General features: G+C 55.4%; 5 protein-coding genes across 16 annotated transcripts in view; 1 reads left to right on the top strand and 4 right to left on the bottom strand.

Moving 5' to 3' along the window:
* The window catches only part of RPS6KA1 (ribosomal protein S6 kinase A1), a 37,251-nt gene extending 36,625 nt beyond the window's left edge, over positions 1–626 (bottom strand). For all 4 annotated transcript variants that reach the window (XM_062620816.1, XM_062620819.1, XM_062620818.1 and 1 more), the window contains exon 1: positions 483–626. In XM_062620816.1, the coding sequence (XP_062476800.1) occupies positions 483–545 (63 nt within the window). In that variant the 5' untranslated portion in view covers positions 546–626. The remainder of the gene's footprint in view (positions 1–482) is intronic.
* Positions 627–16,424: 15,798 nt separating this feature from the next.
* Positions 16,425–19,758, bottom strand: HMGN2 (high mobility group nucleosomal binding domain 2). Its single transcript, XM_062620809.1, has 6 exons — positions 19,620–19,758; positions 18,883–18,927; positions 18,488–18,517; positions 18,117–18,167; positions 17,703–17,798; positions 16,425–17,310 (listed from the first exon to the last, which is right to left on the bottom strand). Exons 1-6 carry the CDS (start codon positions 19,632–19,634, stop codon positions 17,275–17,277), a joined length of 273 nt encoding a protein of 90 aa, XP_062476793.1. The 5' UTR covers positions 19,635–19,758; the 3' UTR covers positions 16,425–17,274.
* A 1,703-nt stretch (positions 19,759–21,461) lies between these two features.
* DHDDS (dehydrodolichyl diphosphate synthase subunit) lies at positions 21,462–33,879 on the bottom strand. 9 transcript variants are annotated; one of them, XR_009965226.1, is made up of 11 exons: positions 33,772–33,839; positions 32,412–32,495; positions 31,420–31,536; positions 30,685–30,827; positions 29,225–29,341; positions 28,944–29,045; positions 28,174–28,288; positions 26,303–26,410; positions 23,194–23,435; positions 21,726–21,796; positions 21,462–21,618 (listed from the first exon to the last, which is right to left on the bottom strand). XR_009965226.1 is itself a non-coding variant. In XM_062620829.1 (10 exons), exons 2-9 carry the CDS (start codon positions 32,472–32,474, stop codon positions 21,752–21,754), a joined length of 810 nt encoding a protein of 269 aa, XP_062476813.1. In that variant the 5' UTR covers positions 32,475–32,495; positions 33,772–33,840; the 3' UTR covers positions 21,462–21,618; positions 21,726–21,751. The 9 variants fall into 9 exon arrangements, 8 of the variants coding, with proteins under 8 accessions (XP_062476813.1, XP_062476809.1, XP_062476812.1 ...); XM_062620829.1 differs by lacking the exon at positions 23,194–23,435 and having other exon boundaries at positions 33,772–33,840; XM_062620825.1 differs by having other exon boundaries at positions 21,462–21,796.
* A 605-nt stretch (positions 33,880–34,484) lies between these two features.
* Positions 34,485–49,948, bottom strand: LIN28A (lin-28 homolog A). The gene is made up of 4 exons (XM_062620808.1): positions 49,857–49,948; positions 48,855–49,033; positions 39,315–39,499; positions 34,485–38,186 (listed from the first exon to the last, which is right to left on the bottom strand). The coding sequence occupies exons 1-4, from the start codon at positions 49,885–49,887 to the stop codon at positions 37,973–37,975; spliced, it is 609 nt and encodes a 202-aa protein (XP_062476792.1). The 5' UTR covers positions 49,888–49,948; the 3' UTR covers positions 34,485–37,972.
* A 9,698-nt stretch (positions 49,949–59,646) lies between these two features.
* CRYBG2 (crystallin beta-gamma domain containing 2) lies at positions 59,647–66,996 on the top strand. The gene is made up of 19 exons (XM_062620807.1): positions 59,647–61,670; positions 62,102–62,146; positions 62,247–62,365; positions 62,631–62,781; positions 62,884–63,023; positions 63,111–63,237; positions 63,540–63,575; positions 63,655–63,782; positions 63,951–64,077; positions 64,366–64,508; positions 64,588–64,714; positions 64,803–64,835; positions 64,949–65,061; positions 65,248–65,377; positions 65,543–65,682; positions 65,779–65,902; positions 66,051–66,209; positions 66,545–66,704; positions 66,841–66,996. Exons 1-19 carry the CDS (start codon positions 59,706–59,708, stop codon positions 66,927–66,929), a joined length of 4,056 nt encoding a protein of 1,351 aa, XP_062476791.1. The 5' UTR covers positions 59,647–59,705; the 3' UTR covers positions 66,930–66,996.
* The last annotated feature ends 614 nt before the right edge of the window (positions 66,997–67,610 follow it).

Below are 67,610 nucleotides of genomic sequence, written 5' to 3'. Positions count from 1 at the left end.
GCGGGGGGCAAGGAAGGAAAAGAGCAAAGCAAGAAGGAAGGGAGCACATCCAGCGAAGTGACACAGGACAGTGACCGGAGTTTGAAACGCAGGCCTGAGGGAGCAGCTGGGGCTGGGAAAGCGGATCCCGAGGAACCCTGAGGGAGAAAGAAAGACCCCAAACCGGAGACATCCATTCCTTGGGCCTTCAGCGGGGAGCGCTTCCCTCTGCGGCTGGTTGGAGATGCAGGAGCACGCTGCTTGCGCTCCCCGAGCTATGGCACAGCGGGGCCGGGCAGCGCGCCCGCCCCAGCCCCACGCCGGCCGGAGCAAGCCCGGCCCCGCACAGCCCCGGCCGCCTGCATCCCCCCCACCACCACCACCGAGCCGCCCATCCGCTTCCACCCGCGGGTACCGCGCCGGGAAGGGAATGGGGGGACCGGACCGGGCGCTCCTTTGTTCTGCGGAGCCCCCGCGGTCGGTCAGGGCCGGTGCCCGCTCACCTCCGTGTCCAGATGCACCACCTCCATGTCGGGCCAGGGCTCGGCGAGCTGTGCGAGCGGCATGGTGCCGCCGGGCTGCCCGCGGGGCTGCGCTCCGAGCCGCCCGCGCTGGGCACCGGCTGCCCGGGCCGGGCCGGGCCGGGAGCGGCGGGAGGGGAAAGGAGGGGACGGGAGGGGCGGAGCGGCTCCGCCCGCTGAGCCGCGGGGCGGGCCGGGGCTCGGCCCCGGGACCCCCCCCTCGGCAGGCGCGCACCGGGGTAGGGGTGCTGCGGGGACCTCCGCACCCTTCACCCTGCCCTGATGGGCTCTGGATGCGAGCGGATCGCACCCCGCTGGCTCCTCGCAAGGCGAGAGGAGCAGCCGCTAGCAGGGAGCCCTCCAATCACCGAGAGCCCCTGCTGACAACTACACCCAGGGTCCCGCTCTCCTGGGCCTTGGGAAGGTGTTCCCATCCATTCCCCCCCCCTCCCAGGAGCATCACAGTGCTGCACAGCATCCCCGAGACGAAAAGGCGGTGAGGAGAAACTCGGTGACACCATTCAGCTTTGCTGCTTAAAGCAGGAAACTGCTCTGGGAAATCCGGATTCCAAGTTTGAGATGTGCGATGAGTCACGGCTCAGCTCTGCCTGCAGCGACTCCCCCCTTGTCTGCCCTAAAAACATGCCTAGAAAACATCCCCACCTCTCTCTGGTGTTTGGGAGAGCCTCAGAGGAAAGGTGGCTTCTGCACAAGTGTTCTTGATGCGTGTGTTCAACCCCTGCACACCTTCCACTAGAGCAGGTTGCTCCAAGCCCTTCCAACCTGGCCTAAGAGCTCATCTCAACCTCCCTTCTAGCAGGTTAAAGCCAATCCCCTTCATCACCTGCCGGGTTTCTCAAACAGGAGGAGTTTTCTTCCACTCACATTTAACCAAACCCCAAAGCACCGCGTGTTCAGGTTTCACTAGAAAACTGGTCAAATAAATAAATGAAACCTATCTGCTCTGAGAGTGCATGGTTAAGGGTTGACTTCATCAAGGTGTGGCTGGAAGTACTTAATGAGCCTAAGTGAAAGCACACAGAGCTGGGGGTTTGGTCCCAGGAAGCTGGGGCTGGACCTTTACCTGTTCAGAGAGGGCCGAATCAGGACAGTGCTTTGAAAGAACCCAGTTAATCTCCACCGCACTCAAAGCTAAGCTGTAAATCATCATCAGGACCTGCTTGCGACTGAGGCCGGAGCTGTCTTCTTTTGTGCATGGGGAGGAATCGAGTGCAGAAGATGCCCATGGTGACAGCAAGTGTTTGAGCCAAGCCTGGTAGCTGCCATCCCTGAGTCCTGAGTGCCACCAGATGAAGGCATTGAATGACACAAATCCACCTGACTGGGTCTGTGTGAGGTTCTGTTATAGCCAATTAAACTCCTGTCACTGTTGGAGCATGCTGAAGCAGACCTTGTGGAGAGTTATTCATTCCATTCCAAAGCTATCCATAATGTCCCCTTCCTGCCCGGTACACGGTGTGCTGCCTGGTTACATCCAGCCTCCAGCTGCTGCAACTTGCTTTCAATGGCATCAGTAACACGATGATGTCAACACCGGTATCCCGTTTACCTTCCTCATTTGTTTGCAAAACACATCTGCCTCTCCTGCTCTGCTGCACGTAGGGGGGAATGCAGAGGGATGGGAGTGCAGGACAGTGCTGCTTCCTTTCTGGAAGGGGAATAAAGGGAGACTCGGTGACCTGCCATGCTTTAATGAATCCAACCTTTGGACATCCCATCCTGATGTGCTTCGAGCTTGATGAGCCCACAGTGAACACTTAAAGCCATAATGCCAGGCACAAAGCGCATTTCCCATGGGGTGACCTACTGAATGCCTCCCAGCTTCCAAACCAGGCAAGGATAGGTGCTGAGCAGCTGGGGGGGGAATCGCAGCCACGCTGGTCATTAACTCCTGGGGAATTTCTGACTCCTGGGTCACAACTTGTTATAAACAGCACAAAGAATAATGCTAAAACCGAGATAAATTCCCTTGGAAGTGTTAAAGAGTCACAGGGTGGTGCTGCAGGGACCAGTAGAAAAGCAAAACCTCCTTTGTGAGGTTACAGCTCACGGGTAATATGCAGAGGAACTGGTTGAAAGGCAGCACAAGGCCCATTGCAATGTAGGGAGGGAAGGGAGATGGGAACCTCCGCTGCTCCCACACCCCAGCAGGGCTACTGAGGTGCAGAAAGCCCTTCATATTTCACAGCAGGACAGGCAGGCTGACCGTGACCTTGACAGAAGACCGGGCTTCTGAAGCTTTATGGGGCAATGAGTTCTTTAGGCTGGAAGAAAAAAACACCTCTAAAACGCATCGAGGTTCCATTGCACCTAAGTGAAACTACCAAATCATCCTGCCCCCTTCTTTTAGTAAAACAACAGATTAAAGAGAGTGGAGAGGGCCCCAAACGATTTGTGTGTGATTATTGCCTGCATCTCTGCAGCTCCTTTTATTAAAGGTGAGGAGAGCACTTGGCTGAGGTAGGTCTATGGTGTCCTCAGAATTATACTAACACCCACAGAAAAGAGCCTAGGTGATAGCAGAGCAGCTCAGCATGCCCTGGTAGTGGGTTTGTATTGTACCTTACTTACTGGGCTGCTCTTATCTCAACCCATGGGATTTACATTCTTTGTGTTCTCCTCCCCATCCCTCTGGGAGCATGGGAAGAAGGGGGGGGGAGTGAGTGAACGGCTGGGCTTAAACCAGGACACCCAGATAATGCCAGATCTTAGGTGATTAACAGAAGGTGAAACGTGCCACACAGGATTGCTGCTAAGTCCAGGCAGGATGTTTGCATAAGGGAAATGAGGTAGTGGTCCCCCCCCCGAGGGTTTATTTCCTGGTCAAAGAACAGCTGTAAAAAGCAGCCTCTGTCCTGAAAGCAGGGTGCAAAGAGGGTTCCTTGGAGTTCAACAACAGAGGTTGCTATTTGGGTGACTGTCATGGCTAAATGCAGTGATTAAACACAGATAGTGGTGTTTTCCTGAGGCAGTCGCAGGCTGGGGGGAGGCTGCCCTGGTAAGCGCAGACCCCGGATGGGCCGGGGGCCCTTTTGGCTGGCAATTTGGTTTTGAACCCATCAAATCCTCCTCAAACACAGTTACAGGCACTTCCACTTCTGCAGGTGGCGTTTGGTGGGCAACGTTCTCCTTTGCAGAGAGGCTGACAACATTCGTTAAGCCACTTATCCCCAGAGAAGCACTTCCAAAGCAGATGTATCCACGTTACCACATCCAGTTTCTCCTCAGTATTCCACAAGCTGCCCAAGTGGTTCTCCACCTTCCCATAGAGTAACCCACGGCTCACCATCTCCTTTCTTTCTACCCAAGGCAAGGAGCATCTCTCATGTACTGCCTGCTCCATGCTACGCTGCTTTCACACACAGACAGAAGTTCAGGAAGCTCGGAGGCACAAGAACTCGCAGGGCTGCATCCCAAAAGCCTCCTACAACTTACAGACTCGTGTCATCTGCTTTGTGTTTATGCTGAGACAGACATTTAATGAGAGCTTGCAGCAACCCTCATTGTATTTGCCAGATCAACAAAGCAGTTCCGTAGCTCAGTGTTATCCCTGTGGTGCCAATAGGGAAACTGAGTCACGTTTGCAACAGGTTGAGGGCAGAACTTGAACTCCACGTCCTGGCTCCTAATTCCCAGCTCTCAGTTCCCAGTCTCACTTCCTCACCTCCCCTGCTTCGTTTTGCCCCTGTGAAGACGGAGATGACGGATGGCCTTGTTTTGATCCCAGGGACACATTTTTCCTTCGTGTGGCACAAACATAGCATTGAAGATACAAAGCAGGACCCTGGAAACGAGAAACTTTGGCTGTGGTTAACAGCAGAATTGCTTCCTGCTTTTCCAACTGATTTCTTTAGCTCCATGGGCTACTGCAGCTGCCTCAAATGCCAGCGTTCTCCAAGGCAGGTCCGGGCAGCGGTTGGAATGCAGGCAGTGGGATGAAGAGCTCCTTAGGGAGCACAGCCCAGGCAGGTCTCGTTCCCTTGGACAGGGTTTGTGCAGTCTGAAGGCTTATTCATAGAGCAAACGCCCTTGACCTTCGCTGCTACTTCCCACAAAGGTGAACATCGTGCTACCCTGCTCACTCACTTGTCTTTCTAAAGGGGCCTAGTGTACGTGAACCCCTTTCTTTTGCAGGCTACATTGCATTCTGCCTGCTGGCTCTGCAAACTGACCATCAGTCTGCTAAGCCCACCCCGCTCCTACATGGTGTTACTGTCAACCATGAGGTTCCTCCATGGAGCAGAGCTTCTGAAACACCTCCCTGGCTGAAGCACACACAGCTCCAGCCAGGTGAGGGGTTTGCTAGCAGAAGGGGTTCAGATTTTGGCTTCCTTTGGGCAACAGCTGTGAACGTTGCACTTATCTCTCAGGAGCACCGAGCTGCAGCCAAGAGGTGCCCTTGAGGAGAGGGACCAGTCGGAGCGGGATGTGGCCTGGGGAGGCGATGGGGAATGAGCTGGGAGGCAGGAGGCCATATCTGCTGGTTGCCATGGCTACAATCACTGCCAGTCTCCTGTATCAGTTACCTTCCCTTTCCCGGACGCAAATGAATGAGCGGTGGTCTGCTCCTGTTCCTATGTAGGACACAACCCTTGACATCCAATCGGAAGGAGAAAATCGTCTCTTTCAAACCTGCACATCTCTTCTTAAAATCAGAGGGGAGAGTAGGAGGTGACTTGGGTTTCGGTGTTGGAACTATGCGAGGCTGATATTGCTGTGTCCAATTGCATTTGGTTCTGTCCTGACCTTTGGCTATTTCCCAGCACCTCAGAGGAGCCCTTTTCCCAGCCTTTTGCTCCTGCTCAGCCTCCTGGCTTCAAGACAAGCTGCTCCAGACTCAGACTCTGCTGGCTGTAGGCACTTGCTGTCGTCTGAGCACACACACAGAGGCAGAACCCTGCAGGTCCCAGGGCCTTCGGCTCTTGTGTGGCTCAAAGTACACCTGGAAAAGGCTTTTACAACCCCCCATATAAAATACAAGCAATTGCTGGCTTTCTCTTTTTCTCTTCATCATTTTGAAGGCAGGTTGCAGCCCAGGTGGCGAGTTATCTGACAAACTGTGTTTTCAGCGGGCACACGGCTATGTCTGCAGTTTATTTCAGTGCAGCACTATGTGAGGGAGTGATAACATGAAAGAGAAAACTATTAGAGACTGTAAGCAGGAGCGAAACTCCCAGGCCTGTTTTCACTGTCCCCCGGCCAGGAGAAGGCTGAGTAAACAACAGCACTGAAGTACAGTTGGTTTTATGCTTCTTTTAGGTTTAAGAACTTGTAAACAAGTGATGAGGCTTTCAAGTGGATACAAACGGGTGCCCTCAGCTTCGCGTTACTCACAGGAGTGCACGGTTCCCAGTTTCTCCAGACAGGATAAGGAAAAACAAAAGCACATGTCAACAGAAACCCAGCTCCACCGGGAGGAGAATGTCATTCCAGTGCGCGCTGTCTCAGGCCTACATCATGCAACTGAGCAAGTCTGGTCCTGCTGGATCGAGGGCACACACAAACACCCGTTCCACGCTTTGGGATGCCAGCATTCAAAGGAAAGAAAAAGAAACCATTTCAAAATTGGAGGTGAATTTCAGCAGCCCGGAGGAGATAGACCCCAGGAAACGATTTTCCTTAGGGAAAACGCCCAAAGTTTGTTTCTGATTTAAGACTGGCAGTATTAAACAACACAGTCCTCTCTCAAAGCAGACTGTTAGACACATCCAGACTTGTAAAGCCACATTCCCAAAACAACCAGAGAAACAAACCTCCAAAATACGAGAAATGATCCTGGCTGGGAATAGTTTGGCCCAGTGACCAGTTGTACTGCATAGGAAGACATAACACAAACACAAGTGTTTAGGGAGGTGTGGGAAAGAGGTGCCTCCATCATTTAGGGAGAAAGAAGCAGGTCTCCAGTTTCTCTTCTAACAACATTTGTTCACCCTGGAGAAGAGAAGGCAGAGGGGAGACTGAGCTGAGCTCTTAGGCAGAAGCTCTTCCCTGTGAGGGTGCTGAGGCGCTGGCACAGGGTGCCCAGAGAAGCTGTGGCTGCCCCATCCCTGGCAGTGCTCAAGGCCAGGTTGGACACAGGGGCTTGGAGCAAGCTGCTCCAGTGGAAGGGGTCCCTTCCCCGTGGCAGGGGTTGGAGCTGGAGGAGCTTTAAGCTCCCTTCCAACCCAAACCACTCCGTGACTCTATGACGAAGGCAGCGCAGCAGCTCAGATGTGACTCAGGTGGTTTGCATGGTCAGGTAGCACATACACAGTGTTCAATGGTTTCCTTGTCGGAGGGCGAACAAAAGGCACAACAGGTTCAGGGATGTCAGAAACCCGATTACCTGGCAAAGAAATAAAGTCTCTGTCTCTTACCAGCATTACAAAACCCCCAGGTTCTGGCATTAGTGAGGCCCTTGGGTGCTTTGCCATGTTGCGTGTCTGGGAGCACCCTATAAAATGGTGCAGAAACACAAGGTTGGTACTTTGCTGCTTGACTGTTTAAATTGCTCTTTTCCTCCTCTCACCTTCATGATGAATAAAAGAAGGGGGCTTGGAAACTGCTCTTTAGACAGTCTTCTTTCCAAAGAGGCACTTCTGGTTTATAATAGAACTGCAAGCACTGTCCAGCTGAGCTGTTTCTCGCTCTCTTTAGAGAGGCTGGGTGCACTTCTCTGTGAGTTTACCTGGAGGACTTACAGCTCTGCTGATGAGGGAAGAACCGCTCGATTCTTAACTAGAAAAATCCTCTTTCCGAATTATCCTTTAGTGCCACTATAGGCATTCAAAGTTCAGCCCAAAGGGTTTTCCATTAGCAGGCTAAAACTCCGGCCCCAGTCTTGTGTGCTGCTCTCCTTTCATTGTCATCCTCCAGAAGCGCTCAGAAAAGATAATTTCTCAGATCAAAAGCAAGCAGCTTACTTTTATCTTTCTTCCGCTAAACTTTGTGGGCACCCGTGTGATCAAAAGCCATCTCTTGGTTACGCTGTGCCTTTCCTCTGTCACTGTAAAGAGGGGAGGGCAGCGCTGCTCAGACAGGAAAGTTTTATCCCTGGGGATTAAATCACTTCTGCAGAGGAATTCATCAAGTAAGCACAGAAAAGTAAGTAACCAAAGGCTGCTCCATGCACAGAAAGCCTCCAGCACCCAGAGTGCTCCAGGGACACATCCCCACCATTGGTAGCATCTCCCGTGCCACTCACCTCTGCTTTGCTCACACTGCATCTCCAGCCACGGAGTCACAGTGATTTACAAACGAAACCCTTGATGCAACGGGTGTTTTGTCACCCAGTGGATAAAAGCTTCCCTGCACACTGCTTTCTATCAACAAAGGTTTTGCCAGAGGCAGGGAGTGTTTTAAAAGGTTCCAACCCTGGAAGCTGTTTTCAGTGTTTGCCGCTGTGACAGCAAAAATGAGGCTTGCAGGTTAGGTAATGACTCCTTTCACCCTTTTCCTGTGGGAAATCAGGTATCTGCTCACAACCTGGTGTCAGAAAGTCCTGGCCAGACCTGCTACCTTGTTTTTCTATTTACAGTCTGCTCAGAAATCATTTTCCCCCCTCAACCTAAGAAGCCACTAACATAATGTTGGAGGCAAATGTCCTATGGCAGCAGCCCAGCATAAGATATGGTGGAAATAGGCCCAGTGTGTTGGATAATAAATAACATCTGATGTAACGTTATTTAACTCCAGATATAGGGACACTGGGGTATGCTATGGCCCTTAAAATGGTACAAGAAACATCGTGCTATCAGCTGTTGTGGCTCAGTAACACCATATACTTGTTGAAAGGCAATATTGATCAGGAGAGATGGAAAACAGGTTTTTGGCAGCTGTTTGCCAGCTCCTTGGAAGTTAATATGGGAGTCAATTACCAATGGGCAAATGTCCCTTCTACAGGATCACCAGCTCCCTCTTGGCACAAGCTCGCCTGCTGACAGAAGCGTTTCAGAAGAGGAAGACGCAGGCGGAAATGAATGGGTTTAAATATCATCACTGTACAGACAGAAACAGATGGGGTTAAATATCACTATGGCCTTAGAAACTGGTTGTTCAGTGAAGTGAAAGGGTGATGTCAGATCAAGAACAGGGCAAACCAGCCCGATTGGCGTATTGGTTAGTTACCCCTTATGGTCCTGCAGTTCTTAGCACCACTCATAGGCAAAAGTGAGTTATTTGTCGCCCAGTTTAAGAGGGGGATTGTGCCTGAAATGCAGAAAGTCTGCAGAAGGTGAGCGTGGATGAGGTGCGGATGCTGGAGGAATCCCTCTTGCGAGGAAAGCCCGGTACTGCACAGGGACTTACGGAAGGCAGGCAGGCATGGGAGCTGCCGCTGGGTTAACTGTGCCCCGGTGCATGGGAGCCACGGCTCTCTCTTCACTGCGTGTGGTTGTGTCATGAGCTCACCTGCTCAGACACCGTTTCCTTCACACCAGGCAGGAACCAGCACCTTTGAGCTCAGAAAATCTATCACTGTGCTTCTCATGGCTCTGGTGCACAGAGGCAGCGAGTGCACACACCCAGCGCTGAGCACAAAGCACACGAAAAGGACCTTGGCATGACATTGGGCTGTTTTATCCTCAACGATCTGTTTACTCGCGTGTGCGAGCCAGGCACTGTATAGGGTATAACCTAACTGGGGTCAGGACGCTTCAGTGCGCTCACTCAGGGGGGCTGTGGGGCTCCAGGAAGGACAGGAGAAAAGGGGCCATCAGTATCCCTACCCCCTGTTGTTTTCCTCCCCAGATACAAACCATAAGCTCAGCTTAAGGCTGGCTCGTTCTTGCTTTGCTGATAGAAATTGTTCATTTACTGAGTTAATCAGCAAACCAAACTCTCAAAGCATTCCCATGCAAACAGATAAGAGCCCTGGTCTGCTCATTTAGCTAATCACTGAATAATCACTGCAGGGTTGTTAACTAGGAACTAGTGGGGCATGGGGACAGGGGCTGTGTGATGGAGACATGTGAATGAAATCTACATCATGCTTTTCATACAGTGCACGCTCAGATGTCCCCCAAACGCTTGGTTTCAAAGCTTGCCACAGCTCCATGCCACAGCCTTTCTACTTATGACTGGAAATCTCTGCCTTTTCCCTGTAATTCTAGGTGGTGTTTTGCCCTCTTCACCCAATAAATGCATAAACCCCCACCCCAAGCAGGTACTGAGGACTGGAGAGAAGGGATGAGTCTGGTTTACCAGGAGCTCATCTTACTGGTTTGCACCCACTTCAAGGAAGTATCACAAGGGTGTCAAATGCTTCACAAGCAATCCTGGGAAGCAGCCACTTCCTTTCCAGCTTCACACACTGCTCCTTGCTAAAGGTAAATATGGAAGGCATGTGTTAGAAGGAGATAACCCAGTGACTAAGGGAATAATGTAAAAGGTGAAGGAAAAAGAGCTCTCTGCAACTGATGGCATTGCTTCGGCCCAATACACATAGGGTGGCATTCTGTGACACTTAACGAATGCAACGCTGGTATAGAAGTTGCTGGCTAGCAGACTGGGCACGGAAAGATCACATTAGTTGGACTTCTAAGGAGTGTTGGGAATTAACACAAATACTACAGTTTGATTTCCTAGATTTAGCTGCTAGAAGCGAAGCAGACACTCAAAATACTGACATATGAAAGCAAAGGAGACATGCCAAAAAAGCAGGGGGAGCTTTGCAATAAAGTGTTATTTCTCTGAACAATACAATTGATTCTGTAAGCTCAGGTTGGATACTCATCAAGTCTGATACCAGCAGTTTGTACCAACAGGCCTAAAAGTGACCGGGCTTGTACAATGCCTATTTAAATCTGGGTTTAGGATAAAGTATCCCTTTCCCAGTTGAGGACAGATAAGATGGATAGCAGCAGCAATAGTTTACACTTAAACCTTCAGGACGTGCCACAGCAGCTGCAATGAGTGCCTGAGGAAGTAAAGGAATGGTCCATTGATTCTTAAAATAGAAACTGGGAAGCCCAAGTTCAAAGGCTTGCTGTACCACACATAGGCTCCTGCGGGATGTCAGCAATGCCTGGAAACTGAGGATGAATTGAGCACTCCGCCTGGGTTTCAAGCAAAACCATAGCACAACTGGAAAGCACTCACACGCTGGGATTGAGCAGATACATGAGGCAGGCCCAGAGGGGCCTCGCACTGCTCAGGAGGTTGTTGTTCATGGAATGCTGATCCTCCGAGGGTGGCAGAGCTGCGGGGAGATGGGAGTCGCTGGAGGAGCGCTTCTCCCGCTTTCCAAAAGCAAAGAGCACGCGTCAGAGTGCGATAAACCCGGCTCTCAAGCTCGCTAACAGGCAGCTTGTGCTGCAGTTGGACGCTGCCTGCCATTTGTTGGCTTCCGAGCCCCGATTCTGTGTTTCCTGGTACCACCGTGTGGTGAAGGGAAGGAACAGGCTGCTGCTAATCAAAGCGGTGTTAATGGGATAAACGGCACGACACAAACCCCCGGGTCCACTGGGCTATGGCAAGGAGATACCGCGAGGTTGCCAAATCCAGGCTTCCCCTGCCAACGCGCCGCAGATCCAGCTGCCTTTGGAAACCGTGGAGGGTTTCCTGCAATTAATTCAGCATCAATGGAATTTTCCTGCCTCGATGCCTGCAGGGCTTGCCAACAAGGGAGCCAATTTGATCGTGGCATGGCAGGGAAACCTGGGCATCCCAAACCAGGCTGCGGTCCAACAAAACCTATTCACCAAACACCCACAACATAGTAATAACCTCGGGTATTATCTCCAGGAAGAAGGAAATTAGGTGAAAAAGCAATTTAATTGCCTAAGTTTACCATCAGTCCTCAGGCTAGACTCAGAACCCCTAATATATATGTACATTGAGTTCCTCTATTGAGATAACACGTATTTGCAGCAACAATAAGCACCAAGATACCACTTTATTAGAATAAAGGCAAACACAATCTCCCATCTGGGCAATGCTGAAATAGTAATCTACTATAACTAGATTAATAGTAACCTAATAGTAACTCCTGGCTTGCTCCACAATTGCCATACACACTCACCTTTGCACAGCAACAGCAGCCAACAAGCTGGAGAGCAGAGGAGAGCTGTTGCCCAGAGGGAAAAGTGTTAATAATCCCAAAGTAATCTCCGTGGGATAACTGACTAAGATAAAGTGAAATCCACTCTCAGCTCTGCTTAAAAGGGGAAACCTAGAAAGTTTGGGGGGTTAAGTACCTGGTAGTAAAATGCAGAGGCTCCTGGTACATGCAGGTGCTTTGGAAGGTGAGCAGGATGTTACACACCTGCAGCCACTGCAGGATCATCCTTCTACCTTCCCTTAGTACCCTCTCCAGGCTGGTTTTATGCACTTAAAGCAATGAAATGTTCTTATTTGGAGGCTTTAATGCATCGTAACAGATCTCACATTTAGGAAGTTTTCCTAATGTTTTCTTTTGATGTTTCTTCTGCCACAATGTGGATTTTCTGGCACCCTAAAAATTTCCTTTGCAAGGAGATGGTTAAACCCCCAAAAAGATTGTCAAAATAGGCCCAAATAGGCCCAAATAAACCAAAATAGGTTTTTAAAAAGGCCCAGCCTTTCACATCAGAAGCCTTCCTAATGGCAGCTTACTACAGCTCTCTATTAGTCAGTATCTCCTCCTCATTAGCCTCAATCAAACTTTACTCGGAATCACCTCCTTCCATCCCTTGCAAATGAGGATGGGCTCACATTGTACATTGTGAGTTTAACTCCAGCTCCATTTCACCCCTCCAAAGTGCAGGACAAGGACCCATTTCTCAGAGATTACCGTCAGCACTATTAGTCCCTGGGTATGGTATTAGCATATCTGGGATGATTTAGGAACAATGAAATCCCTGTACTATCAAGCCAGGCAATTCTTCTGCCACACATGATCCTGTGACTCAATATTCACTGGGTGCACTCCCTGAAATTCAGTCCCTTTTCTTTCCTTGTTCCTTCCCATACCACCCAGGGCAGGGCTATGGGTGACAGGACAAGCATACTGTCACTTTTTCCAACTATAATTGAGCTCGAGGAATGCAAGATGAAAACTGCTGCAGGAGGAATTTATCCTGAAACTCAGACCTGTTAATCCAAGGGCACTGCACAGGAAGGAGCAGGGACAGGAGTGTGTCATTCCTGGGGAGTCTTCCCAACACAATCGAGTTCACTCGTTCTCATGGGGTTTTTAGCCCAATCCACTTCAACTTGAAAGCAAAAACACGGTCAGGGGAAAGGTGGTTCTGATTAAGGTAAGTGACCCACTGGAAAGCAACTAGCTCACATTAACTTCTACTTGGTTTTAATCATCACTACTTCGGGGGAGTCCAGAGACTTTCCTTTATCACTTCTCCATCTTCTAAATGTTCTTACGACCCCAGCAAGAGTCTGAAGTGTTTGGAAAACAAGAATCATCCGCAGGCTCAGTGGAAGCCTGCCAACGGTTTCAGCACTGCTATGAAGTTGGTCACTCTTTGCAATCTCACCTATTAAAAGGCAAATAAATGCTAACAGCAGTTTGGGTCTATTTCCCAGGCAATTTGTGCTGAAATTAATAAACTGAGATACAGTTTAGCAGCACAGCCATTCTGCATGGATTTAAACCATACTGGTACACGACTACTTCTTTTGAGGCCTGATAAGACTGAACCTACTCATTTGTGTTGCCAGTAGTGACTCTGGATCCTGGATGTGGCTGTTTCCCTTTGCAGCTGCAACTCTGAGCACCAGATTCCCCTGACATATCACATCAGATTCCTAGTTCTTTGTACATCTCCTGCGAAACTCGGGTTTTTCTGTAAGATGGATAAAATGAAGGTGGGAAAGGTATCAGACAGCAGAACGAGAAAAATTATCATGTCAGTTGACAGCAAGTGTTCAGAACTGGGGTAATTAGCAGAAAGACAAAAAGCTTTTGTGTCTTATTTAAGTTCAGGACTCATCTGCTGTACCCAGCACTGCCTAAGAGCCTGGCACAGCTTGCAAGGTGTACAGTAACCAGCAAAAATGAAGCAGTAGAGCTCTCTAAACATTACCAGGACCCCAGCTTCCTTGCCCTTTCAGAACGTCATTGCTGGTCCTCATCATAGCAACACTGGAGAAGCATTGAAGAACAGAGGACAAAAAAATGGAGGAGGATGTCTCCTACAACAGATTCCTAGAGAGGATCCTTGACAAAAGCTCCAGAACACAGTTGAGCTCTGACTGCTATTTGCACATCTGATACTTGCATTTTTACATGAAGTTACTGCAATCCATGGTCTTTCCTAACAACCAGCTGCAAGCAGGAACTGGTTTTATGCATTCCCAGGAGTTTTTCTAAATGCTCAGATCCTCAGCTAGATTTAAAATAGGATGCTCTCTGCCTTTTAAGCTGGAAAGTAATTGCACTGGTACCCTTCAACAGGAGGTCCTTGGGTAGTTTTTCAGGTTAGCTTTGTTTCCATCAAACACTGATGGTCTCCAGTTTTTGTAAGCTTGAACAGACAGGACAAAACACATGCTAATGTAAAGACCACCTGACAGGCTGGCTTTTCAAATGCACCCGGCACCATAAATCACATTCCCAGCAGATACACAGAGACAATTTTCCATGTAAAATGATTACAATTTAACAGAAAAGCTTATTTTTAGCTTCAGGCATTCTGGCAGCTGGAGATGCAGATTTGCGGCTATTCTAACCACTAAACATTCACGGATTGCAGAACAGCCTTGTCTGCTCTTTAGCTTTTAATTTACAGAACTAATTAGTTGGATTTACTGTCTTTAGCATCCTTTACCCTCTATTTGCTTCAGGAGACATAGATGAGCCCTGCATGTCAAGTCAAGCCCAACAGGCCAAGAACTCCAGTACAGGGGCACATCCAGCAGGAAACACCTTGGATGTGGAAGAGCTTCAGACCTTGCAGCACTCAATCCAAATGTCACTTCAGGGCAGAGCAGAGCCAGGCAGAATACCCACCATGGATCATCCAGGTGAGCTAAAGCTGCTCTAGTGACTTTTACATATAGGGAGGGGAGGGGATTTTCTGATCAACAAAGGGATTCCAGACCAGGATAAAGGAAAAATAGAGTTTTGTAGCAAAAGTGAAAAGATCAGTACTTTCCAAAGCATATTATGGTATCAGCGTGAAGTAACACGCGTGGCAAAGACATTAAGGCAGTAGATTCAGTACAGCCAAGACACAGCAAGGTTTGGAAGTTCCCTGTTAGCAGTAAAAGACACAGTGGAGTAACTAGAGAGACTTACGTGGCAGTTACCACGTAAAACACTCATTTTCCTGCTGGGCTGCTGAAGACATCCTGTACAGGAGAGCACTGCATGGTTTAGACTTCCAGGCACTGCAAGGATTAAGTAGTAGTTAAGCAGAGAGTTCTTCAGCAAACAGCAACCCTGCAATTCCACTTCATTAGCTGCACTTGATTTAATGACTAGGGGATGAAGAGGCCTTCCAACCACAGAGATGTTCGCAGGGAACACCACGGCACTCCAGCTGGCAACGGGGTGAGTGGCAACCCCTTCCAAACCTCATCCACTGGCAACTCATCACTTTCTAGAAGCCCAACAACATGCAGCTCTGCAAACTTTCTGCTTTAAAACATCTAATCTACATCTAATCTAATGTGGTCTACAGCATCACCCAGGTTGTCCCCAAATCTCAGATCACTCCAGAGCCTCAAGTTCAGTTCCCTCTGCTAGTTAAGAATTCACTCACTGGAGATTCAGAGCTCAAACCCACCACCAGCCCTTCTCACTCTGGTGCCAGAACCAGCCACGCTCCCTACAAGGTGGCTCTGCCATGGGATGAGGTGGAACAACACAGAGCAACACCTCTGCTTCTGAGCAGCCTTTCTCCCAACTCCTGGACACACTTCGCCCCATCACAAGCTTCTCACAAGCTACATCTCTTGAAGGCCCTGGACAGCAGCATTGCCTGGTCCACTCCTGGGGAGCCGTGGTCTTTTGCCAGCCACAGCCCATCACTGGTTGCTCAAGCAAGATGTTGGGATTTTTGTTGGCCATTTCTAAGCTGCCACTTCTGGGGGGGTACACACAAAATTATTCATCATGATTTTTCTTACACTTGCTAAGGTGAATACAAGACATAGCAGCTATGATAATATGGGATGGAGAGCAGTTCGCATCCGTACAGCTCAAACTGGCTGTTTTCTAGGCTACTTCTAGAACTCTTGACACTTATTTTCTGGCTGTGACACTTCACCCTGTTCCTTTTCATTGAATTCCCTCTGAAAACAGCACAGGTTCAAACAGGTCACAACTTCCTCAGTAACAGACACTGAAACCTCAGAAAAGCCAAGCAAAGATAGGAAGAAAACGCATCTAAGAGGTGACTGCAGGAGACATTGACACATCAGAGCTTTTGGTTTTGCTCTGCTCTACAAGTAGTGACAATACAAATGGTGCACTTTTATTCAACAAATCTTGTTTCCTCCTTAGTCACTAACCACAGCAAAGTCTGTATTTCATTAGCAGAAGCAACAATATTCAAGCCTAAGTGCAGAAATCTAACACATCATCAAAGGTAGGAAGCTAGTTCTGGTTCCACAACCAAGGGAAGCATACCCCCGTTTTTCTGGCTGCAGCAACTGCAAGGTTGCTGTGTTCTTCCCCATTTTGTGTAGTGCTCCTTTTTAGACATTAATGAAGATCGTTTATCTTGGTAGATTCACTTACGTGCTCCATTCTGGGCCTCCCAGTAAGTCTCAAAACATGCTGCAGCTATCTAGTGTTTCAGTAAGGAAAATGTTGCCTTTCACTTAAGCCCAAATTAATTATCTGAATTAAAGATGCTTAAAACAAAATTATTGGCCATTAGCAAAACATTGCGTAAGTACAACCACGTACACAGCAAGTATTCTTCTGATGTTAACCACATCAGAGATGAAATAAAAGCAACGAGGAATTAGAAAGGCATTGAGAACAGTCCAAGCCAAACCGTATCCAGCTTTATTAAAGGTACTTTTCATAAACAATCATGGTAATTTAGGCAGGACATGGGCTACAATCTGCAACATTTTACAACAACTGTCAAATTCCCCTCCCTCCATGGACTACCAGAACGTAAAAGTTGCTATAAAACCGAAGAATCTTCATTTCATACTTGGTAGAGAGAAAAGTTTAGAGTGAGGGTGGACACTTTCACATTTAGCATGTTGTTTAACAACTCTTCACAAACCTACCCTGACTTTGAGAGGAAAACAAAACTTAAAATGCAGGTTTCTTAATCTGAAGATCCACAATATAAAAGAGGAAGCGCAGCTCCTGGCAGAGCTGTTGTACCCCCTGACAACACACTGGATGGCAAGTCCCAAAATTCCTGTTTTGCCATTGTTTCGGAGTGATGGATCTGGGTAAACAACGTGGACACCAAAGGGAACATAAAGGGATCTACAAACTGCCGTTTGGAAGTGAGCAACGGGCATCTTGGGAGCTTTGATGTTCAGTCGGATGCACTTCACAGAGCTCAACACGTGTGCAGCATGAAGGGATCTCTTCCTCCTCTATTCAGGAAGAGCTCTTCTTCCAAAAAACTGGGAGACGGGGATAACTTTTCTTATTAAAATTTAGGTTCTGAGAAATAGACTAAGTGACATTTGTCCCCACTGCCCCCCCCCCCCCCCCAACACAACAACAAAGCGGTCTGTGTGCTAACAACATAGCTTAAAAAAAAGTAAAACAAAATTCTGCATTGTTATAAAACTTGATAAAAAATAGTATTTCAAACTGTACAGTCACCAGAAGTACACAGTTATCAAAAATTCACACATTTTACTTGGCTTCACCAGCACCTTCGGCTTTCTGTGCCTGGAAGAGAAAGGGAACCAGTCAATACACACCGTGCGCTCGCACCAACAGCTGGTGATCTGCTCTTCTTAAGAGCAGTCCTCTGGACAGAGGGAATCATATCTGTCACCACTCTGACTTTTAACAACGTGAAATCTAACATTCCAGGTACCCTAAAGGCAACGTGGAGTTGCTTTATTACAGCAGTTCAGAGCAAGGCAGACCAGTCATTTTCACGTGGCAGCTTCAACTGGCAAACAGGCAACTTTAACTCTTTAAGCTCCAAGCAACACCCCCACCTGTAGATGTGGTGTTAATGTCAGAAGCAACAGGTCCAAATGATCAAGTGATAATTTGTTAGCACAAGCCAAGACCTGTCTGTGTGAGACACGCTGCCAGATCTGCTGTTATACCTGGTCTGTTTTGGCATCTCCATTTTCTGCAGGGTTGTTTCCCTCCTTGCCAGCATCACCCTTCCCCTTCTTTCCCTTGGGCAACTTCTCACTCTTCTGTAAATGGAAGATGAGATACGCTGTTACTGACAGAGTCCAAGAACTACCATGGTAAAACCCAACCCTGGGTGTTAGCAGGACAAGAGAACACAACACACGACTGTGTGCGTTTAAGAGACTGACAACTCCAAAGAGTCTTCCCTTTGGTGTTTTTAAAGCCAATTTTGTAAAATTCCAAGGTTTTCAGTGTTTCTAGAAGTGGTGATGCAGCTCAATTCCATCCCCACATATACTATCGTTTTGCTACTTATGATTGGACTAATCTAACCCTCACAACGCATTTATGTCTCAACAATCACTGCCACAACAACTTACCTTTGGAGCTGCCTTTTTAGGTTTAGGCTCTGGCTTGGGAGGAGCGGGCTTCTGTAAGTGAGAAACACCCCTTAGATTAGTCAAGTTATTTTAAGAAACACCCACAACCTGGCTTTAAAACAAACACTCAACCCCAACAGTTTAGCAATAGGAAAGCAAATCAAAACACTTGAACTTGAAGCACTTACTTGGGTTATCCATTATTCTCCTGCTCCCACAGCACCACACAATGGGGCAATTTGTTAAGCCAGTAACTTTCTTTCAACTGAACAATGCGTCTCTCCAGAATACCGCACACAGATGCAGTACCTAACACTGAGCTTAAACCTGCTCAATGCTGGGGCACCTCTGCTCGACACGAGAATACTCACAGCAGATAACCTCGCTGATCTCCGTTGTGGCTGTTTGAAAAGGAAAATGACTGCATTTAATGTGGTGGAATATGAGCTTATACAGGAACTTTCATTTCAAAGTAGTAAAATCCCAGGTTTAAGCTTCTAGTTCCCTTTTTGCCCCCCTGTTCTCAAGGAACAGGGAGACCGTTCCAGTTGAACCCCTGCTAATAGCTGACAGTAATAAAGTAGATCTTTTCATGGTCAAGGCTAAAAGAGAGGTCTAAAAGAGAGTTAATCCTTTGAAGAACCAGACTCCATCAAGCCCAAGCCTCCCCCCCTTGCTCCCCACTTCTTTATCTCGACAAAGTTCAACTTCTCTCCAACGTAAACACTCCATGATCCAACTTTCCTCGAATACTGGAACTTCTTACCTCATCCTTAACTTTGGCCTTATCGCCCTTGGTCTCTCCTTCAGCCTAGGACGTGAACAGAAGCACCGGACAGTTCGGGGGATGCACTCTCAGTCCCCAGCCCCGCACCGGCCGCCATTTTTAACCCTCCCCATCCCAAAAGGGAAACGTTGTTGTTCCCCCCCCCCCCCCCCCCGGAAGGTGCCAGGCTCCGGGATCCGGGGAGGGGCTGGAGGCCGCCCCTGCGATCCCCGGGCCGGGCGGAGGCCCCTTCGCGACCCACCCCACGTCGGGGCGGGGAAGCGGCGCTGCCCCTGCAGGGAGGCCCCGCTCCCGCCCACAGCTGCCCCCGCGGGGCGGCGGTTTTGGCGGCAAAGCAGCGCGGCCGCTTCCCGCCCTTTCCCTCCCTCCCCACCCCCCCCCCCCTCACTCCGACCTCCCGCCAAAACCAACCGGATCGGACCGGCCCCGCTCCGCGCGCCCCCCTCCCCCTCCCCCGTTAAGTCCGCCCCCCCAAGGCGCGGCCGGTAACGGTGTCCTCGCCGCCCCGCCCCCACCGCCGAGCCCGTTGCGGCCTCACCCCCGTTACCGCCTCACACCCGTTACCGCCCCGAACGGGCGGGGGGGGGGGAACGGGAAAGGAGGAGTCCCGCCCCCCCCCCACACCGCACAGGCGCTAGCGGCGAAGGGTTGGGGTGGGGGACGACACCGGGACTGTAGGCCCCTACGGCGGAGAGGGGCCCGGCGGCGCCACGTACCTTTCTCTTCGGCATGGCTCCGTGCGGGCGTGTTTGTGTGTGTGTGTGTGAGGGAGAGCGGAGCGCGGCGTGAAGGGGGCGGAGGGAGAAGGCGGAGGAAGGGCGGAGAGGTGGGGAAGGGAAAGGGAAAGGGGGGGGAGCCGGGCGCGCTCGGTGCGGAGGGGGGGGGGGGGGGGGAAGGGAAGTGAGGGCAGCGGCGGGGAAGAAGGGGGAAGGAGCGGGCGGTGCGGCGGGGCTCGGTGCGGCGCTGCTCCCGGCGGGGGCTCCGCTGGTGCCGGACCGACCCCGCGGATGGCGGAGCGGCTGTTTATAAAGTTTTATATAGAGCCGGACGCGGCCCAACCGGTTCCAGCCGGATCCCCACCGCCCCGCGCGCCCATTGGACAGCCAGGGTCACGTGGGCTGGGGCCAGGCGGGGATGGGAGAAGATGATGGAGGGAGCGGAGGGGGGGGGGGGCGGACACGCGCGCGCCCCCTCCCCGCTTCCCGCGGGCGGGAAAACGCTGAGGGTGAAGGAGGAGGAAGGGGGGGGGGGCAGGCAAAAATAAGGAGGAAAAGGCAAAAAGAAGCAATGGGGGAGGGCGGCGGGACGGTGCCGGGGGGGGGGGGAAGGGGGTGACCCCCCCCAACACACACACACACACACACACACACACACCCGCCGCTGTCTCCGCGGGGAGCTGCGAACCGTGCGCGGCGGGGGGAGCGGAGCCGAGCGGAGCGGAGCGGAGCTGTTCGTTCAGCACCGCCGCGGTGCTGTGCGGCCCGGGCCGGGCCCGCACCGGGCTCTGCAGGGCCCGTAGCGCTTCTCCTGCGAAATAAAGGGAGATGGGGATGGGTTCTGGTGAGCAGGAGCGAGGGAGAGGCGGCGGCGGGGCTGCAATGGGCAGAAGGAGTCGAAATGCAGGGAAACGACATTAAAACACTTCGAACAGGGGCCTGCGCTCACGGTCACTTGTAGAGCCGGGCTCCTTCCCAAAGGGGCCGTGTCCCGCACTGGCACATGGGCACAGCCATTTGCTGCAAATCCGGATACAAGATGCATGCTTCAGCGTGCCCAAACTTCTCATCTCTTAATGGAGAAATCCAGCCCGAGAACCTCTCTCCCGTCCCTGCTACCTCCCAGGCTTTATCAGCCCCCAAAGGCTGTGCTGACTTTTCACATCTTCACCATACAGATGTGAATTAGGGGAGTTAAATTCTCCCTGAAGTAAGTCTGTGGCTCTGTTGCACAGAACCAGAGTGGTTTGGGTTGAAGAGACCTCAAAGCTCATCCAGTTCCAACCTCTGCCACGGGCAGGGACCCCTTCCACTAGAGCAGCTTGCTCCAAGCCCCTGTGTCCAACCTGGCCTTGAACACTGCCAGGGATGGGGCAGCCACAGCTTCTCTGGGCACCCTGTGCCAGCGCCTCAGCACCCTCACAGGGAAGAGCTTCTGCCTAAGAGCTCATCTCAGTCTCCTCTCTGGCAGGTTAAAGCCGTTCCCCTTGGCCTGTCCCTACAGGCCCTTGGCCAAAGCCCCTCTCCAGGTCTCCCATCAGCTCCCTGTTGGTATTTCCACAACTGCCACCAAGGTTCACTGGAAAGATGTGTCCCTGAAAGTCAGGGTTTGCCTGCGTAACTCACAGCCAACCCCAACTGGAAGGCCTGACATTTTACTGGATTAACCAATGCAGGTCGGATAAACCATCAGGTAACTCAAGCCTTTTTCCACTGTCTGAAGGGCATTTTTCTCCTCCCCTATTACAGCAAAGGCTATTTTATAAAACGGACTCTTTCCCTACAAGCTTTCTGTAAACCAGATCCTTCAATTCCCACCCTTGCAACAGTAGTGCTACAGTGTGGAAAACCACCGCTGCAGCTTTGGTCACCTACAGCATCATAACACAACCAAACCCCTTTTTAAGGTAAAACATCCTCAGGTAGAAAACAGCTCTGGCCAAGCAGACTGCAGAGTGCTCCATCTCATGCAGAGCAAACTATTTCCACAAACAGCTTCCTGGAAGGTGAAGACAGAGAAAAGGAAAACAACAGCAAAGGAAGTTTCCAACCGACAGCTCCCATCATCTCACCATGCTTTTAGCCAAGCTACCGTTTGCTACTTACGCAAGAGGAGGTACGTGCATGGAGCTTCACTCAGGCAAGCCTTGGGGCAGCAGCAAATTGCTCACACCAGACTGTAAAGAGAACACAGCCTTCAAATCATCTCCAGTCTAACAGGAATTAGATGAGGAGTCTGTCACAGGTTAAACAATATCATAATAGACCCAGAGACCGACTTCATCACACCTTAGGATAAGAAGCTCTACGTACTTTTAGATGTTCAGCTTGGGGTTTAAGTAAGTTTGGTACAAATAGGCTTTATTCACAATTTGACAATAGTTATCCTCTTCACAAAGTGCTGGGTTTGCAGCACGGACAAGTCTTTTGACTCTGCGTTTTCCTAGTTTTCACCTGGAGGCAAAAAGGAACACTTGAAATCCAGCACTGGCTGGTACTGCTGCACCTGGATGTGCGTCAGAAACACCAATGAAGACATTTTCTGGTATTTTGACCATGGGGACGGAAACCAGGAGAAATCAGAGGTGGATACGGGCTTGGAAATAAGCTAACCCATGTCCCTGCCAATGGAACTCTGAGAACAAACCACACTCCACAGCTGCTCTGGCCACTCCCACTTCAATCAGTTAAATAATCCTTCAAAACCATATTGGCTGGGGGCAGAGGTTGGTTTTGGTACTGTATTCTGAGCCATGAAGTTAATTCCCAGTCATTCTTCCTTGGCTGCTGTCGTGGTTTAAACCCAGTCAGGCAACTTGCCTTAGCAAAGGCAACCTTTGCTAAGCACTGATAGTCAGCTTCATCATCAGCATCTTTGGCATTTGGGTTTTCCCAACACACAGTGCTCAGAAGGGATCGCGAGACTTTGGAGTATCTTTTTTCCCTTACAGCAAGGCTGACACCACCTCACTTTAGCTCTCTGGGAGACAAGAGCAGATCTAAACCAGCAGAGTAAGGTGGGGAAAAGCCAAGATGCTCTCATGAAGTAGGCAGTGGGGAATATCTCTGCCACTGCTTGGCACGGGGCTCCCTTCCACACCAGGAATTACCCTCTCCCTGCAGGAAGCAAGGCTCCCTTTATTGAACAGCAGAGGAAATCTCCACAGAGATTCACTCGGGAAAGAATTCAAGTCTGGACTGATTTAACAGGACTGAATTGGTTTGCTTGGGCCAATTCATGAGGAGTCAAACACAACCAGAGGCTCATTTCGGGTAACTTCTTGTCACCAAAACCCCCAGACCTGTAAAGTATAAAGCAGCAGAGATACAGTGGGGTGTGCTTATTCTCCATCACCAGGGGCAGGAAGGCGAGTCAGGACGGCACTACCTTCCTCGGCAGCATTCACAGAATTAGAAGGGTTCACAGTACTCTCTGTCCCTGTCCTTGGTCAGGGCCAGCAGGGACAAGTCTTACAGCAGCAGCCCTGTGTCCCCACAGCGAGTGAATTCCTCAGGGCAGCAGCTGTTCCCTCTAACACAGATTAAAATGGTCTTCCCATGAAGAACCCAGCACCTGTGTCATGCGGACACCGAACACAATCTCTCAAAGAAGTCCGCTCTCTTGTGCTCCAGTGCCTGCAGGAAGCTCTGGATTCTCTCCTCCCTCATGGCAGTGCATTTCTGCAACAGTGTCCACCGGCGCCGAGAGTCTCCGTGGGACGCAACCCCCTCCTGCTGCAGCTTCTTTGCCACATAAGCCTGATCCCTTTCCATCTGCTGTCGCCTCCTTTCCTCCATGTAGGAGTCTCTGGCCTTCTAGAGTGAAAAGCAGCAGAGTGTTAGCACTTTAGCAGGCCTTTTAGCTCATCTGTGGTCAAGCAGCATAGGTTATGGAAGAAACAGCCTCTGCTTGGGCCATCAGGCTTCAGATTAAATGAAGGGTGGCCCTGCATCTGCCTCCTCCTGCTTGACTGGTTATAAAGAGATACAGAGATATGCTTCTGGACCTTCTCCCCAGGAGCCAAGTCTGCTCACAGCATCAGCTCCTACGCAAAATAGTTAAAGGTCACAGATTGTGGAGAAACCCTCAGATGCTGGAGAGGAACAGCATACAGGAGGACTTTTAAACCACAGACGTACACACAATCTATCCTCACCAGTGTCACTGCAGAATCTTTGATCCTATTCACATGGCATCTGAAAGGGGTTACAGGATTCAGAACAATCACTTATGGGGGCAATTCTTTGAGCAGATGATCAGATATTGAGCTAAATCAGCTACAGCATAAAGCATGAGTGGGCTCAGCATTATTAGTGATCTAATAATGCCCTGGCTCCAGACACAGCAGGATGGGCAGGAGAAAGGTAGAGGCAGTAGCTACCCTTGCCTACCCTTCAAGGATTGGAATATTTTTGCAGAGCATCACTTTGGGATTTCTTCTTATTGCACATTTCATAACCTGCAACCTCCAACAGCAAACACGCATCTGCAGCCTCCAGTTTTAGAAAAACAAGACTAGAACTGGTCACTGCGACACAACCTGACACACACACACACACACACACTCGCTGGGGAGTGATGGCCTTTCAAACAAGCAAGAAAGAATTATTCTAATGAGAGCCTGACTCACTCTTCACCACACTTTCCCCATGCCTCAGTCTATGCTCTGGCACTGTAAATTAGCGTTTGTTGTGCTGGGAACAAGAGTGGAAATATCCCTAGCTACAGAAAGCTCACTGAATTGATAGCACTCCACTGCTGCAGCTCTGTTGAGTAGAAATGCAGAGATCATCAGCCTGTTCCACCCCTGAACAGAGTGAACCTCTGCCTGTTCACCAGGAAAGGCTTGGCTTGACCCCTTCCACAGGGCAGCTTTGCCAACCAACATCTGCACCCTCTTCCTGGGTCCACCACACACCAAAATCGAGTTATAGCTAATCCTGGGGCTAAGTGGGGACAACCAACCAGCTAGAAGACTCCCTTGAGCAGCAGGCTAAGTGGGAAATGAAGACAGCCATTAAAGGTGATGCTGTGAGTTGCTGGAAGGGAGATAGTTTTTGCCAACACCTCCAAATCAAGGTGGTTGGGGCTTTTTTGTATGTACCTTGTTAAACCTTCCATGCAGCTGCTGTAACTGTCTCTAGTGTCCTGAACACAGCAGCACTCTCCCAAAGCAGACATAGCTACTGCTATATACTGTGGTTTCTCAGCAAATCAACCCCTGAGCCCCATCCTTCGAGTCAGATGTCCTCCCTTCTGCACAACTGGACTGCATCCCCTGAGAAAAGGGCAGCCTTATATACTGCAAAGTGGATCTCACAGCAAGAAAACTGACCAAAGAACAAAGCTGAACAATAAGAAACCTTGATAATAACATAGCATGAACACACATAGCCACAAATAAGAACGAAGAAAAGACGAGACAAGCTGAGAACAGACGCAGCATTTGTCACCCACCAGAAATGAGCACTAGGAGCAAAGGCAGAACAGTGACCTTACTGTTCAACACTGTTCAAGACAGAGGCCAAGCTGATGTCAACGACAAACACTACTGCCTTTTTTGCTTTTCTCTTCATGCAGAAGGTGAACTGTCATTAGTTGTACTAATACAATGAGTTGCTGGTAGGAAAAGGGCAGAAAAAGGAATTACAGAGGTTAAGGACGTGGAGAATTTGAACGTTTCCAGACTGACTGAACCTGATTAAACTCACCCATAACCATGGCTGTCTATAATCTTTGACAGCTCTCAGAGGTGAGCAAGGTCCCTGAAGGTAGAAAAGGGCAATATAATGCCTGTCTTTAAAAGGAGAGGACCCAAATAATTAAGGAACAGACATACTCAGCAACCAGATACAGCAGAGGTAAGAGTCACCGCACTGAATTCCTCCTCCGGCCAGTCACTGCTGTCTCTGTGCTACAAGCTGGTGCCCCTCACCTTTCTCCATCAAGAGCTCCAGCTCCCAAATTTGTTTTGCTTAAAAATAACCAGATTACTAAATCACTACTAACTTGGCCAGACTTATCAGCACCAGGTCAGGAAGAACTCACAACAAAAGAGTGAAGAGGAGAGGAACAATAACAGCAAGCAATAGGAACAACCTCAAGTAGGCCCATCTGGACCCACCAGAAAGTGGACACTTGCCCACAGTCTCACAATGCACGCAGCCTCACTTCAGGTCCCAGAAAGGAAACTCTAAACCTACTTGTAACAAGCCTGAAAGCAATAGAGGTGGAGGAAGAGCATGCAGATTCTCCCTGCTCATTCCACAGTGTACTCAGCAGTCTTTGCATAAACCACTGATGAAGTGGTTTGAGTTGAACCGGCTGATTTTATGCTGTAGCAAATCAGGAGTGCTTCCTTATTCTGTCCTGTCAGCTGAGGAGTGGAGACAGATGCTTCCAGCTGGTGGAATGAGCAATGAGTAATAGAGACAGTGGCGACTTCAGATATTTTAGGTATTCCTCAAAAGAGAGGAGTCTGGCCACACGCTAAGATACAACAAACCACACAGGTACAGGAGAAGCCACACATCCAACATTGCCTGCAACTGAAACAAGATTACCCACACTGAATGAAGAGTCCCCCTGTTCCCACCTGGCACACTCTCACCTGATCTTCAGCACGTTGGTGTGCAGGGAACATGTTGTGTTGAGCTTTCTATCCCTTCTCCAGCTCCCTTACCTGTAAAGCACTGTAGTTCATCTGGAACCGAAGGATAGCCTCACACAAGTTCCAAAAGGAATATTCTGGCCACAAGACTGACTGAAACACCAGGCATGAATGGGATGTCTGCAGAAAACAAGATCACCAATAATTTAGTCATTTAGCAAGGGAAAAGTCATCAAAATGCATCTCTAATGGTCAAATTATGCCAGATCTCCCACAAAGATTTTACCTAAGCTGTGTTACCAGATTCTATTTAAAATGAAATAAATATTGGCCAGGAGAGTTTGAAATTACACAATGTAGTCTTTCCAATTAGTTTTTAAATGCTGGGACACCGGTCATCCATTTCTGCAAAGATACCAGCAGAATTCTTTGTAATGCTATGGTGGCCTTCACAGAGGTTTTTTTTATAAGCTTAATCATCACAGACTTACAACATAACTAAAATAGCAACACTGGACTACCAAAAGCTGAGTGAAAGGAATAATAGATGAACTGAGGATCAGGACATGACATGACATTTAATCAAACGACATCCTGTGTTGCTCCTTACTGCCCACTCATAGCATTTAAACTGCTTAATGAACCCACGAGGTGCACTGAATTGATTCTAATGCTGCATGATTCAAGTCTCCAAATTAAAAGCCTGTTTTTGCCATCAAGGTCCTCAAAGTTTCAGGTAAAAGTGTTCCTATGACCATTACTACAATATCTAACACTTAATGGACTCTCTACGACTCTTAAAATTGTGATGCTACAGAAACTTAGTGTCAATTCTATACAATCACCACCATAAGGACATTTTTCTTGACATCAGAGAATCATCCTGAAAACATGATTTCCTCCTAGTTTGGGGCCATCAGGACACACACAATTGGTAGTGAAGGGAAATTTGCACTACTGCTCTGGTGTGTGAGCTGGCAGAGCAGAAGCACAATCACACATTCTCCTTTGCTGCTCATGCTGTAATCCATAACACGGGCAAGAGTACAGGTCCTCCAAAAACACAGGGAGGAGAGGGGGTGCCTTGGAAGGCAACCACAACTCAGGCCAGACAGCTTCTGTGAACCTGCCAATTAAATTACTTGGAATAAGAACATTTGATGTGGTTGCTTAAAGGCAGTGGGGTTTTGGCTGTGTACATGTAAAACAAAACGTTAGCCTTAAGTAAAGCAGCTCAACTCAAATGTTCTCCTGCAAAATCTGGGTTACAAAGAAGTCAATAAGGCCTAGCACAGAAGAGAGAAATGGAAGTAGCTTTCGATACTGTAACTGCAAATACATGAGCTTTAGATGCATTCTGAACTTACTAGGTCTGAGCTTGCCAGCCTTGTCATGCTTGATTTGACTATGCCAGCCTTAGAACACATCTTCTGGGGTCTTGTTTCAGTATGAAAGTCTAACAAACTTCTGAAGCTGTGACATGTCAAGCACGTACCTTAGGTGTATGTTACAGGGTTACACCTCCAGCTGGCATGTCACAGACACATCTCCCAGGGATGTAGAAATCTTCTTCATCCCAGGAAACATGTCACCAGGTTAAATTAAAGCCAGGAATTTACTAACAAATGAGGAATTACCTAAATGTGAGGCACAAAGGATGAGCAATTCATGATTTCCTTAGCTGCTGTCAGCTAGACTAATTTGTGAGTTCCTATTGTTTTCGGGATGATACAGTGTCAGACTCATGCTGCAAGGTATTTTAGGCAATCACAGAACTGCAAGAAACAGGTTCCTCAGAGATGCCCCAGCACTTAGCCCATCCAAGAAGTTACCTAACCCCTGGCAGAGAGAGTTTAAGAGCCCACATGTCAGCTCATGCCTGAAGTCAGCAGAACACTCTGATATAAAGATAGAATATGTCAAGAAGAAAACAAAGACTTTACCTGCCAGAGTAGGAAATCACTCAGTCGAACCTCTCCAGAGGTTCGAATCAGGAGGTCTGGGTCAGGGGAGTTGTTGGTGTACAGACACTTATCAAGCAATGATTCAGACACGTCACTAAGAGAGACAGAGGCATCTTACTGAGATCACTTTCCTGACCCAACAGAGGTGGCACTGCTAAATCAGAATTACCGAGGGGTTTAGTTTCTTTCTAAACACAGAACTGCAGATTAAAACTGGGTGGTGGAGCTGTACCACAGCCTGTCATCAACTTGCTTCTGTTGGATACTGCTGTCTGTTCCACAGGCTAGTTCAAATGTTCTTTCAGCCCCTAAAGCATCCCCCATGTGCTCTTGGGATGGAACCAGACTATGAGGACTTCCATCTGGAGCAGAGAGCACACTAACTACTCCATATCCTCCAGGGTGGAGGAACAGTTTAGTATTCTTGATTCATCTGTTGTTTGACCTCATAGCTAAGACTGCCAGCCAAGCAGCCAATTGTTGTGGCATAAAATCTGCCTTCACATTTAAACTAGCTTAAGACACAGACCTAATTTCTCTTCTGTCTTAGTTGTATATCTATCACCATGGTAACTGCCATAATAAAAAACAAACATTGCATCGTAGCTTTAAGTCATTTGTTCCAGTCATACTGGTTTAATGAGATCTATTTAAAAGCCACTTGGCTTTTGAGGGGTTAGTAACAAAGCGTAGGTGGGAAGAGAGGCAGTTTTCACCTATGAAGCCTCTCAGAGAAAGACAAGAGTTACCTGGGTTCCAGCAGTCCTTGTTCCACCCCCCATGCCATCTCCCTGACAGCATTGCTGATTTCATGTCTCGATGTGTATGCAAAGCAAACATTTAGAAAGCATCTGAAAAGAGAAAGATGTGAAAGACTAACCTAAGGAAGGCCCAGCAGATGACAGAGGGAATATCTACATCAGTTACATGTGCTTGTAGGACAAAGCACATAAAAAGGCACAGCATGTCTGCCAAGTCTCAGCCTTCAGGTAGAAGATGTATCAGCTACTTCAAGCTGTGTGTTACTCACTTGTTGTAGTTCCTTGTTGCCAGCACAGCTTGGGCAATCAGCTCCTGAATATCCAAGGGCAGAAGGGGCAGGTCCCCGAGGACACGGATGCACACACCATGTTTCTTCAGGTTCTCCCTACGCCCAACAAGAAGAGTGAGGACTACAGAAAACAGATCAGTCTCTACTGCACAAGTGCCAGATCTGCCTTGTTCAACCAGATGAAGACAGAAAGCAGCAGGCACAGCTCAGAATTAGAAAAAGGCAAAATGACCAAATGTTTTTCAGGTGTGGAAAGCTGCCTTAGATTTGATCATCCCAAACTGTTCATGAAGGGAAACTGATCATTCCCCATGCAAGTTCCTGAGGTACAAATGTAATCAAAGGACTAGAAAATGATCACAGATTAGGCATTCCTACCTGAAGTTATGAAAATCCACATGGAAATCTTACAATACAACCACAGACTCTTGGTACCTATATCTAATTAAAAATTAAGATGACTAATGGTCACCCACAGAGTGGCACAGCTACTTTCTGGTGCAAGGAAAGATTAATGTATCAATGAGGGTGGTGGAGTGAACATCAGAGGAGACAGGGAGTCATCCATGCCTGCTATAGCAGTATTCTGAGCAGACAGGACATCCCATGGGATCTTATGGCTTCCTGCTGCTGTCTGTCTTCTGCTGCAAACTCCCTGATGAAGGGCTGCATTGGGTAGAAAGTAGGGAAACGGCCTCTTTGAATCACAGAGTACTCCAGTGCTCAGGTAGCCCTGATCTTCCCAGCTCCTACCAGCACACCCAAGCTATCCTCTCCCTCCTTCCAGCTGTGCTCCTTTGCTGCCTTTCAAATTTACCTTGACCAGATAAGGACCCCTTCTGTGCACGAGTCAGGCATGGGGAAACCAACATATCCACCGAGTTACTGGGCAACACAGCACTGTAACACTCCTCCCTGCTCACCCAGACCTCTACTAGTTTCATCTACTCACAATACATTAACTAGCTCTCCAACTCCAACAAGTGATTTAACACACTGTGTGCCCATATGTAGAAGTCTCAGGTTACCACAGCTCAAGTTGCTGAGCTGAACTCTGATCTGCCAAGAATATTGCGACAGAGTTTAAGACAAGGCTTTGAGACTTCTGGAAACAAGGCAGAGAGCATCTTGTGCTAAGCAAGAATTCCTAATTGTGCTGTGCTTATTCGAAAGCTGCATTGTCCCAGCTGCTTGCCTGGGATTGTTGCAGTGAGCCAGAGGATACAGACACAAACCCAGTGTGCATGGGGACTGTGCCCACTCGGGAGCTGTACATCCCATCCGGCTGGGCAGAGTCCCTCAACCCAAAACTCTGGCTGGAGAAAAAGGCTTCCTTCATTTAATCCATTTTCACAACTAGTAACATCCCTGTAAACAACTCCTAATCATATTCTGCTTTAGTTCCACAATGTGGGATACAGACATGAGAAGATTCTTACTGTTCTTCCAGTAGGCGGCTAAATTTCTGCCTTGCCAAATCCATTAGTCCATCCACCTCCTCCTTGGAGCGTTTAAAGTTCTCAATACTAAAGGCATAAACAGTGACCTCCCGAATGCCAAGGTTTAAACACCACCGCAGTGTCTGCAAGAAGACAAAACAGAGTGAAAAACAGAAGCCGGATGAGCAGACTCAGACAATCAGGTCAGCAAGACCCAGCTTCTCCACTGCTATAACCTTCCTGTTATTTTCCGCTATGCTAAGACTGGATTATAAGAAACAATCATAGAAAGCTGCCAATAAAACCTACTTGATGAGAATTTCAGATTCATTTTAAAGAACAGGGAGAAAACAGCACTTCTACGGATGAGAATCCATAACAGATATGGGACTAATCCAGCCAGGGGAAAGCACCTCTTGCAGATAACACTATGAATTATTTAATACCATACCTTTCAAAATCGTTTCAAAGAAATTCAACTTGTTTCACAGAATTAAAGCCTCAAGATCTGCAAGGTGGCTATTTTAATCGAGTGCAAAACAGAGGGGAAAAGAATAGCTGATGAGAATGACTCTGCAAGACAGCAGACAGACAGGAGGTGAAGCTGGGAACCCTGATGACTAACATCAGCTCCAAGCACAGGCCTGACTCCAGTGAGGAAAAGGAACACAACACACCAGGAAACATGGCTCAAGCTTTCAACACACAACTCAAAGGCAGCAAATGTCCTCCCACCTGAGCCAGCTTATCGAAGCCTTGCGAGTGCCCCTGCTGCCTCTCCACGTGGCACTTGCGGGCGTAACGACGGTTGCCATCCATGATGAAGGCCACATGCTTGGGCATTGGACCTGCCTGGAAAATGAGGAGAAACCCAACAGAGCAAACAGCCCAGCTGGCATCTTGCACTGCTGAGTTTAGTGCCACCATTCCTGGCAGCACTGCCTGTTTGTAGGACTGCAATGTTATCTCCTAGATTCAAGTCTGGAGGTGGAAGGAGCACAACGCTAATGACCCCTTTGCTAACCCCAGTTTAGGCTCTCTAAAAAGCATGTCAGTATTGACATCTGCCTAAACTGAACAGCAGCTTGGCCCTCCCCATTTCTTTCGTGTAACAGAGAGCTGCCGTAAGCAGCAGTGCCACAGCTACCTCTCTGCAGCCATGGGAAGGGTGCACACAGGGTTATGCTGCTGCTATTGCAAGTATTTGTTATTTCAGAGCACAAGGGCATTCTCACGGACACTTCAGAGAGAACAAAGGAAGTCATAAGACCTTCTCCCAGTTGAGTATTCTTTTCCATCAGGTCTGCACAGACCCTTTCACAAGGACATCGTCACCAGTCTCAAGACTCTGCTGAGCAGAAGAATCTTCCTGGAACCGGTGAGTTGTTATTCTAATCAAGAGAAACTCAGTTTCATTTCTTAAGACTCACAATCCAACCATATTGCTTCTCTCCCTTCTCCTTCCATGCCCTGCCTTCGTCAGCAAGGGCACACACCATGGAAGCCTGGGAGTGTAAGCTCATTATTGGCAAACACTGCCTACATCATTGCTCATTTGCAACGCTAAGCTTAAGTAATCTTCTGTCCTTGACTGCTAAGGGATGTACATCCAGTGCCAGCACCAACACACACCCTTTCTAGAATAGAGCAGCCACAAAGGCAGTTCCACTCTGCACCCTGAGGAACCTCCCAGTCCCTTACCACAGGTAACCAAATTAATTCCTTACCTTAATAATGTTGGCACAAAATCTCTCTATGATGGTCAGCTCGCCCTCTCTGATCCATGACATGTTTTATCAAGAGCTCCTTTTCTTTTTCAATGGGAAGATGAAAATAAAAGGGTTAGAAGAATCTGAGCCCAAAACTACAAATGATCACCTTAGAAAAATAAGCTTTGACTAGCTGCTTTGGAGCCCTTTCTATCATCTGTGCAAGTACTTTGATAAGCAGAACATGGGGGAGCTCAGAAATGAGCACTGGAATTTTCCAGTGTGTGTCAGCAAAGTGGATTCCTTGGATTCTTTTTTCTTTGGTAACAAGAAGAAAACCCACATACCGCATCTTCCAGCCACGGTGCTGGTGGGTTGGGACACACACACAGTTTGGGCAACCACCAGGAACGTCACAGGGTGGCAGCAGCACAAACTGACCTTCAATGCTTTTGTGTCGGGAGCTGCTGGAAATCCTTCAAATGATGCAACCCTCTACACCACCAACTGCCCTGCACTTGTGTCACAACTGATATTGCTTTTCCTTCACAGGGGCAATCTCAGCTCCAGAGCTGTAAAAACACTGGGGGTTTTACCACATTATCCGCACATCAAATACCAAGATCTGGTTTGAGTTATCAAATCTGCTGAGCTTCCACATTAACCTTCAACTCCCTCAGCTAGGAACACTGAGAATGCGGGCAAAGCAGCTTTGAACAGAGAGCTGTGGGGGCAACAGTCCAGATCCAGCCTCTCATCTAGGGACCAGAATAGATTCAAATTACACTGATTACATTAGTTTTCATGGGGCCTCCTCCCTCAGGAAGAGATGTTTAGCCACAGACGCAGCCACAAAACATTAAGGCAAAGAACTGCTGAACCTCGGCCTCTGTTACTAAAGCTCTTAACGCTCCCCTTGACCAGCTCGGTCTGAAAACACATCCTCTTCCACCGCTGTCGAAGCAACCCACCCTTCACACAGTCACCTTAAAGAACAACCTTCACACAGGCGCCCCGTGCCTGCACACCGACACAGAGCACCGGGGGGGGGGGGGGGGGGGGGGGGGGGGGGCAGGACCCGCTCCTGCCCAGCCCGTGGGTGCAGCACCTTCATCCCGCAATCCCTACCCACAGCACGGGGTGAACAGGGGCGGAGGTAGCAGGGGGGGGGGAAGGCCGCGCGGAGCGCCCGCTCTGGGGGCGGCCTTCAGGCCTCCCCCGGCTCCCGGAGGGGAGGGAAAGGGTGGCCGGCGGGTGACAGAGGGTGGAAGGAGACAGCTCCCACCGCAGAGCGGAGCACAGCCCCAAAGGGCCGCCCAGCTCCAGCTCCAGCTGCCCCGGCCCCGGCCCCGGCCCCGGCCCCGCCACCGCCCGTTACCTCTCCCGGCGGCGCCGCCTCAGCCTTCCCCAGAGGGTGACGTGCCCTTCCGCCTACGTCACCCTCCCGCGCCCAGGGCTGGAGGCGTGCGCAGGCGCGCGTGCGGCAGGGCGGGAGGGCGGGGCTGGCGCGCAGGCGCGGTGGCGCCGTGAGGTGGCTGAGGGGAGCGGGCGGCGATGGCGGAGCCCGGTCGGGGCCGGGGCTCGGAGGGGTGAAAGGGAGCGGGCTTTGAGGCAGGATCGGTGCTGGAGGGGCTGAGGGCGGGCAGGGTTGGGGCGTGCCAGGGCAATGGGGGTGTTGGCAGGTCACTGCAAGCTGCGGGTGGGACTGGGGTGCTTATAGGGCCCGTGCGGCAAGGCCGTAGTGGTTATGGGGGCTGGTTGGGGTATCCCCATTCCCTCTGCACAGGCAGTCCCAGTTTGGGTCTGGGCTCCTCAACCGCAGAGGAGGAAGAAGGCAAGAACACACACAGAACATCACCAGCAGCCACTGCCCATGGTCTTTATTATTATTATTATTATTCCAGAAAAGGAAATAAAAACAACACATTTTACATAGTTGGTACAAAACCAAATTCAAATAAACCGAGGGGTTAAAACCTGCAGCAGCAGGAACTGGGGATCCCGCTGCAGGGACTCCACTGGGAAACCTCTTTGGGAAATGCCCACCCCTGTTCCTCCCTCCCTCCCTCCCTCCCGCTTCATAAACCCCCAAGAGTCTGACACAAACACGCTTTGGTTGCTAGCAGTAAACATGGATTATTACATTCTTCCGTCTCCTCGTAGACAATCGTGGGAGTCGAGGCTTTCGCACCCGGGGACACCCCCTCGTGAGGGACGTCTTCTCCTCATCATACATTCAAACGCTCCCGTGTTCCAGCAGGACCCTGAGTGTGCAGCCTCACTGGCCCCTAATGCATAGTGCCCAGCGCCTGCGAGCCGAGCGTGGGCAGGGGAGGGGGGTGATGATGCAGCAATTTAGTTCATTATTGTCAAGACACGGGAAGAACCACCATGGGAAGAGCGAGGAGGAGATGTAACTCAACCCCATCTTCTCCAGTGGGGCTTCCCGTTACAGAAAAAACTCCCTGTTTTCTTGGATCCCGGTACCACGCTGGCTCCGGGGGGGAAAAACCTGAGTGATTCTCTAAGCCATTTACTTCAGCCTAGGACAGGGATGGTTACAGAGCTCCTGCCCCTTGCAGCTCTGTGTGGGGGCAGTACACAGAGGACATCCTCTCTCCCTCATCCATAACCTATTGGATGCTTTGGCTATATATTTTTTTTTTCCTTTTTCTTCTTTTTTTCCTCTTGCCTTTTGTAAACAATATCAAGGAGAATACTGAGAGAAACGGGAAGTTTGACAGAGGTCTTGACACACACTATAGACATCTAGCAGAAAAAACACCAAACCATTAAACAGGGGGCAAGGGGGGGGGGGGGAAGGTCCTACACGATTCTTGAAGACAGAATGAGGGGCGGCAGCAGTTTCCCTGCCACAACCGAGGTGCCAGGGGAAGGCCAACAGCCCCCAACAACACGGCAGCAGGGCTGAGGTGCAAGGCTTAGACGCGCAGCCCAGTGCACTCTTATTGCATTTACCCCGTTCAGCCAAAAGCTGTTTTGCTGAAGTAGTTTTGTACTGATCCCGTTGCTAGTCAAGAACTTACAAAGTCCTTCCCCACACCCTCCCAAGAAGAGACCACCACCTCACCATTACAACTACGGGAGCAGGGCAGGCAGCCGAGGAGCTGCTCTCCATCCTCCGTGTGCTGCAGGGCAGAGAAAAGCCTCAGAGGGGTCACTGGGCTCCAGCAGCCTCAGCAAGCCCCATCTGTGAGGATGGAGTAGGTGCTCCCCGTCTGCTCCAGCCCTGCTCTGCACCTAAACCTATTGCTACCTAAAACCCAGCAGAAACAGCACCCGTGTCCTGACATGCCAGCACAGGAAGGCTCCAGCCAGCCCCCAGGCTGCAAGTGGAGTGTTAATGCCCCAAAACCAGGGATCCAGAGTTTACCCCAGCCATTGTGAGCCAGCATTTGGGAGAAGCCAGGAAGGGAGAAGAAAGAAGAAGCAGTTGTACCTCCCTTGGACTTGGGTCCACCTTGGCACCAGGTCCCTTGTCCCAGGAGGTCACAGCAGCCTTTTGCCTGAGGCTGAGTTAGGGCAGGGGAGACTGAGGTTATCCTCAATCCCAACAACCTCCCTGGCCACTGCCTGCTCTTGCCATGTCCCCCTGAACAGGCTGGGACCCCCATCCTGGCTTTCCAGCCCCCAGCCACACGGCACCAGCCTGCTGGGAGCCTGTGCAACATCCCAGCCCGCAGGCAATAGGAGGACTTGGACATGGGGCAGACTGGAGTGTTCCCATTGGGACAGCAGGGAGGGGACATTGGAGCATAAACAGGAGAGAGAAATGGAGGACAGTCCTCAAAAGCCACCAGGCTGGGAGAAAATCTGGAGTTGAGGAGCCAAAATGGGCTCTAGCAGCTGTTCCCATGGCACTGCCTGGCTTCTCCATCCCCACACACTGATCTACGGACCCAAACTCCTCCTCAGTCCATGGGGAAGGGAAAGAGACTCTTATTAAATCACAGTTAAAAAGAAAACAAATCCCAAACACACCAAAAAACACCACTGAAAAGCGTGACAACGACAGTCCACCTGGCAAACATCCAGTGAGGTAGAGCTACACTTCCAATACTAACTTGGTCATGGTTTTGTGCTGTTAGAAAAAGCCTTCCTCTCTGTCCAGCACTGGGCTACAGAAGCATTTTATCCCTGAGATTGCTTCAATACCTGAGAATAACTTGCAGGAATTATGTCCTTTCTCTCTCTCTCTTTTTTTCTTTTTTCTTTTTCCCTTTTTTTTTCTTAAAGATTAAAATATACAAAAATACAAAACCAGAATATTTATATAAAAAAAAAAAATCAAAAAAAAAACCCACCAAAGACGACAAACAAACCCAAAGATACGTCATTCACGCACGTCCTAGTGCAGGTTTCACTTGGTGTTGGCTTTGACATGGACCAGGGGGGCTGTCCACCGGGGCAATAAATAAAGGCAAGACTTAGGGGGGGGCGGTGGGGAGGGGGGACAGCAGCAGATAACAACCGGGGCACCTTTTCCCTCTGCCCCTGGGGAGGCTCAGCCCAGGAGTAGGGGGTGGGCAGGAGGAGCAGAGACGTGGCTTTGCCCTGCGTGAGTTTAAGCCATGGCTGGATCTGTGTGAGCAGAGAGTTCTGTCCTCAGCCTCTGAGGGAAACGCTGCCAGCAGCATCCCTGGGAGCTGGCTCTGCCCCATGTCTGGTGCCCAACACTTAGGGAGGAGCATTTCTGCTCTGTGAAGCCCTCCTACTCCCCAGCTCTGCATTTCAGAGGCAGGGAGAAGCCTTAGAAGGGAGGAGCTGGCTGCATAAACCACCTTGTGCTCTCTGGGCTGGCACTTAGGAAGAGGTAGGGGGAAAATAAGTGTTTTTCTTTCGACTTGATCTTCCCCAAGCTGCAGCTCGCAGCCCGCAGCAGGCAGCGTTAGCCCAGACCCCAGAGATGCCCCATTTCCTTCCAGACTGAGCCCAAAGCTGGGCTCTGCTGCTTTCAGCAGTGGGGCAACCACAGAGAAACTGCAAATCCCCAGATCAATCTGCAAGTGAGAAACTATGAGGGGACCCGTGGGGCCAGCCCACAGCATCTCCCCAGTGCTCTGCAGCCAGCCTTCCCCTTTTGGCCTTCCTCCTTGCAGCAGAGCGGGATGGGGCAGGCATAGGAGTGGGTCCCCTGCCGCTCATCCAAGCCATGCTAGAGCCTGTTTGAAACTCAGGAGAACAAGGAGCCATAAACTCCTCCCTGAGGTGTCGCTTCTCTGCTCCTCCTCCCAGAGACGCTATTGCCTGGCTTCCTTTAGGAGAAGAATAAAGTCAGATGAAATACGGGTTTGGTTCTTTTTAGCTGGAAGAGGTGTGTTGGGCCCTGCTTCCCCTATGTTTGGAACAAGCCATCCTGATTAAAGGCAGAGCTTTTCCCAGGCTGGGAACAGGGGGAAAAGGTCTGTGCGGGGACACCAGGTCCCTGCCATGAGCACTGCTGCCTTCCCTCCCCAGTCTTTCACCCTGCCGTCCATCCTCCGAGCCCCCGCGGCTGCCCGTTGCCTTGCCAAAGCCTTTTCATCCCGGTGGAAGCCCCCTCTCCCTGCCGCCCACCATCATTCCCGGGTTTCGGGGAGGAGGGCCGAGCTGTGCATGTCCTCCTCCTCTCGGAAGTAGGCAGGTTTGCCCTGGGAGCTGGGGGACTGCTGTGCTTTCGCGGGGCAGTTGGCGACCATGTGGCTGATGCTCTGGCAGAAGTGGCATTTCTTGGGCTGCGGCGGGAGCTTGCACTCTTTGGCATGGTGGTCCAGCCCACCACAGTTGTAGCATCTGCGGGGGGGGGAGGAGAGAGATTCCAGGAGGAGAAATACAATGAGGTGGGATGCTGCCGCTGGCCGTGCTTGGGACCCGTCTGGCTCCACAGCCAGCGCTGGGCTTCAAATGGGTGGCTGCTGCAGGGATGTGGGGCAGGCTCTCTGGGGGTGAATGGTGGCCCTGGGCTTGGTCCCTGCAGAGCCCCGTCTCAGCCAGTTTGGGCCTGGCTCAGTGGTGTTGCTGGTACCCAGGAGATGGCAGCAAACCCCTGCACTGAAACCAAGCATGGGGACAAAAAGCAGGGATGCTGGGGGGGGGTTCCACCTCTCTGGCTCCATCATGGTTCTGGCTCCTGTGATACAGACCCTGCACCCAGGGTTCCATGCTATGGACCAAAAGTCTGCAGCAGCACAGGAACAGGCAATAGGACAACAGCTCAGTTACAGGGACTCTGGCCACCAATGCTGGGACAAACCCCAGATGTGGTTTCTCTTGTGGCTGTACCCTTGCAGCACTCATCCCCTCAGGTGCCACAGAGCAGTGTGGGCAGAGGAAGCTGCTGCCTTGTGTGCATTTGAAATCCTGCATCCATCCAGGACAGCCACAACCCTTTTCTCTTTCCTTTTCCTTCCCCATCCCTTGCTGACTCATTTGAGAACTCACTTGTGTGTGAAATGCCAGGTTGGCTGGGCAGCATCCACTGGGAAAGCCAGGATAACGCCTCTTGGGGCAGCCAGGATGGAAGGGATGGGAGAGGAGTGGGGGATGAAGGGCTGGCCACAAACTCGCCCTGGGGCTCCCGGCCTCACCGTGGAGATGCTGCCAGGACGTCCGGCCCTTTCCTTCCCACAAGGAAGGGTTTCTCTCCAAGAAAATTACCCATGCCCAGCATGGATCCCCCCGCCGAGGGCAGCAGCCGCCCGGGGTGTCCCTGACCTCTGCCCTTCACTGCTGCTTTGCTGCCCTTTCCCCACCAAGCTGCATCTGCCACTCATTAACCACTAAAGGAAGCTGCTTTCCCAGAGGAGGGGTCACTGCCTGCCCCACTGGACCCAAACCCATCCCCATGCTGCAGGCAGGGTGCTGGGCAGCTCCTGGTACCCGCAGGGCTTAGACCCTGCCCTGGATCGAGTCACCTCTTACCGGTCTCCTTTCGATCTGCGTTTCTGGAGGCTCTTGCCCTTGGGTCTCCTCTCGCTGCCGATGCAGAAGACACCTCCCGGGCCGGTCACCCGGATGGACTCCAAACCTTTGGATGACTTCTTGAAGGTGAACTCAACAGCTTCGCCCTCCTTCAGGCTGCGGAAACCCTCCATGTGGAGCTTGCTCTGGGGGGGAACAGGGAATGGATGGGAGTCAGCACAGAGCCGGGGGTTCTCCGGGCACACAGTAAGCAAACACCTCCCGTGGCACAAGAGCTGACATCTCCCCCATGGCCATACCTTGTGGGGGGATGGATATCAGGGACCAAGCACCTTCATCTCCATGAAGTCTCTGGAGCCCCATTTGGTAACACAGAGCCTTTAGTGAGCTGAGGCAGCTGGCTAAGTGGGGCTCACTGGTTTGGCAAGCAAGGGCCAGCAGAGCCAGCTCTGACCCAAATGTCAACAGGGTTCACTGCAAAATGCTGACTCAGCACTCCAAAACAGCCCCTTGTTCCCAAGAACAGGCAAGAGTTGCCCCTGCACCTCCTGGCACCTGGGGCTGCTCGAAGGGAGATACAGAACATCATTATAAAAAAAACAAAAGGATCTCAAGGCTTTGCAAAGGCACATACAGCCCTGCTCGTGGCAGGACCCATAGCAAGGCCAGGGGGCTGGAAGCTGGCACTGCTGGCCCAGGGTCCCAGCCCAGCCAGCCCCCTTGCTTCAAGCCATTTAATTACCTCCAATAATTCATTAAGCAGCTGTTTGGCCCTGGGTTGTCACTGTGGGGAACATCTCCTGTCCCTCCCAGGGTTGCCACATCGGTCACAGTGCAATTTAACCTGAGACTTCATAAAGACCCAGGCTGGGAAGGGAGGCTATGAAATGGCTAAAAAATCCACTCCACTTCCATAAGTCCTGCCCATGACAAGGGGGGTTGGAAATAGATGATCTTTAGGTCCTTTCCAACCCAAACCAGTCTGTGATTCTATGATTTTAGCAGAAAAAAAATCATAAGGAGCTGAGCTGGATGATGCAGCCAATACATCTCTTGCCCCTCTGTACCAGCAAGTGCTGCCGTGAGCATCAGTGCAGGACCACTGCATCCCGGCAGCGATCCAAGCAGGGCTTTTGCTCCAGGTCTTAGCAGAGCTCAAACGAGCACGAGCAAAGAGTTAAGAGGGATTTGCCGGCAGAGGGAGGAGCAGCTCCAGGGGCTCGGGATTCAGGCTGGGGATTCCCGGCGCCAACGCCTGCGCGGCTGCCGCGGGACCCTGCATTTATGAATGGAGCATCTCCCCCATTCATCCTGGTGAGTTCCCGTCACGTGGGCCGCGGCCGCCCATTCTTCCCGCACCGAGAGCCTCCATGCACACGCTGCTGGGTGCGTGGCCGGGTCCCCTCTTCCATCCCAACCCCACCAGGACCCACGTGGAAACACCCCACATGAAAACAAAGAGGGAGGAATTGGAGTCGTTGGGGTTTAGAAGTGATTGGTTTTCAGCAGGATCTTGCAGGACACGGTGCCTGTGTCCCTGGGCGCATGGGGGACTGGGAATGCAGCAGAGCTCGAGGAACAAACCTTGAGGCCCCTTTTTCTGCTTCCCCCCCCCCCCCCCCCCAGTTCTGTGTTTGGGGGCCCAGCTCTGGGTGGGACAGACCCATTGGGCTGGGACAAGTCACCCACATCCACCAGGTCCACTTTCCTGCTGGAGTGGGGTCCAGAGCAGGCCAGATGGGGTTGTCTGAAACCTTTGCTTTCTGACCCACTCTGCTCCCAGAAGGGAGAACCAAACCATAAGCTATGGGGTCCCCAGTGACAACAAAGACATGACAGGGTCTTACAGCAACCTCTGCCCATCCATGGCTATGCTGGGTAGTCCCACCACCAGTGGCAAACACCCTTCCATGCTCAGCACAACAGCCAAATGCTGCTCCCAAACTCCAACTCAGCTTTCCCCTACTACTGAGCGGCACCAGGAGGATGCTGAGAATCACCCAAGCAAGACCACTGTGTCCAAAGCATCTACCAGCAGAGCACAGGAGGTGCTTAGCTCAGTCTCAGCACCTTGGGGTCAGTCACCACCCTGTGTGAGGTGGTTTGGGCCACAGGGGCTGCCACAGATGGTGGATTTGCCCCACTCCATCAGCAGCAGCGTTTTGGGGGTGAGGAGCTGAGCACCACTCCATGGTGAGCATCACTTGCACGGCCCAGGAGGCGGCTGCAGGACAAGAGCCAGGTCCTCCCGTAGATCCTGATGGGGTGTTTACAGCCCCAGCAGCCCAGCTGTGTTTACACTATGGACATGAAAACCCCCAGGCACCCAGCCCCAAGCCTCAGGACAAAGCCAAGCCATGGCTAGGGGGTACCCTGGCACACAGAGGCTGGACACCCCCCCCACCCCCCCGGCTCACAGCCCGTGCCTTGGGTACCATCACCCGTGGGCAGCCAAACTGCTACACCCCGTGAGCCACCCGCTACCCCCATGGTGAGGAAGAGGAGGAAGCGCTGGGACAGAAGCTGCCGCAACATGACGGGGAAGCGATTTGTTTTCCAGGAGCGGGTGAGGATGACAACCGCCCCCCCGGCCCCCGGCCCCCTCCACCAAAAGGCCAAAGGAAACGCCCTCTCCCCAGGGAAGGAAGGGGGGCAGCGGCCGGGGCGCCCCAGCTCTCCCCCCACCGAAGCCTTTTGATGTGAGCTGCGGAGTGGCTGGTGGTCCCTGCGCATCCCCCCTGCCCCCTTCCCAAAACACACACATTGCTGGCATTCCTCTGTTATCAGATAGGTAATCAAACTGCAGCCCATTGAATTAGCTGCATACCTCCTGCATCTGAAAGGAAGGGGCCCAGAGCCCCTGCCCCACACCACACACAAAGCCGGAGCCTTCCCAGGCCTCCGCACACACACACACACACCCCCCAAAAAATAAAGAGAGGAAGGGGGGGATTGGAGCAAGCCGGGGATGCTGGGGATGGGGGGGGAGCGCAGGGGAGGGCCAGGGCCGGGAGCCACCGGCCAGCGAGAACAAAGGGCCAGCGGCGGCCGCGCTCCCCCTGCCCAAATTCCAGGAGTTCCAGGCCACGGTGGGGGGAGGAAGGGTGGGCGGCATGGCCGCGGCCCCCTGACCCCCTGCAGCCCCTCACCCAGGGGAGCTGGGTCTCACCCGCTGGGTGCTGGGTTTTAGGTCCCATGGTGGAGCTGAGGGGTCAGTCCGGGGGGGGGGGGGATGGTTTTGGTATGGGGGGTGTAGGGTGACCCTCTGGGCTTGGGATCACAAAGCATTGCCATCCTCATCATCAAACTGCTTTAAAGCATAGCCGAGAGCATAGGGGTTTTTTGTCATCATTAGGGTCCAGAGTTAACCAGTGGGACAAGGAACAGAAGCAGAGCTGGCACGGCTTCACCCAGCTCTCTGTGACCCCCCACCCCGGGTTCCCCCTCACCAAGCATCACAGTGGGCACCTCTCTGCTTTTCCACCCATCCCACTCTCCAGCAGCTCTGTGGTTATTTACGGCAGACAAAGACACAGCACGTGAGCAGATGAGCGCTGCCCATCACCCCTGCACCCCACCTGCACACGGGTGCCTTCATCCCTCTTCTTCCTCCCACCCAACAAACCCCTCATCACAGATCCCAGCATTGCCCCTCCCAGAGGGGTGACACCGTGGAGCATCCCCAAATCCAGCCACTGCTCCCCGAAACGCCAGGCTCCTGTTCACCCCCTCCCAACCAACCAGGCTCCGGAGGGGCTCGGCAAGCCCCGGGGTCACCATTGTCCCCGTGGCCTCCCCAGCGCGACACAAGGGGACGTTTATTCCCATCCAGCCCCGGCCACTCAATCAAACCATCTTTGTGTCCGGAGGGGCCTGGGGCGGAGCGGCCGCTGCACCTCGCCTCTCGCTGCGCGGGAACCTTCCAGCCCTTTAAACGTCCATCCCTGGACAACCAGCCGGGTTGGGATGCTGCGTTAGGAGCCGCTGCGGGAACGCGAGCGGCAGCGCTGAGCCATGCGCAGCACCTCGGCCAGCCCGACCCCGCTCCAGTGCCTTGTGCCTCAGTTTCCCCCGCCCTACAGAGGGGAAGCGGCCCACAGGGGTGAGGAAGGGTGGACCCCGGCATGTCCCAGTGGTGGACACAGGGACTGCTGTGCCCCCATCACTGCACCCCGCTTTCACCCACAGGTTCAGCCAGCACTCTCAGCTACACCCAGGGCTCCTCAACCACTGCGCTGCCCCCCCACCCCGGCCTCAGCACCCCTCGGTCCCCAAAGCCACCACAGCATCCCTGCCCCCCAAAATCCCTTGTTCTGCTCAAGCTGTCCCTGTGCTGATGGCACCAAGGCATCCGCTGACCTGGTTGGGGTGCAGCCATCTTCGCCCCACCGTGATCCCAAAGGACTCCTCCCAGGGGAGCAGCCCCAGCCCTCGGCCACCCCCAGCCCTGCAGGGCTCAGGCTGGGTGCAGAGCAGCCCTGTCCATGGCTCCTGCACTGGTGTGCACTGGCTCACCCAGTACTGGGGGCACAGCTCCTATTGCCACCAGGCAATGCCATCGCCATCCCGCTGGGATGCAGCAGCCTCAGCCCAGCTCCCAGCCCTGTTCCAGCAGAGCTGGGCACTGCCCCACAGCAAGCAGCCCCCAAAGCACATTTGGGCAGGGTTTAGCTCTGTGACCCAAGCCCCCATGCCCCAGCAGGGCCACCATAGGCCATGAGGCCCGCAGGGAAACATCCCTCTGCCTTCACAGCCCCTTCATGGATCCATCCCGGAGCAAAGCCCTTCCCTCTTCCCAAACCACCCAGGAAATCTCCCGGTGCCGGCATTTCAAGGGCCAGGGACTGCGCTGCTGCTATTTTTGGGCTCACACACGTAAGGCTTGCAGCAGGGATCATCCCGTGTCCCTTCCTGCACCTCAGCCCCGCACAAGCACCCGGCGGATGCTCCTCGGGAAAGAGGGTCCTTCCTTAGCTCCGGGGGCTTGTGCAGAGATAAAGAGGATGATGCCTGTGATGAGCCCATCAGGGCGAGCACAGGGGATTTAGCAGAACATTACCAAGGCTTTCCAGTGTCTCCCTACTGTCATCTGGAGCAATAACCCCATGGATTTATTCCCCAAATCAAGTAAAACCAAAATAAAACCATTTTACTACCAAAGCAACTGCACTCGCACCTCGTTTTCCACCATAAACCAGCAACATTGAATGGTAGATACTGGTTATGGAAAAGAAAGCATTCACCACAGCATTAACCCTGGTACCTGCCTGAAATTCACACTTTCAGCTCCCTTAGTTGTGTTTTTCCCCACCCAGAAGGTCCCAAACCCTCCTGCACTTCCCAGACGAGATCAGCGTTAACCTCATACTCCCACATTAAAGCAGGGGCACGGCCGGGAACAGCAGCGCATCTTCCATCAGGGATTCTGTCTTCATCCCACTTTTACTGGGAGTAAATAGGGAAAAGGAAACGCTGGAGCTGAGAGGGGCAGGGGCAGGGTCTCGCCAAGCCAGCGGCTCCATCCCAGCCGGCCCCAGCTCCATCCCTGGCTTTAACGGGAGCAATCCCATTCATTTGGGCCATTTTATCTGGGAGACCATTTAAGGGTGTTTTCTCTCACTGCCCCTCACCCTGGGGCTGAGAGGGGGAGCTGGGGGAAGGGATGTGCCTGCAGCCATCAGTTAATCTTTAGACAGAGACAGGAGGCTTTTTTTGTGTGTGTGGGGATGGAATAAAGCTGCTCTCTTTCACCATTCGCCATCAGGATGCGGAGATGCCATTTTAGTCCAGCGGCTACTTAAAAAGCCGAAACAAACCAAAAACCAAACCAACAAAGAACCAAACCAAACCAAACATTTGATCCTACTGGATTTTCTCCAAAGCAAAGCTCCAACAGTTTCTCTCCAGGGAATCTCTTCCCCAGGGACACACGTAACGCTGGTGCTACTGCGTCCTGCAGCAGCCCACACCAGCACCTTGGGGTGACCCTGGTCCCAGAGATCAAATGCAGGAGCGATGCACACGAGAAAGCAGAAAAAGATATTAAACGTGCCCTGGGTCTCTGTGAGCATCACGGGTCCAATGCACTGACCCAAAGAGCTGCTCTGAAGGGTTCCCCTTTTGCTGCACCCCAGCTCTGCACACAGAGATCCCTCCAGCTGGATCCTGCCCTGCACCCCGGAGCTGGGAAAGGGCAGCCCATGGGAAGGCTGGACTATGGTCCCCAATAGAGAAGTCCTTCCTTGTGCCCCTGCCTTTGCTCAGGGATGGAGCTGCCTCCAAACATGTGCTTTTATTTCTGCTTTTATGTCATGCTGGTGGCTTGGTTCGCACCAAACCCTGCTGCATGCAGGGGGTCAGCACAAGCGCAGGTTGCAGCTGAGCTGGTTGAGTGCAGTTGAGTGCTGGTTGCAGCTGAGTGCAGGTTGCAGCCTGAACAACAGCCATCATCCTCCTGCATCCCATTCCCTGCCCCACTGAATGGGGATGCAGCCTGTCACCAGCTGCCACTGCTATGGGGATGGCAGCCCCCAAGGGACTGCAGGGGAACCAAAGCCCTCCATGCTGTCCTGGGCACTCAGGCAGGACAGGGGGGCCCCATCCCAGCCCCAGCGGGTGTAACTGTGTGCACGGCCTTATGTCCCCACAAGGACACATAGGACCACATCACTGAGATGCCGGTGACCAAAAGCCCCATGGCCACAGCAGCCGCAGGGTACCAGCGATGCCCTGCATCGTACCAGTGATGCCCCGCATCTCTCTTTGCAAGCATCATGAGAAGGAACAAGAAATGTAACAAGTAAAACTGCCTTTATGAGGGTTTTTGACCCATCAGCTTGGAGAAAAGCCCGGAGACACGGAGCCGAGCAGCTCCCAGGGGCTGAACAGCCCCCCGGGATGGCAGAGCCAGGGCTGAGCTGTGCTCCCCGCTCCTGCTCCGGTCAGCGGCGCTGAGCCCTGGAGCCACTGCATGGGCAGGTTTTCTCCTCTCCCGTTTTCCAGGTCGCTTTCCCCTGTAACACTCCTGTAAGCGATGCTCAGAGCCACAGCGTGGGCCCGGGAGCCACATCCGCAGGGAACCACCGCAGCTTTGGGCTTGTCACCAGCACCAGCCTGATTTCTGCCACCCTCAGCCCTTTGCCTCCCCCGGGAGGACCTGCTCTGTGCTTCATCCCCCCTTATCTCCTCACTGCCCCCAAATGAATCCATCTCCAGTGTCCAGGGGAGGCATTTGAACCCAAATGCCTCATTTTTAGCTCATAATGTGAGGGAAAGGCAGCCCGAAGAGCCCTGTTAGTCTCCTGTCCTGCCGAGATTTTAATCTCTTTGTGATCAGATAAAGGGAGAGGGAGATGGAGACGCGCTCCCTGCAGAGAAGGGCCATTCAGACCGGGTTCCTGTAATAAAGTGATTTAATAGATCTAAAGAGGCCAATTCCCTTCTTTCTCCCACAATTACTTCCTGTGGGTCATCATTCACATATGTAAATGAAGAGGGGAAGGAGGAGGTTATGGGGTGCTCTGTGGTGTTAAACCCCAATAGCTGGCTTGGAGCACCCCAAGCCCTCTGTGTTGTCTCCCCTGGTTGTGGCTTTTGCCCTCCGAGGCCTGACTCCCTCTGTGGGAAGCAGAACGGGCACTGGCTCTTGGGAAGCGCCTGGATGCTGGGATGGGAAAAGCATCAGTAGAAGGGGCACAAAAAAGCCACCCAAAAGCAACAAGCCCGGAATGGGAGTGTGGGTTTGGTCCCTCTGTGAGGAGGGGCCGGGGCTGAGCCAGTGCTGGGATGCTCCATGGTGGGAGACCAGCCCTGGCTGTTCTGCTGCAGGCAAGCAGCGACTTTGTGCCACCAGTGAGAGGGGCAGGAGGCAAAGCCCGACCTGAACGGGAAACAACATCAGCCCAAAGCTGCCCCACTTCTGGTGGTCCAAACCCCCTTGGCAGCCACACACACACCGTCCCTCTGCTACCTAAAATACCCACTTCCACCCAGCGTTCTCCGCATCTCCTGAATGCGGCAAACCCTGCACATGGGACCCCATGGGGAGCACCAGGAGGCTGCACCTCTCCCCGGGCGATGGGATACTCCCGGCAGAGGCAACCAAGCCAATTCTCTTTTCCTACAGGAATGTGAGCAAGAGCAATCAGGAAACCAGACTGTCCATGGGCAATAAACCCCCAGGAGAAGGGCGGGAGGCTTCCCCCACGGGCACCAGGTCCCGCTGTGCTACATTGAGATGCAAAGACCCATTTGCTCTCAGAGCACCAGGATCCAGGTTTCGGTTTTCGGTGGCTGATTTGGAGCCCTCACCTCCAATCCCAGCTGCCCAGGGTGGTAGCTCCGACCAAGGCAATTTAACCATGCTGAAGTCAATGAGAAGGGATTTGCTTCTCCCACCTTCGCTTGCTAAACTGCCATAGCCCTGCCTTGAAGTAGCCACTGTGAGAGCCCTGCACAGCCCCAGGCTCAGTCTTGCACCCCCATCCTATCCGCAGACCACAGGCTCGACCCAAATCTGGGGGGATTTGGGCCCATGGAGAGCAGCAGCCACTGATGCCGGGCTGGCCCTGGGGCTCCCCGGAGCCATCAACCTCTCGTTGCCTCAGCCCAAATGCCATGTGGCTGCTCCCAACCATACCCACAAAACCACTTGTGCTTGCAGTACAGATCCAGAGCTCACTCTGCTCTCCAGCCCGGGTGGCAGCCGCTTTCCCAGGGTGACTGGCATGGGTCACGCTCATCACAGAGACGCAAGCACTGGCCCCGATTTGAGCACTATGGAATCAAACAGTTTGGGTTAGAAGGGACCTTAAAGCTCATCCACTTCCATCCCCCTGCCACAGGCAGGGACACCTTCCACTAGAGCAGCTTGCTCCAAACCATCTCCAAACCCATTCCCCCACGAGGTGTGGAGGGGTTTAAGCAGCTGCAGCCCCAAATCCACAACTCCCCTCAATGTAGGATTACAGACACGTGCGGGGCTTCCCCACTCAGCAAGGTGCTTGTGCATCAAATCCGGACACAAAACTGCCACTAGAACACGGGATCCACGGGTTCACATACACCTCACACGCCTTTGTGCGACCCGCAACCGAAAGAAGGGGCCCGGGCAGAGATATCCCCGACTCCGGGAAAGCCCAGTCCTGCACCCGTGCCTGGCTCAGGGCTCCAGGACCCTGCACCGCGGGAAAACCAGCTCTTCCCCGGGTCCTTCCGTGGAGGGAGCAGCATCCCTGCTCCAGCACATCCCGCGGGCACCTGCTCCCCGACTGCAGGGGCTCCTCAGGGAACCGCGATGGGAAAATTAAACCGTTCGGGGATCAGCTTACAGGGCCGGTCCCCGGAGAGGAGCCCTGGGCTGCACCGGGGGGAGCGGCCGTGCCCGACCTCCGGGAAAACGCACCCGGGGGACCCCGGCTTCCCCGGGATGCCGAGCTGGGATGGGGGAAGCGGCGTGGGGTCCCCATCCTGCCCCGCATACTCCCAGGGGCTGCCCCTCGCTTCCCTCCCCAGAACCCAGCGGTGGATCCGGCTCCGTACCTGGTGCACGAAGACATCGACGGGCGAGTCCAGGGTCGCGCCGCCCTTGGCGGTCATGGAGAGGAAGCCGAAGCCCATGCGGACATTGAACCATTTACAGATGCCGGAGCCGTGCAGAGGCTGAGATTCGTTCTCGGCCTTGGGCGAGTCTCCGGCCGGTTCCTCGCCCGGCTTCGCACCTGGAGAGAAACCCACGGGGCCGCTGAGCAGGAGGCTGGGGGAGCCGCGGGTCCCCCCGGCCCAGCCGCCCCGCACCCGGCCCGCAGAAAGAGCCCCCCAATCCTTCTGGGGCTTCCGGGGCTGGAAAAGGCAAGGAAAAAGATAGAGCCCCCCCAAACCCACCCGAGCAGAGCGGTCGGCTCTGCCCCCACGTGTGCGTGGGGATCGCCCCAGGAGCGGGACAAAACGAAGGCATGACCCAGGCGGTGCGTGCGGTGGGGGCCCTAAATCCGTTGTCCCCGTGGAAACGTTAGAAACGAAAAAAAAAAAATTAAAACATTAAAAAAATCACACTCCCCCCCCCCCAAAAAAAAAACAAAACCCCAAAATAATTTAAGAATAAAGAGAAAAAAAGAAAAAACACAACTAAAAATCCAAACCTACCAAAAAAGGGGAAAAACTGCCCCAAAACACCCACCCGAAATCCCCTTGTCCCCAGGCAGCCACGCTGGAGCGAGACTCTCCCCCGCCGTCAGCATCCCCCCGCTGCACGCCCCCTCCCCGCTCCCAAATAACCCCACAGCCACCACCGGCCCCAAACTTTGGGCTCATCCTTGGGCTGGGGGGGGAGCGGTGTGAAAACCAAATAAATAACCCTATCCCTGCCCCCCAAACCCCCCCAGAGCTGCAGCGGGGGAGCGGGGCCACGCCGGGCCCGGCCTCGCTGCTGGGGTGCTGCGGGGCTGGATCTGGGGGGGTCCCGCACACACCACCCCCCCCATGCGAGCTCTGTTATTAATAATCGCGGAGCCGAGGCGGGCTGAGACAATAATATAACTTAACCTGCAAACTGCTGGTTGGAAACAGACCCCATCCCGACACTGGCTCGCAAATCCCGAGTTGTGGCTGTGACCGCCTCCTCCTCCTCCTCCTCCCTCCTCCTCCTCCTCCTCGGCCAGCTTTGAGGGTATCGGCCCAAAAAAAAAAAACAACCCCCAAAAAAAAGCAAAAAAAAAAAAAAAAAAGGAAAGAAAAAAAAAACAACCCAAAAAAACCCCAACCCAACAAAAAAAGCGGCTCAGACCCCGCCGGGAGGGAGCCGGGAGCGGTTTGACTCCATCTTCCCTCCAACAATAGGGGGGAGGGAGCGGGAGGGGTTTCTCAAAGGCTCCCAAATTCTCGCAGACAATAGCAGCCCCCGCCCCCCCCCTCCCTTCCCCCCCCCCCACCCCCCCCCAGGACCCACCCGCGGGGCCGGGGGGGGGGGGGTGGGGTGGGGGGCGGCACCGGGTCCCGCTCCACCATCCCGTCCCCACGTGATCCTAATTAACACCCCCCCCCCCCCAACCCCGGTAATAGCGACACATTCCGGGAGGGATTTGGAAGGGGGGGGGGGGCAGTGTGTGTGGAGGGTTGACCCCCCCCAGCTTAGGGGCGAGGCCACCTGTCAATGGAGACGTGAGCCCCGGGGGGTGGCACCCCGAGGGCTGGGGGCTCATCCACCTCGCTTCTCCTTTCCCCCCCCCCCCCCCGCCGTGGTCCCCCCCACGAGTGGAACCACCTGCGAGCCGTGTCCCGGGACAGGAACCGGGACCAGGCTGATCCACCACGGGGGGGGGGGGGGGTTATCCGGGACACCGGGGGCTTCCCGCGCCCCCAGCCCCATCCCGTGTCCAACGGGTGAGCCAAGCACCCCCGGGGCCGTTTCCCCCCCCCGGCCCGGTGGCAGAGCCTGCCCTCCCGCCGGCGGTGCGGATGGGGGGGGGGGTGGAATGGTCCGGAGCCCCCCAGGCCGGGCGGGGACAAAGGGCGAGTGACCAGGGCTCCATTTCCGGCGGCGGACAATGCCCCGCTGCCGGCCTGGCCCGTGGGGGCACAGCGCCGCCCGCAGCCCCTCCCGGGCTGTGTTGGGGTACGTGGTGACCCCCAGAATGGGGCTGAGCGGGCAGTGCCGCCCCCCCCCCCCCGAGGGAATGGTTGGGGGGGGTTGCATTGACAGCGGCCGCCCCACGCAGGACTCGCTCCCCGTGGCATCACTGAGGGGATCCGGGGCGGGGGGGCTGGGAGGGCACTGAGCTGAGGGGGAGGGGGGGGCACCCCGGGGATCCCAGTGTCACCCGTGGGACCCCCCCCACGGGGGGGCCCGGTCGGTGCTACCGGTAAGATCCCGCGTGGGGCAGCCCCGCGCGAAGGCTCCGCGGCGGCGGCGCTGGCCATGGTGCTGAACGGCCCCGGCCCTGTCCAGGGTCCTGCAAGCCTGCCTTCCTCCTCCCGCCCTTCCTCCTCTTCCTCCCGCCCTTCTTCTTCCTCCTCCTCCTGCCCACCACCAAGGCTGCCTCCACCCGAGGGCTCCGCTTTGCTCTTTCCCCGCAAAGCCGAGCGGGGCTGGGGTGGCAGCGGGGGGGGGGAGGACTTCTCCCTGCAGGAAAATGGGGCAGCCTTCGGGAGGAGGCAGCTGGGGCTGCCCCCCAGGACGTCAGGGCTCTGCAGCTCCCTCAGCTGGGTCCCCACGGGTGGAGCAGGAGGTGCCCGTGACCTGCCCACAGCAGCGTTAATTCCATGATGCTCATAGGGTGTTTCCTCATCTTTATGGTGTTTTTAATGGGGACGGACCAGGAGGCTGAGGAAACTCCACTGGTCTCTTGTTAACATCAGTTCTGACCCAAATCCAACGAGCAGCCCCTCGTCTGACACTGCAGGACAGCAGAGTCCAGCCGGGTGCTTCCTGGGCACAGACCGGGATCTCCACTCCCACCCACAACCAGGCTTGGGCAGCCTGCAGAGCTCTGTACCCGGGGCTGGTGAGAGGGGAACCACGGTTCCCCTCTTGCTCCTGCTCCCCTCTCCTTGCCGGCACCCACGGCCGCCCCGGGTGGGGATCCGCTGCGGGAGCACTCCCGGTGGCTGCGTGCATCTGTCACCCCCTCCTGGCCGCCGGGGCTGGGTCCGCGGGTTCCGTGTGTTCCCGTTCTCCCGTTTGTGGGATAAGTCGGGTAAGAGGGAAGGAGGAGGAGGAGGAACCCAAGACTTGCAGGAGACCCCTCCGTGTGTCTCTGTCCCTCCTTCCAGCCCATCTCCTTCCATGCTCCCCACCTTTTGCCAGGGATTTAGGGGGGACACAGCCGGCTGCCTGTGCATTTTGCTCCGGTGCTTCTGCTCATGAGGAAGGGCAGCCCTGGGAAACAGCTCCATCCCTTCGTCCCTGGAGGGAACACCCCAGTGCCAGCAGCCGCATAGCCTGGGGACGGTGTCCTGAGGCAGAAAGGACACCCTGAGTGGTGCGGGCAGTGGGCAGAGGCATGGGGGTACGGGGGAAGAATGTGGTGAGGAATGAGCCCTTGTTTCCTCCAAACCAAATCCTTCAGAACACAACCCATTACCATGCACCAGCTTCCCTCCTCCCCAGCCCCTTCCTGATGGACAGGAGGGACCCACAGTCCCCTGGGACACTTTTCTGTTTACACTCATCAAGTTTCTCCGCATCACCCAATTCCTGCCCATCCTCGCTGATTCCCATCCAAGTGATGCAGCCACATCCCTGAGCAGTGTCCTTTTACCTCCCAATCTCCTGTACCGCAGCCCCTCGGCAGCGACAGCCCCACGCCATATTTCCGTGTGTGGTGTATTTGTTTTTGGGGGGCCTGTTGAATGGGAAATGAGAAAGGGAAGGGGACTCCTTCCTGTTCTTTCAGAACCGGGCGCTGCGCCCTGCTCGCCTTCAAGGGAATAGCCGGCGGAGCAGGCGCTTGCACAAATAATGGCTTCATTAGATTGAAAGAAGTGGACAGTGACCTCACCGAAATGGACTTTCTGACCCCTGCTGACCTCTGGCCCCGGCTCTGACAGCCTCTAAATCTTCCCCCTCGCGGCACGGCCGGGGCAAGGGCAGGCAATGCTCTGCCAAAGCCCAGTGCCAGAGGTGCTGCCCGTGGTCCGGCATCAGGGACCACACGGTGCTGCCAGCGGACTGCCTGGCCCCAGCCAGGTCCTGAGCCTGGCAGAATGGGGCCCTGAGCCTGGCAGGATGAGGTTCAAGGATGTGCAAAGCCTGGGCACATGGGTCACAGCTTTGGCAGAGATTGGGACTGGTGTCCTCACTGCAAACAAAACCCATCCCTGGGGAGCTGAAGGGCCCTTGGCAATAGCGTTATTGGGGCTGTGGCTCCGCCACCATCTCCCATCTCAGCACGGTCACCATCACCACATGCCCATCAAGAAAGCACAGACCAGCTCAAAAGCAGCCTCCAAGCCCCTGCCAGGGAAAGCTGAGCCATATCCCTGTGCATCCCACAGGCACAACCCACCTGGCTGCACACAGACACAGACAGACCTCCTCCAGCCCCCACTGAGCCTACCTCCACCTCCCTCCCATGAGCAAAGACTCTTCCCTGCAGCCTCCACAGCCAGGGCACTGCCAGGCACCCAGCACCCAGTCTGCTGGTGGGGAAACTGAGGCACAAGGAGGGTGCCAGTGGGTGCCTGTGCAATGGGAACCCCCACCAGGGTCTCCACACCAGTGCTCCCCAAGGCTGGCACTTGCCTCCCATGGCACAGCCCCAGTGCTGGCAGTAAGCCCCTCGCATCCCAGTGCCACCACCTCCCTCCTCCCCATCCTTGCACGCTCACTGCTGACCTTTGGCTATGAAGCAATCAATAACAGAAGCCATGGTGCTGCTCCTCCCTCCTCACCAGCTCCCTACACCCCACACACCCCCCGTGCCTCTAACAAGGCTCTTCGGGATTGAGGGATGCTCTAGTACCTGCCAACACTGGGGACACGGGGCTGAGGGTGCATTAACCTGCTGGAGACACAAGTGTGCTTGCAAGGATGCTCTCATTGGGCACCCCATTCCCAGCACTCCAAGAGGCTGGGGCTGCTTTCCAGCTCCAGGGTGTCAGTGGAACCCCACACTTCTGGGTTTGGGGCTCTGAGGTCCCTACAGTGGGGACCATCAGAAATGGGGCTTCCCAGAGCATTGGCACTCATCAAGGGAAAAGCAAGGATTGTGCCTGGGTGGTGACCTGCCTGGATGCTGCCTGGGGCCAGGATTCCCCATGGATTCGCTGCCTTTTGGGTAAGGCAGGATGAGGTGAAGCCAGATATCGACAGTCCTGGCCTGGAGCGATGGGTTGTGCACAGATTCAGTCACTCCCTTTGATAAAAGACCTTGGGCAGCAGCTGATTGATCAGCTGTAAAGTGGGGATTGATCAGGATTTCAGCCCCATACATATTCCAGCTCCCTGATAAAGGGAAATCGATAGCTGAAAGAGATATTCCCCCGAGGCAGCAGGCTCCAGCAGACCAGGGCTCACAGGTTTCCCCTCACCCCCTAAATCCTCCCACCCCGGTTCAAGCCTTGCTCCTCCCAACAGCGAACTCAGGCAGTGGGAGACAAAACTGCTTTGGGGCAGCTGGGATGGGAAGGGGGGCGGGCATTGCAGGATGAGGATGCTGAGAGGGGACAGAGCCTCCCCTCCCACCGCTGAACTCACCTCCCAAAGCATCACCGTGCCCTGCAGCTTCCTCCCCTCACCGGTGGTCTGGCCCAAACCCTGGGCATGGCGATGCCACCAGCACCCTCTGCTGCCGGGAATCCTGGTTCCATGGGCGGTCTGGGGACCAGGGTTGGATGCTGCTGCTGGGAAGTCCGCAGCTTCCCTGGGTGCTGGAGGGATTAAGGCCAGGAGGATACGGGGGCTGTGCGGATCACACACAGCGTGAGCACGTCAGGTCTCAGCTCCAGCCCTGTGCTGGTGAGCTGCAGATCCCCAGGGAGACTCGGGGTGCCGTGGGGCTCCCTCTAGGTCTGTGTCCGTCCCCTCCCCAGGTGCTGCGGCTGAGCCTGTCCCTATCCCTGCAACCTGCCCCATCCTGCGTCCCTCCCTTTACACACAGTGACTCAAGGCCCGGGCTTGCCCCAGTGTCCCTCCAATTGCCCCAGTGCCTGAGGAACTGGTTTGCCCTGGGGAGGACTCTCCCCAGCACTGACTAAACCCTCCCCAGCCAGCCCCGGCGGTGCAGGGGGACGGGGCAGGGAGCTCCCGGTCCCACAGAGCCGTGGCCGGCTGGCTCACCTGGTTCAGCACGTTCACAGGCTTGCACACACTGACACATTGCAGACAGCCCCGGGGCTCCCGTGACCCCATAGTGCTGCCCCTCATGGGAGCCCACGGTGCTAGAGGGATGCAGAGGCTGGATCTTGCTCCCGTACCGGGCACAGGAGGATGGGCAGCTGGGTACCACATGGGTGTTCAGTGCTGGGGCTGCTGGGGACCCCTCCCCGCACCCTCTTTCTCTCCTGCTGTTCCCAAGGGGACTCAGCTGCTACCCACTGGTACCACCATGGAAGCAGAGCTGTGGTCCTGGGCTGTCCTCACCTGATGCCAAGGTTGGGGCCAGTGAGTGCCATCCCCCTGATTATATTCAATGGACACTCCTGTCCCCACGGCTCCTCAGTGCCACTCAGCTCCTCCTGGAAGCTTTCACAACCACATCCCCCCGGCTCCGGCAGGGAGGGATAGGGCAAAGTCCTTCCAACCCTCTGCAGCTCCCCCCATGACCTGGTGCTGCTCCAGCACGTGAATGGTGGCACCCGGAGCTGGGTGGCTCCAGGCACCCCAGCAAGGACCGAACTGTGGCCACTTGTGCCGGACTGGTGGTGGCCGAGGAGGCTCCGGGGCTGGGCCAGCAGCCGGGAGTGGTGGCCGCGGGGTGAGGCTGGTACTGATGGGTGCTGGGGAGCAGCGGGAGGGCAGGGTGAGGACACAGGGCGGGTGCTGGCTCTGCTGTCACCCCGAACCCTGCCCGAAAAGGGCCCTGTGCCCCGGGGTCAGGTCTCCTGCAGTGGCCCAAGGCTACCATGACCCCCATTGCTCCCCAGGCCAGAGCAAAGTGCTCTGAGAGCCTCAGCTCTCTGAGCCCTGGGGCATCTCGCAGCATTAGAAGCCTCCTGGGAATGGGCTCCATTGCTGGGGCTCCACTTGGGACCCCCTTATAGATGATGAACTGGGTGCAATCACATCCCTGGGGACCCCCAGCTGCTCATGGCAGGGTGCTGGGACCCCGCCAGCCCCATGGCCTGGCCGATGCAGCGTCCCAGCTGGCTGGAGGTGCAGTCACCGAGCTGGGCACTGATTCCCTCCGAGGTTACCCTCACCCTCACCGAGCTGGAGGGAAGGGGTGGCCGGGCAGGACTCCGGGAGGCCCGGAGCCACCCAGGCCGGCCGGGCTCCCTCCCGGCGCTGCTGAGTCGGAGGAAATGGAGGAGCCGGGTGCTGGGGAACCAGCCTGACCGGCTCCCCGGCTGTCAGCACCTGAGGAATGCCAAACCTCCGTGCGCCAGGGCTGGGTGCTCAGGGCTGGGTGCTCCGCGGGTGACTCTGCCGGTCCGCCCAGCCGTGCTGTGCAGGCAGCAGCACCCCCAGCCCCGCTCGGCACGGCTCGGCTCAGCACCCCGCTCGCCACGGCGGGACCCTTGGCTGCAGGTACGTGGGGTGCAGGTGTGTGTGGTGATGGGGGGCACTGGGTGCTGTCTAGGCGCGCCTGGCTTGTGCGGGTGCTGGTGGGGTGGTGCTGGGAGCAGGAGGGCATCGGTGCTCCCATCCCGGCTGCCCCCGTGCCCTGGTTTGGTGGATGCTGGGATGGGTCCCTGGCTCCCCTTGGCATTGACACTGGCCAGGGAGGGAGGACAGGACCGGGAGGTGGGGGCTGAACCCAGCTCTGCCCCTCAGACCTCCAGTCCCCAACGGTGGGGGGCTGCTGGGGTTGTAGCCCTGATCTCCCCACCAAAGTGCACCCCCAGAGCCACCGGCGTGAGATGGGGCAGGAGCACCTCTGGTGGCCTCAGGACTCAGGCTCCCGTGTCCCCCCTGTCCCCCTCCGTGCAGGGAGCAGAGCCACCCTGGCACAGCTCAGCAGAGGGGAGGCAGGGGCAGCGAGGGGACGTGGTGGTTCCCCTGCCCTCCTCATGAACCCCGGGTGCCGCAGCCCCACAGCGAGCACCCGGTTTTCCTGGAGGCGGCAGGTCCGCTCTCACCCGCGGTGATAGGGCTCAGCCCAACGTGGCCGGAGGCTCGGCTTAATCTGTGGTCACCGGCTCAAAGGCAGCCGCAGCTGCTGCCCTCGGCCCCTCCGTCTCTTCTGAATATTAAAGAGCACCTTGTGCCTTTTCCTTGGGTGCTGAGAGACCCTTTGGGGTGATGGGAAGCAGTGAACAAGCTCAGCGGGTTGGCTTGGTTTGGCCAGCGGGGATTAGTTAGCCAGGCGGTGTGCTCCAGTGTGGCAACAGTGCTGAATCCAGCATGGCACGTCCCGGCGGGCAGGACGGGCCAGCAGGAGCAGCCGGGAGGCTGCAAGGTCTCATCCTTGTGCCCTCATGTCCGTGTGTCCTTGACCTACTGTTGCAGTAGGAAATGCAGTAGGTGCTGGGGCAGAGCAGGGCTCCGGGGTGAGCTCCTTTGCCAGGGCTGCTGTGGTGTGCCAGGGCCTGGCCGCCGGATCCAGCTGCAGGGATGGGATGGGAAAGACACACACGGAGATCTTTGGAAATCCGGCTCTGGGCGAGAGGCAGCTGTGATGCTGAGTCAGCACCTGCCGCCTCCCCCCAGCACCCCGGTGCTGCACGGAGCCGGCGTCCCCATCCCGGTGCCACCCCGGGGCCACGGGCACGGCGGGGCTGGGCACTGCCACTGAGTGCTTGAGAAACCGGCGCTGAAGCAAGGCCAGGGTGCAGCCAGGTGCCTGGTGGCTCCAGATCGGGTGGGACGGGCCCGCTGCAGGACAGAGAGGGGCCACATCCCCGTGCAAACCATGCTGCCCTGGCACCACTGACCTGGGGAGGAGCTTCCATGTCACAGGAGTCCCTATGTGCCCCCATCCTGGGGCGCTGGGGCTGCTTCCAGCCTGACCCTGCTCTTGGCTATTCGTTATTCCACTGGTGAGTGCTGTGGCCCTGGGGATCCAGCTGTGGCCCTGGGGATCCAGCTGTGGCTGAGCCCACGCAGATGTGTGGCCCCACCTATGCTGGTCCTAACCTGGAGCGGCGCTGGCTGCCCCAGACAAGGTCTCATCACCTCCTGGAAAATGACACAAACTCTTCCTATCTGTACTGGAAAGACCTGCTGGGCCGGGAAGAGCGAGATGTGGAGGGCTGGCAGAAGGGGCAGGCAGCTGCCTGCACCGGCGCCTCTCTGCCTGTCCCCAGCCTCCATGACCCCCTTTAGGGACGGGTGAAGTCCGACATGAAGCTAGTAGAAGGAGCCCAGCCCCCGGTGGTGCAGGATGAGGCCCTCTCCCAAGGGGTCCCCCAGGAAAACCAGCCCTGGGGGCTGTGCAGGGAGGTTTCCCTGTCATCAGCAGTCCCCACGCTCAGCTTGTCCTCCGGCTGAGCCCTAAGTCCCGTCCCTCTGCTGTCCCCAATAGCTGGGTGGTGACACAGAGCAGCTCCTAATTGGGAGATGCAGAGATGCCGGAGTGCTTCCGGCTCCTGCTGTGTCAGCTGCTTCCCAAACCCAAACCCAGCAATAAAATCCCTTCTGGGGCAGGGACGCAGCTGCGGCACAGCCACGCCTCCGCTGGCATCCCCCCCCCCCAGCCACCACCAGCGTGGGTGTCCCCTGCCCTGCGCCCACAGGGAACCACAGCGATGCCCAGCCTGCATCCCAGGGACCACAGCGATGCCCACCCTGCATCACAGGGACCACAGCAATGCCCACCCTGCATCCCAGGGACCACAGTGATGTCCACCCTGCATCCCAGGGACCACAGCAATGTCCACCCTGCATCCCAGGGGCCACAGTGATGTCCACCCTGCATCCCAGGGACCACAGCGATGTCCACCCTGCATCCCAGGGACCACAGTGATGTCCACCCTGCATCCCAGGGGCCACAGTGATGCCCAGCCTGCATCCTAGGGGCCACAGTGATGCCCAGCCTCCAGTACCCAATAGAAGAGTGCAGGAGCTGAGTGCTGGGTACCAGCTTGGATGAGAGTGATCAGTGTCAATGGGGCTGAGAAGCGGATGGAGCCATCCCACCTTTGCCAAGCAGCAATAGGGAAGGCTAAAGAGAAGATGCTGCTCAGGTCCCCACCTCCTCCTGCGAGCCCCATAGCTACTCCAGCCCCAGGCCTGGTCCTGACCAGGTCCTTTTCCCCCACGGAGCAGCTTCCCTGTTGCTTTCTGGGCTTGTTTGTTTACTGCATTTGCTGACTCGGCGCAGCCCTGCTGCCCTCCTGACTCATCCCGCAGCTTGGGGCACGGCACCGCTCGGGGCACGGCATGGCCCGGCCGCATCCTGCACACTCATCCGTGCTGTGCCGGCCTGCAGGCTCTGCTGGAGCCCACCTTGGCAGCGGGGCAGAGCTCCCCAGCTGGCTGCAGAAGCACTGGCATGGGCAGGCAGAAGGGGCTCAAGGTTCCCTTTATGTTCTGCACATACCAGGATGGATGAGATGAGCACCCCGAGAATTGCCCCCAAACCACCTCCTGTGCTCATGGGACCTCCCCTATAAAGTCCTGCAGGGTCAGAGGGATGTCTCGGGGGTGGCTGAGGGTCCGGGGTCAGTCCCTGCTCAGCTTTCCCTGTGTCTCCTTCTCTCCTTGCAGCTCCACCAGCGCCAGCGTGGCAGCGGCAGGGGCTGATCCCGGCAGTGTGGGGTGTTACGGGGCAGTCCCCTCGCTGTCCCCCCGGCATGGATTCATCATTCCGGCACACCAAGGCCAGGGGCTTCGTGTCCAGCGCAGAGCTGAGCATGCAGCAGTCGGCGGTGGGTGCCGCAGGGCCCGAGGGCAGGTCCCGCTTCCAGAAGGTCTCGCTGGTGTCCCGGCGGCTGGAGAGCACGGGGACCGTGCGGGGCCGGGAGGGGAGTCCCTCCCGCGTGTCCCTGCTGCTGCAGGCCTGGGAGCGGGAGATCGGGGAGAAGAAACCTCCCGGCCCCGCCGCCCCGAGCCGCTCGGCCCCTGCCAGCCTCCGCCAGGACTTCACCGCGCACGGACCCATCTTCTCGCAGGTCTATTCCCCAGCGCAGAAGCCGCGGCGCCAGGACGAGCGGGGCAAGGTGGGCGCTGGCGGCGGGGACGGCATCCCCCCGGCCGGGGGTGCCCCCCGGGACGTGCCCGTGCACAGGGAGAGCTACGTGCACGGAGCCCTGCTCCCCACCCGCGCTGCTGAGCTCAGCGCAGCGGGGCCCGGCTCAGCTCCTGGTGCCCCGTGCGCGCCCGGCTGCGCCCCTGCGCTGCCCAGGGCCAGGCAGGTCACGGTGCTGCGGACCGGCAGGGATGCAGCCGGGACAGAGCCGGCGCTGGCGGAGGGAAGGGAAGCCCAAAGCGGGGTGCACAGCGCTGCCGGTGCCACAAACACGGCGCCGCAGCAGGAGGTGCGAGAGCAGGACAGCAATGGCTTTGCGGCGGCCGCGACGGGCAGCAGCGGGAGCTCACCGGGCGCTGTGGAAGCCACCGGGCTCCTGACTGAGGGATACCCCGGGGAGAAACACTCGCTGCAAGCCGAAGCCACGCCAGTGAATGCAACCCTGAGAGATGGCGACAGGCCTGGGGACCCACAAACCAGTATAACCAGCTCCCAACAGGGTCCTTCGGCCGGCGCCGGTGGCCAGGCTGGCCCGGCTGCTGCGGGTGAGGGAAGCTCAGCAGACAGGGATGGCACCACTTCAGCAATGCCACCGAGGACAGAGAGCCCTCCGGGAGCTGGTGGCAGCCCTGAAAACCCCTCCTCGGAGGCAAGTGATGGCCCAGAGCCTTCATCTGAAGCATCTCCAGAGGCTGAGCTGGAGTTGGATGGGGGCAAGATGACACAGGACCCCCAGGGCACAGCCCAAGAGCCCAAGAGCAGCCCAGAGCTCCCTGCCAAGCCCCCAGCCTCTGACCCCCCAGCTGAGACCCCCCTGAACGGAGCCGAGGAGGACCCCGAGCTGCAGGTGGACATGGAGATCTTTGTGGACACGCTACGCAACATGGAGCCCTCAGAGATGCGCAAGGCACCCAAGACCCCGCGCCAGCCCCGGCCATCGTCGCTGGGCCGCTGTGCTGCTCTGCCTCCCATCGAGGAGGACCGCGTGGCCCCGCGAGCCACCATCTCCCTGCCCGAGGCTCTGCGGGAGCTGCTGGCCCGGGGCCCCATGGGACGGCAGGAGGAGAACCCAGAGGAGGAGATTGTGAACCCCTACCTGAGCCCTGATGAGCAGGCACCAGGAGGGACCCTCAATGGGGTGCCCAGGGACAGTGCAGGCTGCAATGGCCGGGTGGAGGGGGGCTCGCTCCTGGGGACACTGGGGCAGGTGGGGGCAGAGGAAAAGGCCAAGCCGGTGGCTGAGAGGAGCCCGTTCTTCCGAGGGAACGTCCTCAAGGGCATGGCGCTGCTCTCCCACTTCTTGGAGCACCGGGCGGCTGCAGCCGATGAGGGCAAGCCCTACTCGCGCCTGGACAACAGCGTGCTCTACAGCCGCTTCGTCTCCCCCAGCGCTGCCCCATTCGAGCCGCCTGGCAGGGATGGAGGGGTCACGGGCTCCTCCAACCCTCGGGACCACAATGGGCTGGGCCCTGGTGACCGCCCCAGCCAGGAGATGGCTGTGCTGGAAGCCCCAGGTCCTGTCAGTGAGGAGCCAGAAGGCACCATTGCTCTGTGGCCCGCTGATGTCTTGGTGAGTGGACCTCGGAACGCGGAGCCTGGGGAGGTGTTCTGCCTTCCTGGGAATGCAGGGAGGTGGTGGGGGTCTGAACCTTGGAGCATCTTTCCCTGTTCCCAGTACATGGTTTGAACGTCCCATCAGGGAGGCCAAGGGGTGAAAGCCCCTGGTGCGACAGGAGGGTACCAGGATGGGCGATGGAAAGGCACAGGTCAAGTGATGGGAGGGTGCCAGCACAGGTCACAGGAGGGTCCTGGGGCAGGCAGGAGGCCGATCCCCAAGCGCAGGAATGCTCAAGGTGTGGCTGCTCGGGGCGGTGGGAGGGTTTGGCAGACGCCAGACGTGAGGCTGCAGCCACAACCTCCCTGGGTCGCGGCGAGATGGCTGCTGCAGCCGACGTCCCTCCGTGCTCCTCATGCGCCCGTCCCCTTGGCTCTTCACAGCAGGAGGACAAGGAGGGCTTGGAGAAGATCAACCCCAGACCTGGCAAGGTACAGGCAGTGCGGTGGGGCTGGGCTGGATGGCGAGGGCACGGGCGGTGTGGTTTGGTGGGCTATGGCAGCACCTCTCTGCTGTGTCACCCCTTCCCAGATCATCCTCTTCTCCGAGGCCGGCTTCGCGGGCAAGAAACGGGAGATCTGGGGCGACGTCCCCGATGCCACGTCCTGGGAGCTCTCACACACCATCTCCATCCGGGTCATCCGAGGAGGGTAGGGGACAACACTGGGGCCAGGACGTGTGGCGAGGACATGGAGGGAGGGTTTGGCCGGGGTTCCTGCATTCCCTGTGCCAGGAACGGCAGCCAGGTCCCAGCCTGGGGTTCAGGAGTGACATCGCACCAGTGCTCATTACTGCAGCTGCACCCCAGCATCGTGGCGGTGGCAGGATGTCCCAACCCATGCTGTGCCCTGGGGCTCCCGATGGCTGCAATGGCTAAAAGCAGGGTTCTCCCCCTTTGCTTCCATCCTGCTCCAGGTGGGTGATGTACGAGAAGCCGCGGTTCCACGGACGCAAGTGCGTGCTGGCCGAGGGGGACGTGGAGATTGACAACCCCTGGGCAGCCTATGGGCAGAGCGGCCAGCCCCACCGGCCCTTCCGCATCGGCTCCTTCAAGAGGGTGGTGCGGGTGAGCAAAGGGATCCCCCCGAGCTTTGTGCTCACCCCACACCTCCCAGCACCCAGCAAGGGGGGAGTGCTGAGCCCACAACGCTGCTCTGCCCCACGCCAGGATTACCAGACCCCCGAGATCAGCCTCTTTGTGGAGGAGAACGGTGAAGGTGCCCAGCTCAGGTTCACCGACTCGGCTGAGGACACCCGCACACGGGGCCAGGCGCTCACTGCTGCCTCCATCATCGTCCACTCGGGCCTGTGAGTGGGGCCATGGGGCTGGGTGGGCGCTGGCTGGGCTCCAGCACGGGCTGGATGGAGCTGTGATGCTTTCCCCCTCTTCCCCAGATGGCTGGTTTACTCCAAGCCTTTCTTTGATGATGATCCCTATGTTCTGGAGCCAGGCGGCTATCCCAATTTAAAGGCTTGGGGAGCAAAGGACCCGTCCATCTGCTCCATGCACCCCATCAGGCTGGTGAGTCCCAGTTGCTGGAGCGCGGTTATTGGGGTGCCGGGGCCGTTTCCAGCCGTGGGCATGACAGGCAAGAGCATCTCCTGGTGGTTTGTGACTCATGTCAGTGAGAGCTTGGTGTGGAAATGTGCTGAGCGAGGCTCTGGGAAGTGCCTCTGTGAGTTAGAGGTGAAAGAAAGCAACAAAGCCAAGTCCAAAAGAGCTCGTTCTTGAACGAATTGACCCAAAAGCAGCTCAGGCTGTAAGTCAGTCCCTGCGCAGTCCCCTCCTGCACCACAGCCTCATGGGGGTCCTTCTCCTTCCAGGGCTGCCCCGTGGTGGAAAGACCCGGCGAGCCGCAGGTGAGCACTGGGCCAGCACCCAGGGAGAACATGGGACCGGGTTGGACGTGGGACCCCACTCACCCTGCCCTGTCCCCAGGTGCTCATCTACGAGGCCATGGGCTTCCAGGGTCGCAGCTTCACCATCAGCAGAGATATCTACGACCTCAAATGCCTGCCCGGGCCCACGCTGCCCACTGTGGGCTCCCTGCACGTCCTGGGTGGCTGGTGAGTGGTGTGGGGCCGGCCGGGAACGTGACCCTCAGCCAGTGGAAAAGGCTCAGAGGAGCTGCCTGGGGATGCAGGATGGACACAGGCAGCCTGGGGGAGAGGGCGGCACTGGAGCAGCGTGGATGGTGTCCAGAGACCTCACTGCCTGTGTCTGCTGTGCCACAGCTGGGTCGGCTACGAGAAGGAGGGCTTCCGCGGCCACCAGTACCTGCTGGAGGAAGGGCAGTACCAGGACTGGAGGCAGTGGGGTGGCTACAGCAAGGAGCTGATGTCCTTACGGCTGATACGGACGGTGAGGGCAGGGGTGGCGGCGTTGCTTGGGGATGGACCCAGCGTGGGCGGAGAGTCAGCACCCCTGGTCCCATCCTCGTCCCCCAAAGGGAGCCTTCCCTGCCTGCATCAGGCGTGGCCTGAGATCCCCCCCAGCTCATCCCACACAGGGGTCCAGGTGCTCAGAGCTGCTCCCTGGGGTGCCTGAGGCCAGGCAGAGCCCTGACTGCAGGTGTGGGGAGCGCCCGGCCCCCATCCCCTTCCCCCTGACAGACCGAGGCGCTCGGGACGGGGCTCCTTCTCCCTGCAGGACTTCTCTGACCCGGTGCTGGTCCTGTTCGAGGCCATGGACTTCGAGGAGGGCCCAAGCGTGGAGCTGAGCGAGGCGCTGCCCGACACGCAGCTGGCCGGTTACGGCACCGTCACCCAGTCCATCCACGTGCTGAGCGGGGTGTGAGTGGGGAGCAGGGGGAGAGGGGGGCCAGGAGGGTACCCGGGGGGTGCAGAGCCAGCACCCACGTTCTCCGTGCAGGTGGGTGGCCTATGAGGGCACCAACTACTCGGGTGAGCAGTACATCCTGGAGAAGGGGGTGTACCGCACCTGCGAGGACTGGGGAGCCACCGACTGCCGCATCGCCTCGGTGCAGCCCATCCTGCAGGTGAGAGCGGGACCCACCGGTGCCACCGGGCTGGTGGGGGCCAGGCTGGAGAGAAGACCCCAACCAGCCCCATTCTGTCTGCTTCCAGGTTGGGGAACACAACCTCCATTTCGTCTCCAAGGTTGGAAGTGGCAGATGGGGGGGGGGACGTGCCCTCCCAGGGGACACGGACCCTTATGGGGTGGTGATGATGCTTTGCCCCCCTCACCGAGCTCCTCTGCTCTCCTTCCTCAGATCCTGCTCTTCTCTGAGCCTGACTTCCTAGGGGAGCACATCGCCTTCGAGGAGGACCAGGATTCCCTGCCCGCCGCCTTCATCCCACGCTCCTGCAGAGTCCGTGGAGGCAGGTAGGGTGTCCCAGGGCCTCACTGCTTCCATCTGGGATGGGAACAGGGATGCCACCCTGGCCGGCAGCCCCGCAGGCACCTCTGGGAGCTCCGCAGGAGGGTGGGCAGGATGAGGGTGCTGGGCCACAGGAGGGACGGACACCAACCACGATGGCCACGTCAGCCCGGGTGCGCTCCTCCCCACAGCTGGATCCTGTTCGACGGGAAGGCCTTTGCCGGGGAGCAGCACGTGCTGTCGGAGGGCGAGTACCCCACGCTCAGCGCCATGGGCTGCCTCTCCTCCACCTCCATCCGCTCCTTGAAGAAGGTCCCGGTGGTGAGTCCCAGCCTTTCCTTCCCTTCCCGCTGGCTTCAGGGCAGACACGCATCAGAACCCATTTTCCCCTCCCATGGGTACCTCCAGTACTGGTTCTCCAGCCTTGGATCCGTTCTGCACCCATGGGTGCTCACTCCTCTCCCGGTCTCTTCCCCCCACCTGCAGTTTTTCTCGGAGCCCTCCATCTTCCTGCACGGGCTGGAGTGTTTCGAGGGGAAGGAGATCGAGCTCAACACCGAAGTGCGGAGCCTGCAGGCGGAGGGCTTCAACAACCACGTGCTGTCGGTGCGCGTCAAAGGCGGGATGTGAGTGAGCCCCAGCCCTGCTCTGCCCTGCTCCGGCTGCGGGGTACCAGTGTCCCAGGCGGGGCTGACCCCGCTCTGCCCATCCGCTCCCTGCAGCTGGGTGCTGTGCGAACACGGTGACTTCCGAGGGCGCCAGTGGCTGCTGGACTGCACCGAAATCACCAACTGGCTGACGTACAGCGGGCTGCAGCACGTGGGGTCCCTGTACCCCATCCGCCAGGTGAGCCCTGCCTGCCGGAGGGCACGGGGCACTGCCAGGGTGAACCCCACAACCTGGGGCAGGTGGAGCTGGAGCTGGAGCGGGGTGAGCTCCTTCCACCCAGCGGCGGTACCCAGGGCTGGAGCGAAAAGGGTTTCTCTCTTGGCAGAGACGCATCTATTTCCGCATCAGGAACAGGGAGCTGGAGCTCTACCTCTCGGTGCCTGATGATGTGGAGGACATGAAAGCGGGGCGGGTGGTGGTGTCCAGCCTGAGCGAGGAGAGCAACTCCATCTGGTACTACGAGGACGGGCTCATCAAAAACCAGGTCAGGGCTCGTGTGTGGCAGCCAGCGCTGCGGAGGGGACCAGGGGAGCCCCTGTCAGGACTCCAGCATCTGACCCCAGCCGTGTCCCCAGAGATCAGTTGGTTCTCTCCTCTCCAAGTCGTCCCTGGAGATGCGAAGGTGCCTCTGCCTTCCCTGGGGAGTTTGTGTCACCCTCATCATCCCCACCTCTCACTGAGGGCTTTTTCCTGCTCATCCCATGTCCCACCCCAGAACCGGCTGCGTTTCCAGGGACACCCCTCTGAGCTCCAAGGCTTTGCGCTGGGTGGATGCGATGGAAAGGATGGGACTGACCCAGCCACCGCTGCTCCTTGCAGGTGGCCCCCAACATGAGCCTGCAGGTCATCGGGCCGGCCGGGAAGGGCGCGAAGGCCGTGCTGTGGTCCAAAAACCGGATGCCACGTCAGACCTGGAGCATCGATTCCCAGGGACGAATCCGCAGCCAGATGTTTGAAGACATGATCCTTGACGTAAAGGGTGAGACCTCGGCACCAGCACAGGAGCTGCTTTCCCAGGGAGCCCCAAAAATGGGGTGTTTTGCCTTAAAATAGGGCACCCACCCCTTCAGCACCTTCAGGTCTGCGCCCTCCTAAACCCTCCCCTTGCTCCGCAGGTGGCCGATCCTACGACCGGGACCATGCCATTGTTTGGGATGTGGCCGAGGAAAGACCCACGCAGACCTGGGACACAGAGGTGCTGTGAGGAGGTGATGTGGGGCCCTCACACCCAGTGTCCCTGTGCCGGGCTGGGTGGCATCCTACCCCCACTCCCCACATGCCAGCCTCTGCTCTGCTGGCATTGAGGGACGCCCTCATCCCCTCCATCATGAGCAGAACCCCCGGCTCCCTCCTGGAGAGCCCCGTACGTGCTTCACGAAGGACCCCATGGACACGACCCTCTGGAGAGCGGCTGAGCCCCCTCCCCACCAGCTCCAGACTGTATTTATGTACGTGTGTAAGATACAGCCCTCCTCCGGGGCCAGCACTCCCTGGGTGCTTGGTGTCCTTGTCCTTGCCACAGCCTGGCAGCGCTCATGCTGGGGAGCTGCCCCCCCCAGCCCTGGGCCTAATCCTGCTCCAAGGACGGGAGCCCGGTGCCCTCTAGTGTTCACGGGGCACCAGCAGCACCACGGCCCTGGGGTTTGAGTAGGGAAGCAGGGGCCAAGCTGTGCCCCTCGGAGCACTGGGGGCTGCTGGACCCCACCAGCTCCAGCCTGCCCGTGCTGCAGGCTCAGGGTGCTGCTCTCGTGTTGCCCCGGGGTGAGCGCTGCATCAGCTGAAGGGCTGGATCGTGGCTCGGGTCACTCACACCTGAGGTCCCTCGGTCAGGACTCTTCCACTTGGGTGAGGTAGGAGCTCCCCGGGGACGTGACTCAGAGCCAGA

The sequence above is a fragment of the Pezoporus occidentalis genome, unplaced genomic scaffold (assembly GCF_034315485.1).
Source record: "Pezoporus occidentalis ecotype Australia unplaced genomic scaffold, CSIRO_AGI_Poc_V1 ctg223, whole genome shotgun sequence".
Lineage (NCBI taxonomy): Eukaryota > Metazoa > Chordata > Aves > Psittaciformes > Psittacidae > Pezoporus > Pezoporus occidentalis.
Note: the sequence above shows the minus strand (reverse complement) of the source record. Positions and strands in the feature narration are given on the sequence as shown.

What these genes read in the sequence shown, in the direction of transcription:
- DHDDS (XM_062620822.1), bottom strand. Translation starts at nt 32,474, where the DNA reads ATGTCATGGATCAGAGAGGGCGAGCTGACCATCATAGAGAGATTTTGT. An exon ending in GCAACAAGGAACTACAACAA is followed by an intron (nt 29,046 to 29,224) that starts GTGAGTAACACA and finishes TTCTCTTTTCAG; the next exon opens with ATGCTTTCTAAATGTTTGCT. An exon ending in TGAACTACAGTGCTTTACAG is followed by an intron (nt 23,436 to 26,302) that starts GTAAGGGAGCTG and finishes TTTTCACTCTAG; the next exon opens with AAGGCCAGAGACTCCTACAT.
- LIN28A (XM_062620808.1), bottom strand. Translation starts at nt 49,887, where the DNA reads ATGGGGTCTGTTTCCAACCAGCAGTTTGCAG. An exon ending in TCGATGTCTTCGTGCACCAG is followed by an intron (nt 39,500 to 48,854) that starts GTACGGAGCCGG and finishes GTTCCCCCCCAG; the next exon opens with AGCAAGCTCCACATGGAGGG. An exon ending in CGCAGATCGAAAGGAGACCG is followed by an intron (nt 38,187 to 39,314) that starts GTAAGAGGTGAC and finishes CCCCCCCCGCAG; the next exon opens with ATGCTACAACTGTGGTGGGC.
- HMGN2 (XM_062620809.1), bottom strand. An exon ending in AGGCCAAAGTTAAGGATGAG is followed by an intron (nt 18,518 to 18,882) that starts GTAAGAAGTTCC and finishes CTTTTCAAACAG; the next exon opens with CCACAACGGAGATCAGCGAG. An exon ending in GAGATGCCAAAACAGACCAG is followed by an intron (nt 17,311 to 17,702) that starts GTATAACAGCAG and finishes TTTCTCTTCCAG; the next exon opens with GCACAGAAAGCCGAAGGTGC.
- CRYBG2 (XM_062620807.1), top strand. Translation starts at nt 59,706, where the DNA reads ATGGATTCATCATTCCGGCACACCAAGGCCAGGGGCTTCGTGTCCAGC. An exon ending in ATCCGGGTCATCCGAGGAGG is followed by an intron (nt 62,366 to 62,630) that starts GTAGGGGACAAC and finishes ATCCTGCTCCAG; the next exon opens with GTGGGTGATGTACGAGAAGC. An exon ending in ACCTCCATTTCGTCTCCAAG is followed by an intron (nt 64,836 to 64,948) that starts GTTGGAAGTGGC and finishes CTCCTTCCTCAG; the next exon opens with ATCCTGCTCTTCTCTGAGCC.